We start from the raw sequence: 57,007 nt of genomic DNA, 5'->3' as shown, positions 1-57,007 counted from the left end.
GAAGCTCCATGGCTCCCTTGCATGGACCATTTAAGTCAGTTAAACCTATGGAATATGTTCCTTTGGGTACTACAACTATGTTGGAACCCTTTGCTGAACAAGCCTCTTTCCACGCGCCCAATAATGCCTGAAAAGGAAAAAAAAAGGGAGATGAAAGTTCAGTTAAAATGAGGTATAAGAAAATCACGGCGAAATTAAAAATTAGGAATCGTCAGCACACCTTGCTAATATCTGACTTGCCATCGGCTTTACCACCATAATTTTTCACATCAAATACGGCAGATTGAACTCTACCAGCAAAAACAAACAATAATAGCAAAGATGTCAGGGAAAAATACGTCTCCAGGGTCGTCATCTTCATGAAGCCTTTTCTTTTCTAAGTTCTTTCGTAAAATGCGCGGCAAATTAGAATGGATTTCTCCTTGTTTGCAAAAGCTTTTATATCTAAGCAATTATCTAAAGTTACCGGATTTTATAACGGAGGGAAGTTATTTACTTGTAACTTTTGTTCTATTATTGGAAATTGTTTTGTCGCTTTTTAATAAAAAGCATAACAGAGAAATACCGACTAACGTCTAACCTATAAGTAGATATTGTCTTGTTTTTCATTCGTTTGCAGCAAAACTTATCTTTACGTCTAAGCCTTTCATACTGATATAGCGATTTCTTACTTGTTCATGACAAGCACCCTCCAACGCCAATAGTAGATTTTCATTTGTCTCGCACCGTGCAATATTCCAAAATATTGCATAAAAAAAATAGAATTCACATAAGTAGAAATCGCATGCACTTTTTATGAGCCGCGTCACGTTTCCTTTTAAAGAAAAGGAAACGGAGCAACGATTAATCGTGACACATACTCACAGTGACTTCCTTTCTTGAAGAGATTTTAAGTGATGATGCTTGAGTAGATCCTAAATCATAGCACGGGTAGATTTATTCGCTTCACAGAATATTCTATTTTCATAAAATTAGTGCCATGTACCTTCTAAATTCATAATCGGTCCTTGAATCTTTTGAAAATTGCCCTTAGCATGCAATAAAAAAAAATTTAAAGACGTTAAAAAAACCTAATGAGAAAATGTATTTTTCACCGAAGAGATTTCAACGCCTCAATATGTCGTGCAGTGACACAAAGTGAGCTAAAATGAAAAGCAAAATAGGCGACGCACATATTCACGGGGTTCGACAATATGTCGATGTGATAGAGCTTGTGCATTTTTTATTCCAAAACTTTGAGCTTATTGACCAACGAGCACCCGGGCTAGCTTGGTGATGCAGTCGGAAAATAGAGCTGTGCTGTTATTGGTTAAACCTGCAAGAATGAGAACGTGAGGTGATGGGTGCCCACGGCAGCCACTCCGACGCTCAACTCAATAAGCCTGAAGAGAAAAGCGAGAGAAAGGAATTGCTCATAACTTGAACAGTATAAAAGAACATCGTACCTTTGCCTCTCTGGTCGTTCTCCTTTAATACTGTAAGAAGACAGAGATAAATATAGCATTTTCTGATAATCCAATGATGATGTGATCGTTTGCTTGATCAGGGATATCGCCGGCTAATAGGTCGGTGATCCCGCGACTATAGCCATAATGGGTATACGCGGGACTGTGCCTGATAATGATAACTTTGTGCCGAGACTCATCTTATCCAGGGGAGGGCCAGTTATGCTAATAAACAGGGTGTTGAGGTGTGCGGGCCTTCCTTTCCTAGAGTGGGGCCGCGCTACCCACTCATCAGATCTTGCCACGTGGACCTATTATGTGTTGACAACTCATGCCTTTCTTTGGGCGACCCTTGTGCAGCATCACGTGGACCTATTATGTGTTGAAATTCTCACAGCACCTCGACCCATCAAATGAATAAGTTTTTATTAAACGAGTTTCTTAGGTTCCCGATAATAAGTTTTAAATGAGCAGCCCTAATTTCATGAGTCTCTTATTTCGCAAACCTTTCTAAAAAAACCGCATTTTGTTTCCCGCGGCCCAGTTTCTTTTCTCATTTGAGCCGAAAATGTTGCGTTGCATCGCATCCATTACATTGGATTACGCTGAAGGAGTTCATGATATGCTGTAGTGTTAAATTTTCTTTTGTCGATTTCATCACCGCACTGTGCAACGAAACTCAACAAATTCTTTAGGGAGTGGATTGTGTAAATCTAGCATCAAATTGAGTTCAGCACCAAAGAATACGCATATCTTTTCTTCTCATGGACAATGTGTGCCTTTGAGTGGAAATTTTAATACGATTACTCTATCGTGATGAAAATAACGTTCAAAACTGTACGAAAAATCTATAAAAAGCCTGAAAATTCGGACAGAATAATTTTTTCTAGGGTCGAAACTTGGCCAAACTGCCTTCGACTGTAATCTCATGTTTTCTGTTGTCAGTTTAATCACCGCACGACGAGGCGAAACCCGACGAGTGAGCGAGCAGATTGAATAGAAAATGGAAAAACAAAAAAGACAAAGAGCAACATGCGAGTATCTTGGCCGTCTACCCACGCAGTAACCTATATAAAAGGAAACTTTGAAGTGTCTCGTTTTATTTGGTAAAACTTACAACTTGAAATATGCTCATCTCCTCGATAATCCATGTATCGCGGCTAGGAGCTGCGAGGTTTGAGCGTTGACAATACTAGCAAATGGTTGGAGTCAATTTTCCCTTAAGTGTGGGTTTAACATTTGCACACAAGGATTTTACAGGGCCTTCCTTTCCTCCGTACGTCAAGTTAATGTCAGCGAGCTCGACCTTCTGGCATGGAAAACTGCTGCTGCAATTAAGTCGAACAGCTACTGCGGTCGCTGAAGAGCCCCTAATATTCTTGAAGGTGACGTTGGAGATCTTAACTTTTGACGGAAGCTGAAACAAACATCAGAAACGGCAAAGGGTTACAGAAATTTCATGTTGCGGGCAGATTTGTCCACGGACAATGCATTAAGAGACTCTTTCATTTTCATTTCTTTTCGCGTTACCTTTGGATTGCACTGATTCCATGGGCAGTACATTTGATCTATAATGATAGGGTTGCGGACATTTTTCATCATAATATCCTCGAAATGCATATCAGAGGCCATGCCACCATGTAATGCCGGCCATGTCTTAATTCTCACTCCATTGTCGGTGTCATAGAAGGTGCAGTTCCTTACGAAAATTCCGGAGACAAATTCATCAGTGGTCTTCCCTAAACTTCCCACGCTAATGCCATGTCCATGTCCACATCGTACGTTTGTGATCCTTATTTGTTCGCTGGCACCACCAATGGAGATGCAGTCATCGCCGGTGGCAATATTTGAATTAATAATGTTGATCCCGTTTGAATGCCCGATGTGAATTCCATCTGTATTGACGCTATCTCCTGGTGCAGTGATCGTGAAGCGATCGAAAGTAAGGTTTTTGCCACCTAGAAGATTGACATGGAAATTCTTACTATCGAGCGATGTTACGTCCTGAACTACGCTGTTGGTGATGAAGTCAAACCGCAAGCTCTGGCGTGTTTTTAAAGGGACAAGAAGCACATAAAGGAAACGTTATTAATCATCTTACAAAGCAGTATGATACATGCACAATATACGATTCAATTAAACTTACAACTGGAAGTCTCTTGCATTTTGGATTTCGACCGCAGTTATTTTGCTTCCAAGCCACTTGCCCTTGTCCGTCGAAGGTTCCACCACCGGATAATTTGAATTGATCAATGTATGCAAAAGTAATCCAGCTGTCCTTGGCATAACTGCTAGGGTTTATCGGTGCCAATAAGGTTCCTTGGACTTGAAGCTCCATGGCTCCCTTGCATGGACCATTTAAGTCAGTTAAACCTATGGAATATGTTCCTTTGGGTACTACAACTATGTTGGAACCCTTTGCTGAACAAGCCTCTTTCCACGCGCCCAATAATGCCTGAAAAGGAAAAAAAAAAGGGAGATGAAAGTTCAGTTAAAATGAGGTATAAGAAAATCACGGCGAAATTAAAAATTAGGAATCGTCAGCACACCTTGCTAATATCTGACTTGCCATCGGCTTTACCACCATAATTTTTTCACATCAAATACGGCAGATTGAACTCTACCAGCAAAAACAAACAATAATAGCAAAGATGTCAGGGAAAAATACGTCTCCAGGGTCGTCATCTTCATGAAGCCTTTTCTTTTCTAAGTTCTTTCGTAAAATGCGCGGCAAATTAGAATGGATTTCTCCTTGTTTGCAAAAGCTTTTATATCTAAGCAATTATCTAAAGTTACCGGATTTTATAACGGAGGGAAGTTATTTACTTGTAACTTTTGTTCTATTATTGGAAATTGTTTTGTCGCTTTTTAATAAAAAGCATAACAGAGAAATACCGACTAACGTCTAACCTATAAGTAGATATTGTCTTGTTTTTCATTCGTTTGCAGCAAAACTTATCTTTACGTCTAAGCCTTTCATACTGATATAGTGATTTCTTACTTGTTCATGACAAGCACCCTCCAACGCCAATAGTAGATTTTCATTTGTCTCGCACCGTGCAATATTCCAAAATATTGCATAAAAAAAATAGAATTCACATAAGTAGAAATCGCATGCACTTTTTATGAGCCGCGTCACGTTTCCTTTTAAAGAAAAGGAAACGGAGCAACGATTAATCGTGACACATACTCACAGTGACTTCCTTTCTTGAAGAGATTTTAAGTGATGATGCTTGAGTAGATCCTAAATCATAGCACGGGTAGATTTATTCGCTTCACAGAATATTCTATTTTCATAAAATTAGTGCCATGTACCTTCTAAATTCATAATCGGTCCTTGAATCTTTTGAAAATTGCCCTTAGCATGCAATAAAAAAAAAATTTAAAGACGTTAAAAAAACCTAATGAGAAAATGTATTTTTCACCGAAGAGATTTCAACGCCTCAATATGTCGTGCAGTGACACAAAGTGAGCTAAAATGAAAAGCAAAATAGGCGACGCACATATTCACGGGGTTCGACAATATGTCGATGTGATAGAGCTTGTGCATTTTTTATTCCAAAACTTTGAGCTTATTGACCAACGAGCACCCGGGCTAGCTTGGTGATGCAGTCGGAAAATAGAGCTGTGCTGTTATTGGTTAAACCTGCAAGAATGAGAACGTGAGGTGATGGGTGCCCACGGCAGCCACTCCGACGCTCAACTCAATAAGCCTGAAGAGAAAAGCGAGAGAAAGGAATTGCTCATAACTTGAACAGTATAAAAGAACATCGTACCTTTGCCTCTCTGGTCGTTCTCCTTTAATACTGTAAGAAGACAGAGATAAATATAGCATTTTCTGATAATCCAATGATGATGTGATCGTTTGCTTGATCAAGGATATCGCCGGCTAATAGGTCGGTGATCCCGCGACTATAGCCATAATGGGTATACGCGGGACTGTGCCTGATAATGATAACTTTGTGCCGAGACTCATCTTATCCAGGGGAGGGCCAGTTATGCTAATAAACAGGGTGTTGAGGTGTGCGGGCCTTCCTTTCCTAGAGTGGGGCCGCGCTACCCACTCATCAGATCTTGCCACGTGGACCTATTATGTGTTGACAACTCATGCCTTTCTTTGGGCGACCCTTGTGCAGCATCACGTGGACCTATTATGTGTTGAAATTCTCACAGCACCTCGACCCATCAAATGAATAAGTTTTTATTAAACGAGTTTCTTAGGTTCCCGATAATAAGTTTTAAATGAGCAGCCCTAATTTCATGAGTCTCTTATTTCGCAAACCTTTCTAAAAAAACCGCATTTTGTTTCCCGCGGCCCAGTTTCTTTTCTCATTTGAGCCGAAAATGTTGCGTTGCATCGCATCCATTACATTGGATTACGCTGAAGGAGTTCATGATATGCTGTAGTGTTAAATTTTCTTTTGTCGATTTCATCACCGCACTGTGCAACGAAACTCAACAAATTCTTTAGGGAGTGGATTGTGTAAATCTAGCATCAAATTGAGTTCAGCACCAAAGAATACGCATATCTTTTCTTCTCATGGACAATGTGTGCCTTTGAGTGGAAATTTTAATACGATTACTCTATCGTGATGAAAATAACGTTCAAAACTGTACGAAAAATCTATAAAAAGCCTGAAAATTCGGACAGAATAATTTTTTCTAGGGTCGAAACTTGGCCAAACTGCCTTCGACTGTAATCTCATGTTTTCTGTTGTCAGTTTAATCACCGCACGACGAGGCGAAACCCGACGAGTGAGCGAGCAGATTGAATAGAAAATGGAAAAACAAAAAAGACAAAGAGCAACATGCGAGTATCTTGGCCGTCTACCCACGCAGTAACCTATATAAAAGGAAACTTTGAAGTGTCTCGTTTCATTTGGTAAAACTTACAACTTGAAATATGCTCATCTCCTCGATAATCCATGTATCGCGGCTAGGAGCTGCGAGATTTGAGCGTTGACAATACTAGCAAATGGTTGGAGTCAATTTTCCCTTAAGTGTGGGTTTAACATTTGCACACAAGGATTTTACAGGGCCTTCCTTTCCTCCGTACGTCAAGTTAATGTCAGCGAGCTCGACCTTCTGGCATGGAAAACTGCTGCTGCAATTAAGTCGAACAGCTACTGCGGTCGCTGAAGAGCCCCTAATATTCTTGAAGGTGACGTTGGAGATCTTAACTTTTGACGGAAGCTGAAACAAACATCAGAAACGGCAAAGGGTTACAGAAATTTCATGTTGCGGGCAGATTTGTCCACGGACAATGCATTAAGAGACTCTTTCATTTTCATTTCTTTTCGCGTTACCTTTGGATTGCACTGATTCCATGGGCAGTACATTTGATCTATAATGATAGGGTTGCGGACATTTTTCATCATAATATCCTCGAAATGCATATCAGAGGCCATGCCACCATGTAATGCCGGCCATGTCTTAATTCTCACTCCATTGTCGGTGTCATAGAAGGTGCAGTTCCTTACGAAAATTCCGGAGACAAATTCATCAGTGGTCTTCCCTAAACTTCCCACGCTAATGCCATGTCCATGTCCACATCGTACGTTTGTGATCCTTATTTGTTCGCTGGCACCACCAATGGAGATGCAGTCATCGCCGGTGGCAATATTTGAATTAATAATGTTGATCCCGTTTGAATGCCCGATGTGAATTCCATCTGTATTGACGCTATCTCCTGGTGCAGTGATCGTGAAGCGATCGAAAGTAAGGTTTTTGCCACCTAGAAGATTGACATGGAAATTCTTACTATCGAGCGATGTTACGTCCTGAACTACGCTGTTGGTGATGAAGTCAAACCGCAAGCTCTGGCGTGTTTTTAAAGGGACAAGAAGCACATAAAGGAAACGTTATTAATCATCTTACAAAGCAGTATGATACATGCACAATATACGATTCAATTAAACTTACAACTGGAAGTCTCTTGCATTTTGGATTTCGACCGCAGTTATTTTGCTTCCAAGCCACTTGCCCTTGTCCGTCGAAGGTTCCACCACCGGATAATTTGAATTGATCAATGTATGCAAAAGTAATCCAGCTGTCCTTGGCATAACTGCTAGGGTTTATCGGTGCCAATAAGGTTCCTTGGACTTGAAGCTCCATGGCTCCCTTGCATGGACCATTTAAGTCAGTTAAACCTATGGAATATGTTCCTTTGGGTACTACAACTATGTTGGAACCCTTTGCTGAACAAGCCTCTTTCCACGCGCCCAATAATGCCTGAAAAGGAAAAAAAAAAGGGAGATGAAAGTTCAGTTAAAATGAGGTATAAGAAAATCACGGCGAAATTAAAAATTAGGAATCGTCAGCACACCTTGCTAATATCTGACTTGCCATCGGCTTTACCACCATAATTTTTCACATCAAATACGGCAGATTGAACTCTACCAGCAAAAACAAACAATAATAGCAAAGATGTCAGGGAAAAATACGTCTCCAGGGTCGTCATCTTCATGAAGCCTTTTCTTTTCTAAGTTCTTTCGTAAAATGCGCGGCAAATTAGAATGGATTTCTCCTTGTTTGCAAAAGCTTTTATATCTAAGCAATTATCTAAAGTTACCGGATTTTATAACGGAGGGAAGTTATTTACTTGTAACTTTTGTTCTATTATTGGAAATTGTTTTGTCGCTTTTTAATAAAAAGTATAACAGAGAAATACCGACTAACGTCTAACCTATAAGTAGATATTGTCTTGTTTTTCATTCGTTTGCAGCAAAACTTATCTTTACGTCTAAGCCTTTCATACTGATATAGTGATTTCTTACTTGTTCATGACAAGCACCCTCCAACGCCAATAGTAGATTTTCATTTGTCTCGCACCGTGCAATATTCCAAAATATTGCATAAAAAAAATAGAATTCACATAAGTAGAAATCGCATGCACTTTTTATGAGCCGCGTCACGTTTCCTTTTAAAGAAAAGGAAACGGAGCAACGATTAATCGTGACACATACTCACAGTGACTTCCTTTCTTGAAGAGATTTTAAGTGATGATGCTTGAGTAGATCCTAAATCATAGCACGGGTAGATTTATTCGCTTCACAGAATATTCTATTTTCATAAAATTAGTGCCATGTACCTTCTAAATTCATAATCGGTCCTTGAATCTTTTGAAAATTGCCCTTAGCATGCAATAAAAAAAAAATTTAAAGACGTTAAAAAAACCTAATGAGAAAATGTATTTTTCACCGAAGAGATTTCAACGCCTCAATATGTCGTGCAGTGACACAAAGTGAGCTAAAATGAAAAGCAAAATAGGCGACGCACATATTCACGGGGTTCGACAATATGTCGATGTGATAGAGCTTGTGCATTTTTTATTCCAAAACTTTGAGCTTATTGACCAACGAGCACCCGGGCTAGCTTGGTGATGCAGTCGGAAAATAGAGCTGTGCTGTTATTGGTTAAACCTGCAAGAATGAGAACGTGAGGTGATGGGTGCCCACGGCAGCCACTCCGACGCTCAACTCAATAAGCCTGAAGAGAAAAGCGAGAGAAAGGAATTGCTCATAACTTGAACAGTATAAAAGAACATCGTACCTTTGCCTCTCTGGTCGTTCTCCTTTAATACTGTAAGAAGACAGAGATAAATATAGCATTTTCTGATAATCCAATGATGATGTGATCGTTTGCTTGATCAGGGATATCGCCGGCTAATAGGTCGGTGATCCCGCGACTATAGCCATAATGGGTATACGCGGGACTGTGCCTGATAATGATAACTTTGTGCCGAGACTCATCTTATCCAGGGGAGGGCCAGTTATGCTAATAAACAGGGTGTTGAGGTGTGCGGGCCTTCCTTTCCTAGAGTGGGGCCGCGCTACCCACTCATCAGATCTTGCCACGTGGACCTATTATGTGTTGACAACTCATGCCTTTCTTTGGGCGACCCTTGTGCAGCATCACGTGGACCTATTATGTGTTGAAATTCTCACAGCACCTCGACCCATCAAATGAATAAGTTTTTATTAAACGAGTTTCTTAGGTTCCCGATAATAAGTTTTAAATGAGCAGCCCTAATTTCATGAGTCTCTTATTTCGCAAACCTTTCTAAAAAAACCGCATTTTGTTTCCCGCGGCCCAGTTTCTTTTCTCATTTGAGCCGAAAATGTTGCGTTGCATCGCATCCATTACATTGGATTACGCTGAAGGAGTTCATGATATGCTGTAGTGTTAAATTTTCTTTTGTCGATTTCATCACCGCACTGTGCAACGAAACTCAACAAATTCTTTAGGGAGTGGATTGTGTAAATCTAGCATCAAATTGAGTTCAGCACCAAAGAATACGCATATCTTTTCTTCTCATGGACAATGTGTGCCTTTGAGTGGAAATTTTAATACGATTACTCTATCGTGATGAAAATAACGTTCAAAACTGTACGAAAAATCTATAAAAAGCCTGAAAATTCGGACATAATAATTTTTTCTAGGGTCGAAACTTGGCCAAACTGCCTTCGACTGTAATCTCATGTTTTCTGTTGTCAGTTTAATCACCGCACGACGAGGCGAAACCCGACGAGTGAGCGAGCAGATTGAATAGAAAATGGAAAAACAAAAAAGACAAAGAGCAACATGCGAGTATCTTGGCCGTCTACCCACGCAGTAACCTATATAAAAGGAAACTTTGAAGTGTCTCGTTTCATTTGGTAAAACTTACAACTTGAAATATGCTCATCTCCTCGATAATCCATGTATCGCGGCTAGGAGCTGCGAGGTTTGAGCGTTGACAATACTAGCAAATGGTTGGAGTCAATTTTCCCTTAAGTGTGGGTTTAACATTTGCACACAAGGATTTTACAGGGCCTTCCTTTCCTCCGTACGTCAAGTTAATGTCAGCGAGCTCGACCTTCTGGCATGGAAAACTGCTGCTGCAATTAAGTCGAACAGCTACTGCGGTCGCTGAAGAGCCCCTAATATTCTTGAAGGTGACGTTGGAGATCTTAACTTTTGACGGAAGCTGAAACAAACATCAGAAACGGCAAAGGGTTACAGAAATTTCATGTTGCGGGCAGATTTGTCCACGGACAATGCATTAAGAGACTCTTTCATTTTCATTTCTTTTCGCGTTACCTTTGGATTGCACTGATTCCATGGGCAGTACATTTGATCTATAATGATAGGGTTGCGGACATTTTTCATCATAATATCCTCGAAATGCATATCAGAGGCCATGCCACCATGTAATGCCGGCCATGTCTTAATTCTCACTCCATTGTCGGTGTCATAGAAGGTGCAGTTCCTTACGAAAATTCCGGAGACAAATTCATCAGTGGTCTTCCCTAAACTTCCCACGCTAATGCCATGTCCATGTCCACATCGTACGTTTGTGATCCTTATTTGTTCGCTGGCACCACCAATGGAGATGCAGTCATCGCCGGTGGCAATATTTGAATTAATAATGTTGATCCCGTTTGAATGCCCGATGTGAATTCCATCTGTATTGACGCTATCTCCTGGTGCAGTGATCGTGAAGCGATCGAAAGTAAGGTTTTTGCCACCTAGAAGATTGACATGGAAATTCTTACTATCGAGCGATGTTACGTCCTGAACTACGCTGTTGGTGATGAAGTCAAACCGCAAGCTCTGGCGTGTTTTTAAAGGGACAAGAAGCACATAAAGGAAACGTTATTAATCATCTTACAAAGCAGTATGATACATGCACAATATACGATTCAATTAAACTTACAACTGGAAGTCTCTTGCATTTTGGATTTCGACCGCAGTTATTTTGCTTCCAAGCCACTTGCCCTTGTCCGTCGAAGGTTCCACCACCGGATAATTTGAATTGATCAATGTATGCAAAAGTAATCCAGCTGTCCTTGGCATAACTGCTAGGGTTTATCGGTGCCAATAAGGTTCCTTGGACTTGAAGCTCCATGGCTCCCTTGCATGGACCATTTAAGTCAGTTAAACCTATGGAATATGTTCCTTTGGGTACTACAACTATGTTGGAACCCTTTGCTGAACAAGCCTCTTTCCACGCGCCCAATAATGCCTGAAAAGGAAAAAAAAAAGGGAGATGAAAGTTCAGTTAAAATGAGGTATAAGAAAATCACGGCGAAATTAAAAATTAGGAATCGTCAGCACACCTTGCTAATATCTGACTTGCCATCGGCTTTACCACCATAATTTTTCACATCAAATACGGCAGATTGAACTCTACCAGCAAAAACAAACAATAATAGCAAAGATGTCAGGGAAAAATACGTCTCCAGGGTCGTCATCTTCATGAAGCCTTTTCTTTTCTAAGTTCTTTCGTAAAATGCGCGGCAAATTAGAATGGATTTCTCCTTGTTTGCAAAAGCTTTTATATCTAAGCAATTATCTAAAGTTACCGGATTTTATAACGGAGGGAAGTTATTTACTTGTAACTTTTGTTCTATTATTGGAAATTGTTTTGTCGCTTTTTAATAAAAAGCATAACAGAGAAATACCGACTAACGTCTAACCTATAAGTAGATATTGTCTTGTTTTTCATTCGTTTGCAGCAAAACTTATCTTTACGTCTAAGCCTTTCATACTGATATAGCGATTTCTTACTTGTTCATGACAAGCACCCTCCAACGCCAATAGTAGATTTTCATTTGTCTCGCACCGTGCAATATTCCAAAATATTGCATAAAAAAAATAGAATTCACATAAGTAGAAATCGCATGCACTTTTTATGAGCCGCGTCACGTTTCCTTTTAAAGAAAAGGAAACGGAGCAACGATTAATCGTGACACATACTCACAGTGACTTCCTTTCTTGAAGAGATTTTAAGTGATGATGCTTGAGTAGATCCTAAATCATAGCACGGGTAGATTTATTCGCTTCACAGAATATTCTATTTTCATAAAATTAGTGCCATGTACCTTCTAAATTCATAATCGGTCCTTGAATCTTTTGAAAATTGCCCTTAGCATGCAATGAAAAAAAAAATTTAAAGACGTTAAAAAAACCTAATGAGAAAATGTATTTTTCACCGAAGAGATTTCAACGCCTCAATATGTCGTGCAGTGACACAAAGTGAGCTAAAATGAAAAGCAAAATAGGCGACGCACATATTCACGGGGTTCGACAATATGTCGATGTGATAGAGCTTGTGCATTTTTTATTCCAAAACTTTGAGCTTATTGACCAACGAGCACCCGGGCTAGCTTGGTGATGCAGTCGGAAAATAGAGCTGTGCTGTTATTGGTTAAACCTGCAAGAATGAGAACGTGAGGTGATGGGTGCCCACGGCAGCCACTCCGACGCTCAACTCAATAAGCCTGAAGAGAAAAGCGAGAGAAAGGAATTGCTCATAACTTGAACAGTATAAAAGAACATCGTACCTTTGCCTCTCTGGTCGTTCTCCTTTAATACTGTAAGAAGACAGAGATAAATATAGCATTTTCTGATAATCCAATGATGATGTGATCGTTTGCTTGATCAGGGATATCGCCGGCTAATAGGTCGGTGATCCCGCGACTATAGCCATAATGGGTATACGCGGGACTGTGCCTGATAATGATAACTTTGTGCCGAGACTCATCTTATCCAGGGGAGGGCCAGTTATGCTAATAAACAGGGTGTTGAGGTGTGCGGGCCTTCCTTTCCTAGAGTGGGGCCGCGCTACCCACTCATCAGATCTTGCCACGTGGACCTATTATGTGTTGACAACTCATGCCTTTCTTTGGGCGACCCTTGTGCAGCATCACGTGGACCTATTATGTGTTGAAATTCTCACAGCACCTCGACCCATCAAATGAATAAGTTTTTATTAAACGAGTTTCTTAGGTTCCCGATAATAAGTTTTAAATGAGCAGCCCTAATTTCATGAGTCTCTTATTTCGCAAACCTTTCTAAAAAAACCGCATTTTGTTTCCCGCGGCCCAGTTTCTTTTCTCATTTGAGCCGAAAATGTTGCGTTGCATCGCATCCATTACATTGGATTACGCTGAAGGAGTTCATGATATGCTGTAGTGTTAAATTTTCTTTTGTCGATTTCATCACCGCACTGTGCAACGAAACTCAACAAATTCTTTAGGGAGTGGATTGTGTAAATCTAGCATCAAATTGAGTTCAGCACCAAAGAATACGCATATCTTTTCTTCTCATGGACAATGTGTGCCTTTGAGTGGAAATTTTAATACGATTACTCTATCGTGATGAAAATAACGTTCAAAACTGTACGAAAAATCTATAAAAAGCCTGAAAATTCGGACATAATAATTTTTTCTAGGGTCGAAACTTGGCCAAACTGCCTTCGACTGTAATCTCATGTTTTCTGTTGTCAGTTTAATCACCGCACGACGAGGCGAAACTGTAATACCCGGCTAGTTCAGACATCGGAGTTCCTACCGTCCGGTGGAATTTTGAATGTCAGAGTTTCCCTGAAGGGTAGAGTGAAGGTTTTCTAAAATGTTTTGATATGTTTTAAGTTTTTGATTTGAAAAGGAAATGAGTTTTTAAGAGAAAAGGCTAAGGAAGATTTTCCCACTTTCGGCCCCCTAAAGTTAAAGTTCGGCTGCCGAAAGTACCCCACGTTCGGCCCCCTAAACTTAAGGTTCGGCCCCCTAAAGTGGTGAGGTGTTGCATGGAGCTTTGGCCACCCAACGTGAAGCGGTGGTGCACGTTTAAAAGTGCTTTTGGCCGACTAAGGAGGTGCTTAGGCTCTCCTTTGGTTCAGGAACTTGCTCATGCTTTCTCTCAATGATCTTCCATAGTTTTACATCAAATCTTTCAAAGAAAAGTAGGTTTTAAGTGAGTTAAAGGGAGTTTTGAGAAGTTGTGGAGTTTAGGAGCTTGTGAAGCTTGAATCTCCATCTCTTCAAGTTAGGAGTCACGCCAGCCTTTGTTCTTCAATAGGTAAGTGTGAATCCTTGGTTTTAATTATGTTTTAAATGAGTTTGATGAGGGGAAAGGGGAGTTGTGCATGTGTATGCATGAGTTGTGCATATTAGGGTGTATGGATCCTATGCTTTGTTTGTGGTTGTTGTGTGTTATTTGTTGGAGTTTTAATGTGTTTAAGACTCCTATATGCATGATTAAGTGTTTAGAGTATGTTTGGAGAGGTTGGATGCATGTTTGGAGGGTTGAAGTTCGGATGGCAGGCGTTTTTGTGCACGAAACTGAGTTCTGGATGAACCCAGGTTCGGCCCCCGAAAGTCCAAGTTAGGCCGCCGAACATGCCTGACTTTCGTCTCTGGAGGAAACATTCGGCCGCCGAAGGTGCTGCCGAAGGTGCCCTGTCCAGCTTTCCTTTGCTTGTTTTGCATGCATGTTTTGAGGTGTTTTAAGGGGTCTTAAGGGGAGATGTTTAGAGGTATGTTAGAGTATGTTGGTCCCTCACTTGAGTCCATCTGTGTAGGCACAGAACAGAGGAACCAGAGAGAGCAGCAGTGAGTGTTGCTTCAGAGTTTGCAGAGTTAGCCCAGGGTTAGCCAAGCATTGGCTAGAGGTGAGTAGAACTAAACTTAATCTTTTATTAAAGAAACATAATGCTTTAGCATAGTTCATGCATCATGAATGCTATGATATGTATTAGGGTGATTGCATTAGAATCACGAATGTGAAGCATTGCATATTATGTGATCAGAGATTAGGTGGACCCAGGCGACTCCAATAGCCTAAGCTTCGGCTCCTGTCATTGTGTCAGGTCAGTTGGGCAATTACTTGTTGGAATGCCCTGTGTAGCTCCTTTGGGGGGCCAGTGTTGACAGAGGGTATTTTTGGGGTCATGTCTACCTTAGTGGGGATTGGACCAAGGCGACTTCAATAGCCCGTCGAGGGAGTTTTGGGGTCATGTCTAATCCAAGATATATTGAGATGCTTGTGTTGTGATGCATTTTCATATATAGTGCGTATGAATGAACTGTTTTCGATGTTTCTACTCACTGGGCTTTAGAAGCTCATCCCTTTCCCTTAATCCCAGTTTTGCAGGTACAGGGTTAGCTGGGAAGTCAGAAGCATCAGAGTGTTGGCTTCAGTATGTTTGTGTATAGCATAGTGTGGACATGATGTATGTAAAAGGATATATGTAAAGTGATGTAATAGTTAGTCAGTTAAGGTATAAATGTATTAGAATGTGCTTTTGCCTATTGTCTAGTGTATGTTAATCCCTTGTCTATGCATGTATCCTGTTTTCAGTTTAATGATGAGCAATGAGTCAAACCAGGCTTAATAACATGTTATGTTTCGAAAACCCAGTGAATTATAACTGTGAGGGAAGACAGGGTTTAATTCCCTTGACCCAAGACCAGTGCGGAGGAAAGACCAGGTTTGATTCCTGTGATCCATAGAGAGGCCAATAGAGAAGATCAGGTTTGATTCCTGTGACTCTATGGTAGCCAAGTTAACTTATGATATGCTGACCCTTACAGAGTGGGTTCTATGCTGCAGAGCGCATAGGGTATGGAGGTTACTTGGTAAAGCATCACTGGTTTATTACAGATAGCCCTGAGGGCTAGTTCAGATTAGTATGTCTGAGCATTTGGTTCATATGATTGGACCTATAGTACAGTGTTTTAAGGGTTAAGTCTGGTAGTTTTAAAGACAAGTTTTAAAAAGTAATAGTCCTGTCGGATCATGTATGGGATTTTAACAGATACACAGAGTTCATAGCAGGCTTACTACGGGTCCCGGCGGCCTTAAGCCGATCTGGATCCTAGTGCCGAGCAGTTTGGGCCGTTACAAAGAGGGTACCGGTTTCCGGGCTGTTACAGAAACCCGACGAGTGAGCGAGCAGATTGAATAGAAAATGGAAAAACAAAAAAGACAAAGAGCAACATGCGAGTATCTTGGCCGTCTACCCACGCAGTAACCTATATAAAAGGAAACTTTGAAGTGTCTCGTTTCATTTGGTAAAACTTACAACTTGAAATATGCTCATCTCCTCGATAATCCATGTATCGCGGCTAGGAGCTGCGAGGTTTGAGCGTTGACAATACTAGCAAATGGTTGGAGTCAATTTTCCCTTAAGTGTGGGTTTAACATTTGCACACAAGGATTTTACAGGGCCTTCCTTTCCTCCGTACGTCAAGTTAATGTCAGCGAGCTCGACCTTCTGGCATGGAAAACTGCTGCTGCAATTAAGTCGAACAGCTACTGCGGTCGCTGAAGAGCCCCTAATATTCTTGAAGGTGACGTTGGAGATCTTAACTTTTGACGGAAGCTGAAACAAACATCAGAAACGGCAAAGGGTTACAGAAATTTCATGTTGCGGGCAGATTTGTCCACGGACAATGCATTAAGAGACTCTTTCATTTTCATTTCTTTTCGCGTTACCTTTGGATTGCACTGATTCCATGGGCAGTACATTTGATCTATAATGATAGGGTTGCGGACATTTTTCATCATAATATCCTCGAAATGCATATCAGAGGCCATGCCACCATGTAATGCCGGCCATGTCTTAATTCTCACTCCATTGTCGGTGTCATAGAAGGTGCAGTTCCTTACGAAAATTCCGGAGACAAATTCATCAGTGGTCTTCCCTAAACTTCCCACGCTAATGCCATGTCCATGTCCACATCGTACGTTTGTGATCCTTATTTGTTCGCTGGCACCACCAATGGAGATGCAGTCATCGCCGGTGGCAATATTTGAATTAATAATGTTGATCCCGTTTGAATGCCCGATGTGAATTCCATCTGTATTGACGCTATCTCCTGGTGCAGTGATCGTGAAGCGATCGAAAGTAAGGTTTTTGCCACCTAGAAGATTGACATGGAAATTCTTACTATCGAGCGATGTTACGTCCTGAACTACGCTGTTGGTGATGAAGTCAAACCGCAAGCTCTGGCGTGTTTTTAAAGGGACAAGAAGCACATAAAGGAAACGTTATTAATCATCTTACAAAGCAGTATGATACATGCACAATATACGATTCAATTAAACTTACAACTGGAAGTCTCTTGCATTTTGGATTTCGACCGCAGTTATTTTGCTTCCAAGCCACTTGCCCTTGTCCGTCGAAGGTTCCACCACCGGATAATTTGAATTGATCAATGTATGCAAAAGTAATCCAGCTGTCCTTGGCATAACTGCTAGGGTTTATCGGTGCCAATAAGGTTCCTTGGACTTGAAGCTCCATGGCTCCCTTGCATGGACCATTTAAGTCAGTTAAACCTATGGAATATGTTCCTTTGGGTACTACAACTATGTTGGAACCCTTTGCTGAACAAGCCTCTTTCCACGCGCCCAATAATGCCTGAAAAGGAAAAAAAAAAGGGAGATGAAAGTTCAGTTAAAATGAGGTATAAGAAAATCACGGCGAAATTAAAAATTAGGAATCGTCAGCACACCTTGCTAATATCTGACTTGCCATCGGCTTTACCACCATAATTTTTCACATCAAATACGGCAGATTGAACTCTACCAGCAAAAACAAACAATAATAGCAAAGATGTCAGGGAAAAATACGTCTCCAGGGTCGTCATCTTCATGAAGCCTTTTCTTTTCTAAGTTCTTTCGTAAAATGCGCGGCAAATTAGAATGGATTTCTCCTTGTTTGCAAAAGCTTTTATATCTAAGCAATTATCTAAAGTTACCGGATTTTATAACGGAGGGAAGTTATTTACTTGTAACTTTTGTTCTATTATTGGAAATTGTTTTGTCGCTTTTTAATAAAAAGCATAACAGAGAAATACCGACTAACGTCTAACCTATAAGTAGATATTGTCTTGTTTTTCATTCGTTTGCAGCAAAACTTATCTTTACGTCTAAGCCTTTCATACTGATATAGCGATTTCTTACTTGTTCATGACAAGCACCCTCCAACGCCAATAGTAGATTTTCATTTGTCTCGCACCGTGCAATATTCCAAAATATTGCATAAAAAAAATAGAATTCACATAAGTAGAAATCGCATGCACTTTTTATGAGCCGCGTCACGTTTCCTTTTAAAGAAAAGGAAACGGAGCAACGATTAATCGTGACACATACTCACAGTGACTTCCTTTCTTGAAGAGATTTTAAGTGATGATGCTTGAGTAGATCCTAAATCATAGCACGGGTAGATTTATTCGCTTCACAGAATATTCTATTTTCATAAAATTAGTGCCATGTACCTTCTAAATTCATAATCGGTCCTTGAATCTTTTGAAAATTGCCCTTAGCATGCAATAAAAAAAAAATTTAAAGACGTTAAAAAAACCTAATGAGAAAATGTATTTTTCACCGAAGAGATTTCAACGCCTCAATATGTCGTGCAGTGACACAAAGTGAGCTAAAATGAAAAGCAAAATAGGCGACGCACATATTCACGGGGTTCGACAATATGTCGATGTGATAGAGCTTGTGCATTTTTTATTCCAAAACTTTGAGCTTATTGACCAACGAGCACCCGGGCTAGCTTGGTGATGCAGTCGGAAAATAGAGCTGTGCTGTTATTGGTTAAACCTGCAAGAATGAGAACGTGAGGTGATGGGTGCCCACGGCAGCCACTCCGACGCTCAACTCAATAAGCCTGAAGAGAAAAGCGAGAGAAAGGAATTGCTCATAACTTGAACAGTATAAAAGAACATCGTACCTTTGCCTCTCTGGTCGTTCTCCTTTAATACTGTAAGAAGACAGAGATAAATATAGCATTTTCTGATAATCCAATGATGATGTGATCGTTTGCTTGATCAGGGATATCGCCGGCTAATAGGTCGGTGATCCCGCGACTATAGCCATAATGGGTATACGCGGGACTGTGCCTGATAATGATAACTTTGTGCCGAGACTCATCTTATCCAGGGGAGGGCCAGTTATGCTAATAAACAGGGTGTTGAGGTGTGCGGGCCTTCCTTTCCTAGAGTGGGGCCGCGCTACCCACTCATCAGATCTTGCCACGTGGACCTATTATGTGTTGACAACTCATGCCTTTCTTTGGGCGACCCTTGTGCAGCATCACGTGGACCTATTATGTGTTGAAATTCTCACAGCACCTCGACCCATCAAATGAATAAGTTTTTATTAAACGAGTTTCTTAGGTTCCCGATAATAAGTTTTAAATGAGCAGCCCTAATTTCATGAGTCTCTTATTTCGCAAACCTTTCTAAAAAAAACCGCATTTTGTTTCCCGCGGCCCAGTTTCTTTTCTCATTTGAGCCGAAAATGTTGCGTTGCATCGCATCCATTACATTGGATTACGCTGAAGGAGTTCATGATATGCTGTAGTGTTAAATTTTCTTTTGTCGATTTCATCACCGCACTGTGCAACGAAACTCAACAAATTCTTTAGGGAGTGGATTGTGTAAATCTAGCATCAAATTGAGTTCAGCACCAAAGAATACGCATATCTTTTCTTCTCATGGACAATGTGTGCCTTTGAGTGGAAATTTTAATACGATTACTCTATCGTGATGAAAATAACGTTCAAAACTGTACGAAAAATCTATAAAAAGCCTGAAAATTCGGACAGAATAATTTTTTCTAGGGTCGAAACTTGGCCAAACTGCCTTCGACTGTAATCTCATGTTTTCTGTTGTCAGTTTAATCACCGCACGACGAGGCGAAACCCGACGAGTGAGCGAGCAGATTGAATAGAAAATGGAAAAACAAAAAAGACAAAGAGCAACATGCGAGTATCTTGGCCGTCTACCCACGCAGTAACCTATATAAAAGGAAACTTTGAAGTGTCTCGTTTTATTTGGTAAAACTTACAACTTGAAATATGCTCATCTCCTCGATAATCCATGTATCGCGGCTAGGAGCTGCGAGGTTTGAGCGTTGACAATACTAGCAAATGGTTGGAGTCAATTTTCCCTTAAGTGTGGGTTTAACATTTGCACACAAGGATTTTACAGGGCCTTCCTTTCCTCCGTACGTCAAGTTAATGTCAGCGAGCTCGACCTTCTGGCATGGAAAACTGCTGCTGCAATTAAGTCGAACAGCTACTGCGGTCGCTGAAGAGCCCCTAATATTCTTGAAGGTGACGTTGGAGATCTTAACTTTTGACGGAAGCTGAAACAAACATCAGAAACGGCAAAGGGTTACAGAAATTTCATGTTGCGGGCAGATTTGTCCACGGACAATGCATTAAGAGACTCTTTCATTTTCATTTCTTTTCGCGTTACCTTTGGATTGCACTGATTCCATGGGCAGTACATTTGATCTATAATGATAGGGTTGCGGACATTTTTCATCATAATATCCTCGAAATGCATATCAGAGGCCATGCCACCATGTAATGCCGGCCATGTCTTAATTCTCACTCCATTGTCGGTGTCATAGAAGGTGCAGTTCCTTACGAAAATTCCGGAGACAAATTCATCAGTGGTCTTCCCTAAACTTCCCACGCTAATGCCATGTCCATGTCCACATCGTACGTTTGTGATCCTTATTTGTTCGCTGGCACCACCAATGGAGATGCAGTCATCGCCGGTGGCAATATTTGAATTAATAATGTTGATCCCGTTTGAATGCCCGATGTGAATTCCATCTGTATTGACGCTATCTCCTGGTGCAGTGATCGTGAAGCGATCGAAAGTAAGGTTTTTGCCACCTAGAAGATTGACATGGAAATTCTTACTATCGAGCGATGTTACGTCCTGAACTACGCTGTTGGTGATGAAGTCAAACCGCAAGCTCTGGCGTGTTTTTAAAGGGACAAGAAGCACATAAAGGAAACGTTATTAATCATCTTACAAAGCAGTATGATACATGCACAATATACGATTCAATTAAACTTACAACTGGAAGTCTCTTGCATTTTGGATTTCGACCGCAGTTATTTTGCTTCCAAGCCACTTGCCCTTGTCCGTCGAAGGTTCCACCACCGGATAATTTGAATTGATCAATGTATGCAAAAGTAATCCAGCTGTCCTTGGCATAACTGCTAGGGTTTATCGGTGCCAATAAGGTTCCTTGGACTTGAAGCTCCATGGCTCCCTTGCATGGACCATTTAAGTCAGTTAAACCTATGGAATATGTTCCTTTGGGTACTACAACTATGTTGGAACCCTTTGCTGAACAAGCCTCTTTCCACGCGCCCAATAATGCCTGAAAAGGAAAAAAAAAAGGGAGATGAAAGTTCAGTTAAAATGAGGTATAAGAAAATCACGGCGAAATTAAAAATTAGGAATCGTCAGCACACCTTGCTAATATCTGACTTGCCATCGGCTTTACCACCATAATTTTTCACATCAAATACGGCAGATTGAACTCTACCAGCAAAAACAAACAATAATAGCAAAGATGTCAGGGAAAAATACGTCTCCAGGGTCGTCATCTTCATGAAGCCTTTTCTTTTCTAAGTTCTTTCGTAAAATGCGCGGCAAATTAGAATGGATTTCTCCTTGTTTGCAAAAGCTTTTATATCTAAGCAATTATCTAAAGTTACCGGATTTTATAACGGAGGGAAGTTATTTACTTGTAACTTTTGTTCTATTATTGGAAATTGTTTTGTCGCTTTTTAATAAAAAGCATAACAGAGAAATACCGACTAACGTCTAACCTATAAGTAGATATTGTCTTGTTTTTCATTCGTTTGCAGCAAAACTTATCTTTACGTCTAAGCCTTTCATACTGATATAGCGATTTCTTACTTGTTCATGACAAGCACCCTCCAACGCCAATAGTAGATTTTCATTTGTCTCGCACCGTGCAATATTCCAAAATATTGCATAAAAAAAATAGAATTCACATAAGTAGAAATCGCATGCACTTTTTATGAGCCGCGTCACGTTTCCTTTTAAAGAAAAGGAAACGGAGCAACGATTAATCGTGACACATACTCACAGTGACTTCCTTTCTTGAAGAGATTTTAAGTGATGATGCTTGAGTAGATCCTAAATCATAGCACGGGTAGATTTATTCGCTTCACAGAATATTCTATTTTCATAAAATTAGTGCCATGTACCTTCTAAATTCATAATCGGTCCTTGAATCTTTTGAAAATTGCCCTTAGCATGCAATAAAAAAAAATTTAAAGACGTTAAAAAAACCTAATGAGAAAATGTATTTTTCACCGAAGAGATTTCAACGCCTCAATATGTCGTGCAGTGACACAAAGTGAGCTAAAATGAAAAGCAAAATAGGCGACGCACATATTCACGGGGTTCGACAATATGTCGATGTGATAGAGCTTGTGCATTTTTTATTCCAAAACTTTGAGCTTATTGACCAACGAGCACCCGGGCTAGCTTGGTGATGCAGTCGGAAAATAGAGCTGTGCTGTTATTGGTTAAACCTGCAAGAATGAGAACGTGAGGTGATGGGTGCCCACGGCAGCCACTCCGACGCTCAACTCAATAAGCCTGAAGAGAAAAGCGAGAGAAAGGAATTGCTCATAACTTGAACAGTATAAAAGAACATCGTACCTTTGCCTCTCTGGTCGTTCTCCTTTAATACTGTAAGAAGACAGAGATAAATATAGCATTTTCTGATAATCCAATGATGATGTGATCGTTTGCTTGATCAGGGATATCGCCGGCTAATAGGTCGGTGATCCCGCGACTATAGCCATAATGGGTATACGCGGGACTGTGCCTGATAATGATAACTTTGTGCCGAGACTCATCTTATCCAGGGGAGGGCCAGTTATGCTAATAAACAGGGTGTTGAGGTGTGCGGGCCTTCCTTTCCTAGAGTGGGGCCGCGCTACCCACTCATCAGATCTTGCCACGTGGACCTATTATGTGTTGACAACTCATGCCTTTCTTTGGGCGACCCTTGTGCAGCATCACGTGGACCTATTATGTGTTGAAATTCTCACAGCACCTCGACCCATCAAATGAATAAGTTTTTATTAAACGAGTTTCTTAGGTTCCCGATAATAAGTTTTAAATGAGCAGCCCTAATTTCATGAGTCTCTTATTTCGCAAACCTTTCTAAAAAAACCGCATTTTGTTTCCCGCGGCCCAGTTTCTTTTCTCATTTGAGCCGAAAATGTTGCGTTGCATCGCATCCATTACATTGGATTACGCTGAAGGAGTTCATGATATGCTGTAGTGTTAAATTTTCTTTTGTCGATTTCATCACCGCACTGTGCAACGAAACTCAACAAATTCTTTAGGGAGTGGATTGTGTAAATCTAGCATCAAATTGAGTTCAGCACCAAAGAATACGCATATCTTTTCTTCTCATGGACAATGTGTGCCTTTGAGTGGAAATTTTAATACGATTACTCTATCGTGATGAAAATAACGTTCAAAACTGTACGAAAAATCTATAAAAAGCCTGAAAATTCGGACAGAATAATTTTTTCTAGGGTCGAAACTTGGCCAAACTGCCTTCGACTGTAATCTCATGTTTTCTGTTGTCAGTTTAATCACCGCACGACGAGGCGAAACCCGACGAGTGAGCGAGCAGATTGAATAGAAAATGGAAAAACAAAAAAGACAAAGAGCAACATGCGAGTATCTTGGCCGTCTACCCACGCAGTAACCTATATAAAAGGAAACTTTGAAGTGTCTCGTTTTATTTGGTAAAACTTACAACTTGAAATATGCTCATCTCCTCGATAATCCATGTATCGCGGCTAGGAGCTGCGAGGTTTGAGCGTTGACAATACTAGCAAATGGTTGGAGTCAATTTTCCCTTAAGTGTGGGTTTAACATTTGCACACAAGGATTTTACAGGGCCTTCCTTTCCTCCGTACGTCAAGTTAATGTCAGCGAGCTCGACCTTCTGGCATGGAAAACTGCTGCTGCAATTAAGTCGAACAGCTACTGCGGTCGCTGAAGAGCCCCTAATATTCTTGAAGGTGACGTTGGAGATCTTAACTTTTGACGGAAGCTGAAACAAACATCAGAAACGGCAAAGGGTTACAGAAATTTCATGTTGCGGGCAGATTTGTCCACGGACAATGCATTAAGAGACTCTTTCATTTTCATTTCTTTTCGCGTTACCTTTGGATTGCACTGATTCCATGGGCAGTACATTTGATCTATAATGATAGGGTTGCGGACATTTTTCATCATAATATCCTCGAAATGCATATCAGAGGCCATGCCACCATGTAATGCCGGCCATGTCTTAATTCTCACTCCATTGTCGGTGTCATAGAAGGTGCAGTTCCTTACGAAAATTCCGGAGACAAATTCATCAGTGGTCTTCCCTAAACTTCCCACGCTAATGCCATGTCCATGTCCACATCGTACGTTTGTGATCCTTATTTGTTCGCTGGCACCACCAATGGAGATGCAGTCATCGCCGGTGGCAATATTTGAATTAATAATGTTGATCCCGTTTGAATGCCCGATGTGAATTCCATCTGTATTGACGCTATCTCCTGGTGCAGTGATCGTGAAGCGATCGAAAGTAAGGTTTTTGCCACCTAGAAGATTGACATGGAAATTCTTACTATCGAGCGATGTTACGTCCTGAACTACGCTGTTGGTGATGAAGTCAAACCGCAAGCTCTGGCGTGTTTTTAAAGGGACAAGAAGCACATAAAGGAAACGTTATTAATCATCTTACAAAGCAGTATGATACATGCACAATATACGATTCAATTAAACTTACAACTGGAAGTCTCTTGCATTTTGGATTTCGACCGCAGTTATTTTGCTTCCAAGCCACTTGCCCTTGTCCGTCGAAGGTTCCACCACCGGATAATTTGAATTGATCAATGTATGCAAAAGTAATCCAGCTGTCCTTGGCATAACTGCTAGGGTTTATCGGTGCCAATAAGGTTCCTTGGACTTGAAGCTCCATGGCTCCCTTGCATGGACCATTTAAGTCAGTTAAACCTATGGAATATGTTCCTTTGGGTACTACAACTATGTTGGAACCCTTTGCTGAACAAGCCTCTTTCCACGCGCCCAATAATGCCTGAAAAGGAAAAAAAAAAGGGAGATGAAAGTTCAGTTAAAATGAGGTATAAGAAAATCACGGCGAAATTAAAAATTAGGAATCGTCAGCACACCTTGCTAATATCTGACTTGCCATCGGCTTTACCACCATAATTTTTCACATCAAATACGGCAGATTGAACTCTACCAGCAAAAACAAACAATAATAGCAAAGATGTCAGGGAAAAATACGTCTCCAGGGTCGTCATCTTCATGAAGCCTTTTCTTTTCTAAGTTCTTTCGTAAAATGCGCGGCAAATTAGAATGGATTTCTCCTTGTTTGCAAAAGCTTTTATATCTAAGCAATTATCTAAAGTTACCGGATTTTATAACGGAGGGAAGTTATTTACTTGTAACTTTTGTTCTATTATTGGAAATTGTTTTGTCGCTTTTTAATAAAAAGCATAACAGAGAAATACCGACTAACGTCTAACCTATAAGTAGATATTGTCTTGTTTTTCATTCGTTTGCAGCAAAACTTATCTTTACGTCTAAGCCTTTCATACTGATATAGCGATTTCTTACTTGTTCATGACAAGCACCCTCCAACGCCAATAGTAGATTTTCATTTGTCTCGCACCGTGCAATATTCCAAAATATTGCATAAAAAAAATAGAATTCACATAAGTAGAAATCGCATGCACTTTTTATGAGCCGCGTCACGTTTCCTTTTAAAGAAAAGGAAACGGAGCAACGATTAATCGTGACACATACTCACAGTGACTTCCTTTCTTGAAGAGATTTTAAGTGATGATGCTTGAGTAGATCCTAAATCATAGCACGGGTAGATTTATTCGCTTCACAGAATATTCTATTTTCATAAAATTAGTGCCATGTACCTTCTAAATTCATAATCGGTCCTTGAATCTTTTGAAAATTGCCCTTAGCATGCAATAAAAAAAAAATTTAAAGACGTTAAAAAAACCTAATGAGAAAATGTATTTTTCACCGAAGAGATTTCAACGCCTCAATATGTCGTGCAGTGACACAAAGTGAGCTAAAATGAAAAGCAAAATAGGCGACGCACATATTCACGGGGTTCGACAATATGTCGATGTGATAGAGCTTGTGCATTTTTTATTCCAAAACTTTGAGCTTATTGACCAACGAGCACCCGGGCTAGCTTGGTGATGCAGTCGGAAAATAGAGCTGTGCTGTTATTGGTTAAACCTGCAAGAATGAGAACGTGAGGTGATGGGTGCCCACGGCAGCCACTCCGACGCTCAACTCAATAAGCCTGAAGAGAAAAGCGAGAGAAAGGAATTGCTCATAACTTGAACAGTATAAAAGAACATCGTACCTTTGCCTCTCTGGTCGTTCTCCTTTAATACTGTAAGAAGACAGAGATAAATATAGCATTTTCTGATAATCCAATGATGATGTGATCGTTTGCTTGATCAGGGATATCGCCGGCTAATAGGTCGGTGATCCCGCGACTATAGCCATAATGGGTATACGCGGGACTGTGCCTGATAATGATAACTTTGTGCCGAGACTCATCTTATCCAGGGGAGGGCCAGTTATGCTAATAAACAGGGTGTTGAGGTGTGCGGGCCTTCCTTTCCTAGAGTGGGGCCGCGCTACCCACTCATCAGATCTTGCCACGTGGACCTATTATGTGTTGACAACTCATGCCTTTCTTTGGGCGACCCTTGTGCAGCATCACGTGGACCTATTATGTGTTGAAATTCTCACAGCACCTCGACCCATCAAATGAATAAGTTTTTATTAAACGAGTTTCTTAGGTTCCCGATAATAAGTTTTAAATGAGCAGCCCTAATTTCATGAGTCTCTTATTTCGCAAACCTTTCTAAAAAAACCGCATTTTGTTTCCCGCGGCCCAGTTTCTTTTCTCATTTGAGCCGAAAATGTTGCGTTGCATCGCATCCATTACATTGGATTACGCTGAAGGAGTTCATGATATGCTGTAGTGTTAAATTTTCTTTTGTCGATTTCATCACCGCACTGTGCAACGAAACTCAACAAATTCTTTAGGGAGTGGATTGTGTAAATCTAGCATCAAATTGAGTTCAGCACCAAAGAATACGCATATCTTTTCTTCTCATGGACAATGTGTGCCTTTGAGTGGAAATTTTAATACGATTACTCTATCGTGATGAAAATAACGTTCAAAACTGTACGAAAAATCTATAAAAAGCCTGAAAATTCGGACAGAATAATTTTTTCTAGGGTCGAAACTTGGCCAAACTGCCTTCGACTGTAATCTCATGTTTTCTGTTGTCAGTTTAATCACCGCACGACGAGGCGAAACCCGACGAGTGAGCGAGCAGATTGAATAGAAAATGGAAAAACAAAAAAGACAAAGAGCAACATGCGAGTATCTTGGCCGTCTACCCACGCAGTAACCTATATAAAAGGAAACTTTGAAGTGTCTCGTTTTATTTGGTAAAACTTACAACTTGAAATATGCTCATCTCCTCGATAATCCATGTATCGCGGCTAGGAGCTGCGAGGTTTGAGCGTTGACAATACTAGCAAATGGTTGGAGTCAATTTTCCCTTAAGTGTGGGTTTAACATTTGCACACAAGGATTTTACAGGGCCTTCCTTTCCTCCGTACGTCAAGTTAATGTCAGCGAGCTCGACCTTCTGGCATGGAAAACTGCTGCTGCAATTAAGTCGAACAGCTACTGCGGTCGCTGAAGAGCCCCTAATATTCTTGAAGGTGACGTTGGAGATCTTAACTTTTGACGGAAGCTGAAACAAACATCAGAAACGGCAAAGGGTTACAGAAATTTCATGTTGCGGGCAGATTTGTCCACGGACAATGCATTAAGAGACTCTTTCATTTTCATTTCTTTTCGCGTTACCTTTGGATTGCACTGATTCCATGGGCAGTACATTTGATCTATAATGATAGGGTTGCGGACATTTTTCATCATAATATCCTCGAAATGCATATCAGAGGCCATGCCACCATGTAATGCCGGCCATGTCTTAATTCTCACTCCATTGTCGGTGTCATAGAAGGTGCAGTTCCTTACGAAAATTCCGGAGACAAATTCATCAGTGGTCTTCCCTAAACTTCCCACGCTAATGCCATGTCCATGTCCACATCGTACGTTTGTGATCCTTATTTGTTCGCTGGCACCACCAATGGAGATGCAGTCATCGCCGGTGGCAATATTTGAATTAATAATGTTGATCCCGTTTGAATGCCCGATGTGAATTCCATCTGTATTGACGCTATCTCCTGGTGCAGTGATCGTGAAGCGATCGAAAGTAAGGTTTTTGCCACCTAGAAGATTGACATGGAAATTCTTACTATCGAGCGATGTTACGTCCTGAACTACGCTGTTGGTGATGAAGTCAAACCGCAAGCTCTGGCGTGTTTTTAAAGGGACAAGAAGCACATAAAGGAAACGTTATTAATCATCTTACAAAGCAGTATGATACATGCACAATATACGATTCAATTAAACTTACAACTGGAAGTCTCTTGCATTTTGGATTTCGACCGCAGTTATTTTGCTTCCAAGCCACTTGCCCTTGTCCGTCGAAGGTTCCACCACCGGATAATTTGAATTGATCAATGTATGCAAAAGTAATCCAGCTGTCCTTGGCATAACTGCTAGGGTTTATCGGTGCCAATAAGGTTCCTTGGACTTGAAGCTCCATGGCTCCCTTGCATGGACCATTTAAGTCAGTTAAACCTATGGAATATGTTCCTTTGGGTACTACAACTATGTTGGAACCCTTTGCTGAACAAGCCTCTTTCCACGCGCCCAATAATGCCTGAAAAGGAAAAAAAAAGGGAGATGAAAGTTCAGTTAAAATGAGGTATAAGAAAATCACGGCGAAATTAAAAATTAGGAATCGTCAGCACACCTTGCTAATATCTGACTTGCCATCGGCTTTACCACCATAATTTTTCACATCAAATACGGCAGATTGAACTCTACCAGCAAAAACAAACAATAATAGCAAAGATGTCAGGGAAAAATACGTCTCCAGGGTCGTCATCTTCATGAAGCCTTTTCTTTTCTAAGTTCTTTCGTAAAATGCGCGGCAAATTAGAATGGATTTCTCCTTGTTTGCAAAAGCTTTTATATCTAAGCAATTATCTAAAGTTACCGGATTTATAACGGAGGGAAGTTATTTACTTGTAACTTTTGTTCTATTATTGGAAATTGTTTTGTCGCTTTTTAATAAAAAGCATAACAGAGAAATACCGACTAACGTCTAACCTATAAGTAGATATTGTCTTGTTTTTCATTCGTTTGCAGCAAAACTTATCTTTACGTCTAAGCCTTTCATACTGATATAGCGATTTCTTACTTGTTCATGACAAGCACCCTCCAACGCCAATAGTAGATTTTCATTTGTCTCGCACCGTGCAATATTCCAAAATATTGCATAAAAAAAATAGAATTCACATAAGTAGAAATCGCATGCACTTTTTATGAGCCGCGTCACGTTTCCTTTTAAAGAAAAGGAAACGGAGCAACGATTAATCGTGACACATACTCACAGTGACTTCCTTTCTTGAAGAGATTTTAAGTGATGATGCTTGAGTAGATCCTAAATCATAGCACGGGTAGATTTATTCGCTTCACAGAATATTCTATTTTCATAAAATTAGTGCCATGTACCTTCTAAATTCATAATCGGTCCTTGAATCTTTTGAAAATTGCCCTTAGCATGCAATAAAAAAAAAATTTAAAGACGTTAAAAAAACCTAATGAGAAAATGTATTTTTCACCGAAGAGATTTCAACGCCTCAATATGTCGTGCAGTGACACAAAGTGAGCTAAAATGAAAAGCAAAATAGGCGACGCACATATTCACGGGGTTCGACAATATGTCGATGTGATAGAGCTTGTGCATTTTTTATTCCAAAACTTTGAGCTTATTGACCAACGAGCACCCGGGCTAGCTTGGTGATGCAGTCGGAAAATAGAGCTGTGCTGTTATTGGTTAAACCTGCAAGAATGAGAACGTGAGGTGATGGGTGCCCACGGCAGCCACTCCGACGCTCAACTCAATAAGCCTGAAGAGAAAAGCGAGAGAAAGGAATTGCTCATAACTTGAACAGTATAAAAGAACATCGTACCTTTGCCTCTCTGGTCGTTCTCCTTTAATACTGTAAGAAGACAGAGATAAATATAGCATTTTCTGATAATCCAATGATGATGTGATCGTTTGCTTGATCAGGGATATCGCCGGCTAATAGGTCGGTGATCCCGCGACTATAGCCATAATGGGTATACGCGGGACTGTGCCTGATAATGATAACTTTGTGCCGAGACTCATCTTATCCAGGGGAGGGCCAGTTATGCTAATAAACAGGGTGTTGAGGTGTGCGGGCCTTCCTTTCCTAGAGTGGGGCCGCGCTACCCACTCATCAGATCTTGCCACGTGGACCTATTATGTGTTGACAACTCATGCCTTTCTTTGGGCGACCCTTGTGCAGCATCACGTGGACCTATTATGTGTTGAAATTCTCACAGCACCTCGACCCATCAAATGAATAAGTTTTTATTAAACGAGTTTCTTAGGTTCCCGATAATAAGTTTTAAATGAGCAGCCCTAATTTCATGAGTCTCTTATTTCGCAAACCTTTCTAAAAAAACCGCATTTTGTTTCCCGCGGCCCAGTTTCTTTTCTCATTTGAGCCGAAAATGTTGCGTTGCATCGCATCCATTACATTGGATTACGCTGAAGGAGTTCATGATATGCTGTAGTGTTAAATTTTCTTTTGTCGATTTCATCACCGCACTGTGCAACGAAACTCAACAAATTCTTTAGGGAGTGGATTGTGTAAATCTAGCATCAAATTGAGTTCAGCACCAAAGAATACGCATATCTTTTCTTCTCATGGACAATGTGTGCCTTTGAGTGGAAATTTTAATACGATTACTCTATCGTGATGAAAATAACGTTCAAAACTGTACGAAAAATCTATAAAAAGCCTGAAAATTCGGACAGAATAATTTTTTCTAGGGTCGAAACTTGGCCAAACTGCCTTCGACTGTAATCTCATGTTTTCTGTTGTCAGTTTAATCACCGCACGACGAGGCGAAACCCGACGAGTGAGCGAGCAGATTGAATAGAAAATGGAAAAAACAAAAAAGACAAAGAGCAACATGCGAGTATCTTGGCCGTCTACCCACGCAGTAACCTATATAAAAGGAAACTTTGAAGTGTCTCGTTTTATTTGGTAAAACTTACAACTTGAAATATGCTCATCTCCTCGATAATCCATGTATCGCGGCTAGGAGCTGCGAGGTTTGAGCGTTGACAATACTAGCAAATGGTTGGAGTCAATTTTCCCTTAAGTGTGGGTTTAACATTTGCACACAAGGATTTTACAGGGCCTTCCTTTCCTCCGTACGTCAAGTTAATGTCAGCGAGCTCGACCTTCTGGCATGGAAAACTGCTGCTGCAATTAAGTCGAACAGCTACTGCGGTCGCTGAAGAGCCCCTAATATTCTTGAAGGTGACGTTGGAGATCTTAACTTTTGACGGAAGCTGAAACAAACATCAGAAACGGCAAAGGGTTACAGAAATTTCATGTTGCGGGCAGATTTGTCCACGGACAATGCATTAAGAGACTCTTTCATTTTCATTTCTTTTCGCGTTACCTTTGGATTGCACTGATTCCATGGGCAGTACATTTGATCTATAATGATAGGGTTGCGGACATTTTTCATCATAATATCCTCGAAATGCATATCAGAGGCCATGCCACCATGTAATGCCGGCCATGTCTTAATTCTCACTCCATTGTCGGTGTCATAGAAGGTGCAGTTCCTTACGAAAATTCCGGAGACAAATTCATCAGTGGTCTTCCCTAAACTTCCCACGCTAATGCCATGTCCATGTCCACATCGTACGTTTGTGATCCTTATTTGTTCGCTGGCACCACCAATGGAGATGCAGTCATCGCCGGTGGCAATATTTGAATTAATAATGTTGATCCCGTTTGAATGCCCGATGTGAATTCCATCTGTATTGACGCTATCTCCTGGTGCAGTGATCGTGAAGCGATCGAAAGTAAGGTTTTTGCCACCTAGAAGATTGACATGGAAATTCTTACTATCGAGCGATGTTACGTCCTGAACTACGCTGTTGGTGATGAAGTCAAACCGCAAGCTCTGGCGTGTTTTTAAAGGGACAAGAAGCACATAAAGGAAACGTTATTAATCATCTTACAAAGCAGTATGATACATGCACAATATACGATTCAATTAAACTTACAACTGGAAGTCTCTTGCATTTTGGATTTCGACCGCAGTTATTTTGCTTCCAAGCCACTTGCCCTTGTCCGTCGAAGGTTCCACCACCGGATAATTTGAATTGATCAATGTATGCAAAAGTAATCCAGCTGTCCTTGGCATAACTGCTAGGGTTTATCGGTGCCAATAAGGTTCCTTGGACTTGAAGCTCCATGGCTCCCTTGCATGGACCATTTAAGTCAGTTAAACCTATGGAATATGTTCCTTTGGGTACTACAACTATGTTGGAACCCTTTGCTGAACAAGCCTCTTTCCACGCGCCCAATAATGCCTGAAAAGGAAAAAAAAAAGGGAGATGAAAGTTCAGTTAAAATGAGGTATAAGAAAATCACGGCGAAATTAAAAATTAGGAATCGTCAGCACACCTTGCTAATATCTGACTTGCCATCGGCTTTACCACCATAATTTTTCACATCAAATACGGCAGATTGAACTCTACCAGCAAAAACAAACAATAATAGCAAAGATGTCAGGGAAAAATACGTCTCCAGGGTCGTCATCTTCATGAAGCCTTTTCTTTTCTAAGTTCTTTCGTAAAATGCGCGGCAAATTAGAATGGATTTCTCCTTGTTTGCAAAAGCTTTTATATCTAAGCAATTATCTAAAGTTACCGGATTTTATAACGGAGGGAAGTTATTTACTTGTAACTTTTGTTCTATTATTGGAAATTGTTTTGTCGCTTTTTAATAAAAAGCATAACAGAGAAATACCGACTAACGTCTAACCTATAAGTAGATATTGTCTTGTTTTTCATTCGTTTGCAGCAAAACTTATCTTTACGTCTAAGCCTTTCATACTGATATAGCGATTTCTTACTTGTTCATGACAAGCACCCTCCAACGCCAATAGTAGATTTTCATTTGTCTCGCACCGTGCAATATTCCAAAATATTGCATAAAAAAAATAGAATTCACATAAGTAGAAATCGCATGCACTTTTTATGAGCCGCGTCACGTTTCCTTTTAAAGAAAAGGAAACGGAGCAACGATTAATCGTGACACATACTCACAGTGACTTCCTTTCTTGAAGAGATTTTAAGTGATGATGCTTGAGTAGATCCTAAATCATAGCACGGGTAGATTTATTCGCTTCACAGAATATTCTATTTTCATAAAATTAGTGCCATGTACCTTCTAAATTCATAATCGGTCCTTGAATCTTTTGAAAATTGCCCTTAGCATGCAATAAAAAAAAAATTTAAAGACGTTAAAAAAACCTAATGAGAAAATGTATTTTTCACCGAAGAGATTTCAACGCCTCAATATGTCGTGCAGTGACACAAAGTGAGCTAAAATGAAAAGCAAAATAGGCGACGCACATATTCACGGGGTTCGACAATATGTCGATGTGATAGAGCTTGTGCATTTTTTATTCCAAAACTTTGAGCTTATTGACCAACGAGCACCCGGGCTAGCTTGGTGATGCAGTCGGAAAATAGAGCTGTGCTGTTATTGGTTAAACCTGCAAGAATGAGAACGTGAGGTGATGGGTGCCCACGGCAGCCACTCCGACGCTCAACTCAATAAGCCTGAAGAGAAAAGCGAGAGAAAGGAATTGCTCATAACTTGAACAGTATAAAAGAACATCGTACCTTTGCCTCTCTGGTCGTTCTCCTTTAATACTGTAAGAAGACAGAGATAAATATAGCATTTTCTGATAATCCAATGATGATGTGATCGTTTGCTTGATCAGGGATATCGCCGGCTAATAGGTCGGTGATCCCGCGACTATAGCCATAATGGGTATACGCGGGACTGTGCCTGATAATGATAACTTTGTGCCGAGACTCATCTTATCCAGGGGAGGGCCAGTTATGCTAATAAACAGGGTGTTGAGGTGTGCGGGCCTTCCTTTCCTAGAGTGGGGCCGCGCTACCCACTCATCAGATCTTGCCACGTGGACCTATTATGTGTTGACAACTCATGCCTTTCTTTGGGCGACCCTTGTGCAGCATCACGTGGACCTATTATGTGTTGAAATTCTCACAGCACCTCGACCCATCAAATGAATAAGTTTTTATTAAACGAGTTTCTTAGGTTCCCGATAATAAGTTTTAAATGAGCAGCCCTAATTTCATGAGTCTCTTATTTCGCAAACCTTTCTAAAAAAACCGCATTTTGTTTCCCGCGGCCCAGTTTCTTTTCTCATTTGAGCCGAAAATGTTGCGTTGCATCGCATCCATTACATTGGATTACGCTGAAGGAGTTCATGATATGCTGTAGTGTTAAATTTTCTTTTGTCGATTTCATCACCGCACTGTGCAACGAAACTCAACAAATTCTTTAGGGAGTGGATTGTGTAAATCTAGCATCAAATTGAGTTCAGCACCAAAGAATACGCATATCTTTTCTTCTCATGGACAATGTGTGCCTTTGAGTGGAAATTTTAATACGATTACTCTATCGTGATGAAAATAACGTTCAAAACTGTACGAAAAATCTATAAAAAGCCTGAAAATTCGGACAGAATAATTTTTTCTAGGGTCGAAACTTGGCCAAACTGCCTTCGACTGTAATCTCATGTTTTCTGTTGTCAGTTTAATCACCGCACGACGAGGCGAAACCCGACGAGTGAGCGAGCAGATTGAATAGAAAATGGAAAAACAAAAAAGACAAAGAGCAACATGCGAGTATCTTGGCCGTCTACCCACGCAGTAACCTATATAAAAGGAAACTTTGAAGTGTCTCGTTTTATTTGGTAAAACTTACAACTTGAAATATGCTCATCTCCTCGATAATCCATGTATCGCGGCTAGGAGCTGCGAGGTTTGAGCGTTGACAATACTAGCAAATGGTTGGAGTCAATTTTCCCTTAAGTGTGGGTTTAACATTTGCACACAAGGATTTTACAGGGCCTTCCTTTCCTCCGTACGTCAAGTTAATGTCAGCGAGCTCGACCTTCTGGCATGGAAAACTGCTGCTGCAATTAAGTCGAACAGCTACTGCGGTCGCTGAAGAGCCCCTAATATTCTTGAAGGTGACGTTGGAGATCTTAACTTTTGACGGAAGCTGAAACAAACATCAGAAACGGCAAAGGGTTACAGAAATTTCATGTTGCGGGCAGATTTGTCCACGGACAATGCATTAAGAGACTCTTTCATTTTCATTTCTTTTCGCGTTACCTTTGGATTGCACTGATTCCATGGGCAGTACATTTGATCTATAATGATAGGGTTGCGGACATTTTTCATCATAATATCCTCGAAATGCATATCAGAGGCCATGCCACCATGTAATGCCGGCCATGTCTTAATTCTCACTCCATTGTCGGTGTCATAGAAGGTGCAGTTCCTTACGAAAATTCCAGAGACAAATTCATCAGTGGTCTTCCCTAAACTTCCCACGCTAATGCCATGTCCATGTCCACATCGTACGTTTGTGATCCTTATTTGTTCGCTGGCACCACCAATGGAGATGCAGTCATCGCCGGTGGCAATATTTGAATTAATAATGTTGATCCCGTTTGAATGCCCGATGTGAATTCCATCTGTATTGACGCTATCTCCTGGTGCAGTGATCGTGAAGCGATCGAAAGTAAGGTTTTTGCCACCTAGAAGATTGACATGGAAATTCTTACTATCGAGCGATGTTACGTCCTGAACTACGCTGTTGGTGATGAAGTCAAACCGCAAGCTCTGGCGTGTTTTTAAAGGGACAAGAAGCACATAAAGGAAACGTTATTAATCATCTTACAAAGCAGTATGATACATGCACAATATACGATTCAATTAAACTTACAACTGGAAGTCTCTTGCATTTTGGATTTCGACCGCAGTTATTTTGCTTCCAAGCCACTTGCCCTTGTCCGTCGAAGGTTCCACCACCGGATAATTTGAATTGATCAATGTATGCAAAAGTAATCCAGCTGTCCTTGGCATAACTGCTAGGGTTTATCGGTGCCAATAAGGTTCCTTGGACTTGAAGCTCCATGGCTCCCTTGCATGGACCATTTAAGTCAGTTAAACCTATGGAATATGTTCCTTTGGGTACTACAACTATGTTGGAACCCTTTGCTGAACAAGCCTCTTTCCACGCGCCCAATAATGCCTGAAAAGGAAAAAAAAAAGGGAGATGAAAGTTCAGTTAAAATGAGGTATAAGAAAATCACGGCGAAATTAAAAATTAGGAATCGTCAGCACACCTTGCTAATATCTGACTTGCCATCGGCTTTACCACCATAATTTTTCACATCAAATACGGCAGATTGAACTCTACCAGCAAAAACAAACAATAATAGCAAAGATGTCAGGGAAAAATACGTCTCCAGGGTCGTCATCTTCATGAAGCCTTTTCTTTTCTAAGTTCTTTCGTAAAATGCGCGGCAAATTAGAATGGATTTCTCCTTGTTTGCAAAAGCTTTTATATCTAAGCAATTATCTAAAGTTACCGGATTTTATAACGGAGGGAAGTTATTTACTTGTAACTTTTGTTCTATTATTGGAAATTGTTTTGTCGCTTTTTAATAAAAAGCATAACAGAGAAATACCGACTAACGTCTAACCTATAAGTAGATATTGTCTTGTTTTTCATTCGTTTGCAGCAAAACTTATCTTTACGTCTAAGCCTTTCATACTGATATAGCGATTTCTTACTTGTTCATGACAAGCACCCTCCAACGCCAATAGTAGATTTTCATTTGTCTCGCACCGTGCAATATTCCAAAATATTGCATAAAAAAAATAGAATTCACATAAGTAGAAATCGCATGCACTTTTTATGAGCCGCGTCACGTTTCCTTTTAAAGAAAAGGAAACGGAGCAACGATTAATCGTGACACATACTCACAGTGACTTCCTTTCTTGAAGAGATTTTAAGTGATGATGCTTGAGTAGATCCTAAATCATAGCACGGGTAGATTTATTCGCTTCACAGAATATTCTATTTTCATAAAATTAGTGCCATGTACCTTCTAAATTCATAATCGGTCCTTGAATCTTTTGAAAATTGCCCTTAGCATGCAATAAAAAAAAAATTTAAAGACGTTAAAAAAACCTAATGAGAAAATGTATTTTTCACCGAAGAGATTTCAACGCCTCAATATGTCGTGCAGTGACACAAAGTGAGCTAAAATGAAAAGCAAAATAGGCGACGCACATATTCACGGGGTTCGACAATATGTCGATGTGATAGAGCTTGTGCATTTTTTATTCCAAAACTTTGAGCTTATTGACCAACGAGCACCCGGGCTAGCTTGGTGATGCAGTCGGAAAATAGAGCTGTGCTGTTATTGGTTAAACCTGCAAGAATGAGAACGTGAGGTGATGGGTGCCCACGGCAGCCACTCCGACGCTCAACTCAATAAGCCTGAAGAGAAAAGCGAGAGAAAGGAATTGCTCATAACTTGAACAGTATAAAAGAACATCGTACCTTTGCCTCTCTGGTCGTTCTCCTTTAATACTGTAAGAAGACAGAGATAAATATAGCATTTTCTGATAATCCAATGATGATGTGATCGTTTGCTTGATCAGGGATATCGCCGGCTAATAGGTCGGTGATCCCGCGACTATAGCCATAATGGGTATACGCGGGACTGTGCCTGATAATGATAACTTTGTGCCGAGACTCATCTTATCCAGGGGAGGGCCAGTTATGCTAATAAACAGGGTGTTGAGGTGTGCGGGCCTTCCTTTCCTAGAGTGGGGCCGCGCTACCCACTCATCAGATCTTGCCACGTGGACCTATTATGTGTTGACAACTCATGCCTTTCTTTGGGCGACCCTTGTGCAGCATCACGTGGACCTATTATGTGTTGAAATTCTCACAGCACCTCGACCCATCAAATGAATAAGTTTTTATTAAACGAGTTTCTTAGGTTCCCGATAATAAGTTTTAAATGAGCAGCCCTAATTTCATGAGTCTCTTATTTCGCAAACCTTTCTAAAAAAACCGCATTTTGTTTCCCGCGGCCCAGTTTCTTTTCTCATTTGAGCCGAAAATGTTGCGTTGCATCGCATCCATTACATTGGATTACGCTGAAGGAGTTCATGATATGCTGTAGTGTTAAATTTTCTTTTGTCGATTTCATCACCGCACTGTGCAACGAAACTCAACAAATTCTTTAGGGAGTGGATTGTGTAAATCTAGCATCAAATTGAGTTCAGCACCAAAGAATACGCATATCTTTTCTTCTCATGGACAATGTGTGCCTTTGAGTGGAAATTTTAATACGATTACTCTATCGTGATGAAAATAACGTTCAAAACTGTACGAAAAATCTATAAAAAGCCTGAAAATTCGGACAGAATAATTTTTTCTAGGGTCGAAACTTGGCCAAACTGCCTTCGACTGTAATCTCATGTTTTCTGTTGTCAGTTTAATCACCGCACGACGAGGCGAAACCCGACGAGTGAGCGAGCAGATTGAATAGAAAATGGAAAAAACAAAAAAGACAAAGAGCAACATGCGAGTATCTTGGCCGTCTACCCACGCAGTAACCTATATAAAAGGAAACTTTGAAGTGTCTCGTTTTATTTGGTAAAACTTACAACTTGAAATATGCTCATCTCCTCGATAATCCATGTATCGCGGCTAGGAGCTGCGAGGTTTGAGCGTTGACAATACTAGCAAATGGTTGGAGTCAATTTTCCCTTAAGTGTGGGTTTAACATTTGCACACAAGGATTTTACAGGGCCTTCCTTTCCTCCGTACGTCAAGTTAATGTCAGCGAGCTCGACCTTCTGGCATGGAAAACTGCTGCTGCAATTAAGTCGAACAGCTACTGCGGTCGCTGAAGAGCCCCTAATATTCTTGAAGGTGACGTTGGAGATCTTAACTTTTGACGGAAGCTGAAACAAACATCAGAAACGGCAAAGGGTTACAGAAATTTCATGTTGCGGGCAGATTTGTCCACGGACAATGCATTAAGAGACTCTTTCATTTTCATTTCTTTTCGCGTTACCTTTGGATTGCACTGATTCCATGGGCAGTACATTTGATCTATAATGATAGGGTTGCGGACATTTTTCATCATAATATCCTCGAAATGCATATCAGAGGCCATGCCACCATGTAATGCCGGCCATGTCTTAATTCTCACTCCATTGTCGGTGTCATAGAAGGTGCAGTTCCTTACGAAAATTCCAGAGACAAATTCATCAGTGGTCTTCCCTAAACTTCCCACGCTAATGCCATGTCCATGTCCACATCGTACGTTTGTGATCCTTATTTGTTCGCTGGCACCACCAATGGAGATGCAGTCATCGCCGGTGGCAATATTTGAATTAATAATGTTGATCCCGTTTGAATGCCCGATGTGAATTCCATCTGTATTGACGCTATCTCCTGGTGCAGTGATCGTGAAGCGATCGAAAGTAAGGTTTTTGCCACCTAGAAGATTGACATGGAAATTCTTACTATCGAGCGATGTTACGTCCTGAACTACGCTGTTGGTGATGAAGTCAAACCGCAAGCTCTGGCGTGTTTTTAAAGGGACAAGAAGCACATAAAGGAAACGTTATTAATCATCTTACAAAGCAGTATGATACATGCACAATATACGATTCAATTAAACTTACAACTGGAAGTCTCTTGCATTTTGGATTTCGACCGCAGTTATTTTGCTTCCAAGCCACTTGCCCTTGTCCGTCGAAGGTTCCACCACCGGATAATTTGAATTGATCAATGTATGCAAAAGTAATCCAGCTGTCCTTGGCATAACTGCTAGGGTTTATCGGTGCCAATAAGGTTCCTTGGACTTGAAGCTCCATGGCTCCCTTGCATGGACCATTTAAGTCAGTTAAACCTATGGAATATGTTCCTTTGGGTACTACAACTATGTTGGAACCCTTTGCTGAACAAGCCTCTTTCCACGCGCCCAATAATGCCTGAAAAGGAAAAAAAAAAGGGAGATGAAAGTTCAGTTAAAATGAGGTATAAGAAAATCACGGCGAAATTAAAAATTAGGAATCGTCAGCACACCTTGCTAATATCTGACTTGCCATCGGCTTTACCACCATAATTTTTCACATCAAATACGGCAGATTGAACTCTACCAGCAAAAACAAACAATAATAGCAAAGATGTCAGGGAAAAATACGTCTCCAGGGTCGTCATCTTCATGAAGCCTTTTCTTTTCTAAGTTCTTTCGTAAAATGCGCGGCAAATTAGAATGGATTTCTCCTTGTTTGCAAAAGCTTTTATATCTAAGCAATTATCTAAAGTTACCGGATTTTATAACGGAGGGAAGTTATTTACTTGTAACTTTTGTTCTATTATTGGAAATTGTTTTGTCGCTTTTTAATAAAAAGCATAACAGAGAAATACCGACTAACGTCTAACCTATAAGTAGATATTGTCTTGTTTTTCATTCGTTTGCAGCAAAACTTATCTTTACGTCTAAGCCTTTCATACTGATATAGCGATTTCTTACTTGTTCATGACAAGCACCCTCCAACGCCAATAGTAGATTTTCATTTGTCTCGCACCGTGCAATATTCCAAAATATTGCATAAAAAAATAGAATTCACATAAGTAGAAATCGCATGCACTTTTTATGAGCCGCGTCACGTTTCCTTTTAAAGAAAAGGAAACGGAGCAACGATTAATCGTGACACATACTCACAGTGACTTCCTTTCTTGAAGAGATTTTAAGTGATGATGCTTGAGTAGATCCTAAATCATAGCACGGGTAGATTTATTCGCTTCACAGAATATTCTATTTTCATAAAATTAGTGCCATGTACCTTCTAAATTCATAATCGGTCCTTGAATCTTTTGAAAATTGCCCTTAGCATGCAATAAAAAAAAAATTTAAAGACGTTAAAAAAACCTAATGAGAAAATGTATTTTTCACCGAAGAGATTTCAACGCCTCAATATGTCGTGCAGTGACACAAAGTGAGCTAAAATGAAAAGCAAAATAGGCGACGCACATATTCACGGGGTTCGACAATATGTCGATGTGATAGAGCTTGTGCATTTTTTATTCCAAAACTTTGAGCTTATTGACCAACGAGCACCCGGGCTAGCTTGGTGATGCAGTCGGAAAATAGAGCTGTGCTGTTATTGGTTAAACCTGCAAGAATGAGAACGTGAGGTGATGGGTGCCCACGGCAGCCACTCCGACGCTCAACTCAATAAGCCTGAAGAGAAAAGCGAGAGAAAGGAATTGCTCATAACTTGAACAGTATAAAAGAACATCGTACCTTTGCCTCTCTGGTCGTTCTCCTTTAATACTGTAAGAAGACAGAGATAAATATAGCATTTTCTGATAATCCAATGATGATGTGATCGTTTGCTTGATCAGGGATATCGCCGGCTAATAGGTCGGTGATCCCGCGACTATAGCCATAATGGGTATACGCGGGACTGTGCCTGATAATGATAACTTTGTGCCGAGACTCATCTTATCCAGGGGAGGGCCAGTTATGCTAATAAACAGGGTGTTGAGGTGTGCGGGCCTTCCTTTCCTAGAGTGGGGCCGCGCTACCCACTCATCAGATCTTGCCACGTGGACCTATTATGTGTTGACAACTCATGCCTTTCTTTGGGCGACCCTTGTGCAGCATCACGTGGACCTATTATGTGTTGAAATTCTCACAGCACCTCGACCCATCAAATGAATAAGTTTTTATTAAACGAGTTTCTTAGGTTCCCGATAATAAGTTTTAAATGAGCAGCCCTAATTTCATGAGTCTCTTATTTCGCAAACCTTTCTAAAAAAAACCGCATTTTGTTTCCCGCGGCCCAGTTTCTTTTCTCATTTGAGCCGAAAATGTTGCGTTGCATCGCATCCATTACATTGGATTACGCTGAAGGAGTTCATGATATGCTGTAGTGTTAAATTTTCTTTTGTCGATTTCATCACCGCACTGTGCAACGAAACTCAACAAATTCTTTAGGGAGTGGATTGTGTAAATCTAGCATCAAATTGAGTTCAGCACCAAAGAATACGCATATCTTTTCTTCTCATGGACAATGTGTGCCTTTGAGTGGAAATTTTAATACGATTACTCTATCGTGATGAAAATAACGTTCAAAACTGTACGAAAAATCTATAAAAAGCCTGAAAATTCGGACAGAATAATTTTTTCTAGGGTCGAAACTTGGCCAAACTGCCTTCGACTGTAATCTCATGTTTTCTGTTGTCAGTTTAATCACCGCACGACGAGGCGAAACCCGACGAGTGAGCGAGCAGATTGAATAGAAAATGGAAAAACAAAAAAGACAAAGAGCAACATGCGAGTATCTTGGCCGTCTACCCACGCAGTAACCTATATAAAAGGAAACTTTGAAGTGTCTCGTTTTATTTGGTAAAACTTACAACTTGAAATATGCTCATCTCCTCGATAATCCATGTATCGCGGCTAGGAGCTGCGAGGTTTGAGCGTTGACAATACTAGCAAATGGTTGGAGTCAATTTTCCCTTAAGTGTGGGTTTAACATTTGCACACAAGGATTTTACAGGGCCTTCCTTTCCTCCGTACGTCAAGTTAATGTCAGCGAGCTCGACCTTCTGGCATGGAAAACTGCTGCTGCAATTAAGTCGAACAGCTACTGCGGTCGCTGAAGAGCCCCTAATATTCTTGAAGGTGACGTTGGAGATCTTAACTTTTGACGGAAGCTGAAACAAACATCAGAAACGGCAAAGGGTTACAGAAATTTCATGTTGCGGGCAGATTTGTCCACGGACAATGCATTAAGAGACTCTTTCATTTTCATTTCTTTTCGCGTTACCTTTGGATTGCACTGATTCCATGGGCAGTACATTTGATCTATAATGATAGGGTTGCGGACATTTTTCATCATAATATCCTCGAAATGCATATCAGAGGCCATGCCACCATGTAATGCCGGCCATGTCTTAATTCTCACTCCATTGTCGGTGTCATAGAAGGTGCAGTTCCTTACGAAAATTCCGGAGACAAATTCATCAGTGGTCTTCCCTAAACTTCCCACGCTAATGCCATGTCCATGTCCACATCGTACGTTTGTGATCCTTATTTGTTCGCTGGCACCACCAATGGAGATGCAGTCATCGCCGGTGGCAATATTTGAATTAATAATGTTGATCCCGTTTGAATGCCCGATGTGAATTCCATCTGTATTGACGCTATCTCCTGGTGCAGTGATCGTGAAGCGATCGAAAGTAAGGTTTTTGCCACCTAGAAGATTGACATGGAAATTCTTACTATCGAGCGATGTTACGTCCTGAACTACGCTGTTGGTGATGAAGTCAAACCGCAAGCTCTGGCGTGTTTTTAAAGGGACAAGAAGCACATAAAGGAAACGTTATTAATCATCTTACAAAGCAGTATGATACATGCACAATATACGATTCAATTAAACTTACAACTGGAAGTCTCTTGCATTTTGGATTTCGACCGCAGTTATTTTGCTTCCAAGCCACTTGCCCTTGTCCGTCGAAGGTTCCACCACCGGATAATTTGAATTGATCAATGTATGCAAAAGTAATCCAGCTGTCCTTGGCATAACTGCTAGGGTTTATCGGTGCCAATAAGGTTCCTTGGACTTGAAGCTCCATGGCTCCCTTGCATGGACCATTTAAGTCAGTTAAACCTATGGAATATGTTCCTTTGGGTACTACAACTATGTTGGAACCCTTTGCTGAACAAGCCTCTTTCCACGCGCCCAATAATGCCTGAAAAGGAAAAAAAAAAGGGAGATGAAAGTTCAGTTAAAATGAGGTATAAGAAAATCACGGCGAAATTAAAAATTAGGAATCGTCAGCACACCTTGCTAATATCTGACTTGCCATCGGCTTTACCACCATAATTTTTCACATCAAATACGGCAGATTGAACTCTACCAGCAAAAACAAACAATAATAGCAAAGATGTCAGGGAAAAATACGTCTCCAGGGTCGTCATCTTCATGAAGCCTTTTCTTTTCTAAGTTCTTTCGTAAAATGCGCGGCAAATTAGAATGGATTTCTCCTTGTTTGCAAAAGCTTTTATATCTAAGCAATTATCTAAAGTTACCGGATTTTATAACGGAGGGAAGTTATTTACTTGTAACTTTTGTTCTATTATTGGAAATTGTTTTGTCGCTTTTTAATAAAAAGCATAACAGAGAAATACCGACTAACGTCTAACCTATAAGTAGATATTGTCTTGTTTTTCATTCGTTTGCAGCAAAACTTATCTTTACGTCTAAGCCTTTCATACTGATATAGCGATTTCTTACTTGTTCATGACAAGCACCCTCCAACGCCAATAGTAGATTTTCATTTGTCTCGCACCGTGCAATATTCCAAAATATTGCATAAAAAAAATAGAATTCACATAAGTAGAAATCGCATGCACTTTTTATGAGCCGCGTCACGTTTCCTTTTAAAGAAAAGGAAACGGAGCAACGATTAATCGTGACACATACTCACAGTGACTTCCTTTCTTGAAGAGATTTTAAGTGATGATGCTTGAGTAGATCCTAAATCATAGCACGGGTAGATTTATTCGCTTCACAGAATATTCTATTTTCATAAAATTAGTGCCATGTACCTTCTAAATTCATAATCGGTCCTTGAATCTTTTGAAAATTGCCCTTAGCATGCAATAAAAAAAAAATTTAAAGACGTTAAAAAAACCTAATGAGAAAATGTATTTTTCACCGAAGAGATTTCAACGCCTCAATATGTCGTGCAGTGACACAAAGTGAGCTAAAATGAAAAGCAAAATAGGCGACGCACATATTCACGGGGTTCGACAATATGTCGATGTGATAGAGCTTGTGCATTTTTTATTCCAAAACTTTGAGCTTATTGACCAACGAGCACCCGGGCTAGCTTGGTGATGCAGTCGGAAAATAGAGCTGTGCTGTTATTGGTTAAACCTGCAAGAATGAGAACGTGAGGTGATGGGTGCCCACGGCAGCCACTCCGACGCTCAACTCAATAAGCCTGAAGAGAAAAGCGAGAGAAAGGAATTGCTCATAACTTGAACAGTATAAAAGAACATCGTACCTTTGCCTCTCTGGTCGTTCTCCTTTAATACTGTAAGAAGACAGAGATAAATATAGCATTTTCTGATAATCCAATGATGATGTGATCGTTTGCTTGATCAGGGATATCGCCGGCTAATAGGTCGGTGATCCCGCGACTATAGCCATAATGGGTATACGCGGGACTGTGCCTGATAATGATAACTTTGTGCCGAGACTCATCTTATCCAGGGGAGGGCCAGTTATGCTAATAAACAGGGTGTTGAGGTGTGCGGGCCTTCCTTTCCTAGAGTGGGGCCGCGCTACCCACTCATCAGATCTTGCCACGTGGACCTATTATGTGTTGACAACTCATGCCTTTCTTTGGGCGACCCTTGTGCAGCATCACGTGGACCTATTATGTGTTGAAATTCTCACAGCACCTCGACCCATCAAATGAATAAGTTTTTATTAAACGAGTTTCTTAGGTTCCCGATAATAAGTTTTAAATGAGCAGCCCTAATTTCATGAGTCTCTTATTTCGCAAACCTTTCTAAAAAAACCGCATTTTGTTTCCCGCGGCCCAGTTTCTTTTCTCATTTGAGCCGAAAATGTTGCGTTGCATCGCATCCATTACATTGGATTACGCTGAAGGAGTTCATGATATGCTGTAGTGTTAAATTTTCTTTTGTTGATTTCATCACCGCACTGTGCAACGAAACTCAACAAATTCTTTAGGGAGTGGATTGTGTAAATCTAGCATCAAATTGAGTTCAGCACCAAAGAATACGCATATCTTTTCTTCTCATGGACAATGTGTGCCTTTGAGTGGAAATTTTAATACGATTACTCTATCGTGATGAAAATAACGTTCAAAACTGTACGAAAAATCTATAAAAAGCCTGAAAATTCGGACAGAATAATTTTTTCTAGGGTCGAAACTTGGCCAAACTGCCTTCGACTGTAATCTCATGTTTTCTGTTGTCAGTTTAATCACCGCACGACGAGGCGAAACCCGACGAGTGAGCGAGCAGATTGAATAGAAAATGGAAAAACAAAAAAGACAAAGAGCAACATGCGAGTATCTTGGCCGTCTACCCACGCAGTAACCTATATAAAAGGAAACTTTGAAGTGTCTCGTTTCATTTGGTAAAACTTACAACTTGAAATATGCTCATCTCCTCGATAATCCATGTATCGCGGCTAGGAGCTGCGAGGTTTGAGCGTTGACAATACTAGCAAATGGTTGGAGTCAATTTTCCCTTAAGTGTGGGTTTAACATTTGCACACAAGGATTTTACAGGGCCTTCCTTTCCTCCGTACGTCAAGTTAATGTCAGCGAGCTCGACCTTCTGGCATGGAAAACTGCTGCTGCAATTAAGTCGAACAGCTACTGCGGTCGCTGAAGAGCCCCTAATATTCTTGAAGGTGACGTTGGAGATCTTAACTTTTGACGGAAGCTGAAACAAACATCAGAAACGGCAAAGGGTTACAGAAATTTCATGTTGCGGGCAGATTTGTCCACGGACAATGCATTAAGAGACTCTTTCATTTTCATTTCTTTTCGCGTTACCTTTGGATTGCACTGATTCCATGGGCAGTACATTTGATCTATAATGATAGGGTTGCGGACATTTTTCATCATAATATCCTCGAAATGCATATCAGAGGCCATGCCACCATGTAATGCCGGCCATGTCTTAATTCTCACTCCATTGTCGGTGTCATAGAAGGTGCAGTTCCTTACGAAAATTCCGGAGACAAATTCATCAGTGGTCTTCCCTAAACTTCCCACGCTAATGCCATGTCCATGTCCACATCGTACGTTTGTGATCCTTATTTGTTCGCTGGCACCACCAATGGAGATGCAGTCATCGCCGGTGGCAATATTTGAATTAATAATGTTGATCCCGTTTGAATGCCCGATGTGAATTCCATCTGTATTGACGCTATCTCCTGGTGCAGTGATCGTGAAGCGATCGAAAGTAAGGTTTTTGCCACCTAGAAGATTGACATGGAAATTCTTACTATCGAGCGATGTTACGTCCTGAACTACGCTGTTGGTGATGAAGTCAAACCGCAAGCTCTGGCGTGTTTTTAAAGGGACAAGAAGCACATAAAGGAAACGTTATTAATCATCTTACAAAGCAGTATGATACATGCACAATATACGATTCAATTAAACTTACAACTGGAAGTCTCTTGCATTTTGGATTTCGACCGCAGTTATTTTGCTTCCAAGCCACTTGCCCTTGTCCGTCGAAGGTTCCACCACCGGATAATTTGAATTGATCAATGTATGCAAAAGTAATCCAGCTGTCCTTGGCATAACTGCTAGGGTTTATCGGTGCCAATAAGGTTCCTTGGACTTGAAGCTCCATGGCTCCCTTGCATGGACCATTTAAGTCAGTTAAACCTATGGAATATGTTCCTTTGGGTACTACAACTATGTTGGAACCCTTTGCTGAACAAGCCTCTTTCCACGCGCCCAATAATGCCTGAAAAGGAAAAAAAAAAGGGAGATGAAAGTTCAGTTAAAATGAGGTATAAGAAAATCACGGCGAAATTAAAAATTAGGAATCGTCAGCACACCTTGCTAATATCTGACTTGCCATCGGCTTTACCACCATAATTTTTCACATCAAATACGGCAGATTGAACTCTACCAGCAAAAACAAACAATAATAGCAAAGATGTCAGGGAAAAATACGTCTCCAGGGTCGTCATCTTCATGAAGCCTTTTCTTTTCTAAGTTCTTTCGTAAAATGCGCGGCAAATTAGAATGGATTTCTCCTTGTTTGCAAAAGCTTTTATATCTAAGCAATTATCTAAAGTTACCGGATTTTATAACGGAGGGAAGTTATTTACTTGTAACTTTTGTTCTATTATTGGAAATTGTTTTGTCGCTTTTTAATAAAAAGCATAACAGATAAATACCGACTAACGTCTAACCTATAAGTAGATATTGTCTTGTTTTTCATTCGTTTGCAGCAAAACTTATCTTTACGTCTAAGCCTTTCATACTGATATAGCGATTTCTTACTTGTTCATGACAAGCACCCTCCAACGCCAATAGTAGATTTTCATTTGTCTCGCACCGTGCAATATTCCAAAATATTGCATAAAAAAAATAGAATTCACATAAGTAGAAATCGCATGCACTTTTTATGAGCCGCGTCACGTTTCCTTTTAAAGAAAAGGAAACGGAGCAACGATTAATCGTGACACATACTCACAGTGACTTCCTTTCTTGAAGAGATTTTAAGTGATGATGCTTGAGTAGATCCTAAATCATAGCACGGGTAGATTTATTCGCTTCACAGAATATTCTATTTTCATAAAATTAGTGCCATGTACCTTCTAAATTCATAATCGGTCCTTGAATCTTTTGAAAATTGCCCTTAGCATGCAATAAAAAAAAAATTTAAAGACGTTAAAAAACCTAATGAGAAAATGTATTTTTCACCGAAGAGATTTCAACGCCTCAATATGTCGTGCAGTGACACAAAGTGAGCTAAAATGAAAAGCAAAATAGGCGACGCACATATTCACGGGGTTCGACAATATGTCGATGTGATAGAGCTTGTGCATTTTTTATTCCAAAACTTTGAGCTTATTGACCAACGAGCACCCGGGCTAGCTTGGTGATGCAGTCGGAAAATAGAGCTGTGCTGTTATTGGTTAAACCTGCAAGAATGAGAACGTGAGGTGATGGGTGCCCACGGCAGCCACTCCGACGCTCAACTCAATAAGCCTGAAGAGAAAAGCGAGAGAAAGGAATTGCTCATAACTTGAACAGTATAAAAGAACATCGTACCTTTGCCTCTCTGGTCGTTCTCCTTTAATACTGTAAGAAGACAGAGATAAATATAGCATTTTCTGATAATCCAATGATGATGTGATCGTTTGCTTGATCAGGGATATCGCCGGCTAATAGGTCGGTGATCCCGCGACTATAGCCATAATGGGTATACGCGGGACTGTGCCTGATAATGATAACTTTGTGCCGAGACTCATCTTATCCAGGGGAGGGCCAGTTATGCTAATAAACAGGGTGTTGAGGTGTGCGGGCCTTCCTTTCCTAGAGTGGGGCCGCGCTACCCACTCATCAGATCTTGCCACGTGGACCTATTATGTGTTGACAACTCATGCCTTTCTTTGGGCGACCCTTGTGCAGCATCACGTGGACCTATTATGTGTTGAAATTCTCACAGCACCTCGACCCATCAAATGAATAAGTTTTTATTAAACGAGTTTCTTAGGTTCCCGATAATAAGTTTTAAATGAGCAGCCCTAATTTCATGAGTCTCTTATTTCGCAAACCTTTCTAAAAAAACCGCATTTTGTTTCCCGCGGCCCAGTTTCTTTTCTCATTTGAGCCGAAAATGTTGCGTTGCATCGCATCCATTACATTGGATTACGCTGAAGGAGTTCATGATATGCTGTAGTGTTAAATTTTCTTTTGTCGATTTCATCACCGCACTGTGCAACGAAACTCAACAAATTCTTTAGGGAGTGGATTGTGTAAATCTAGTGAGTAGACATTAAATTAGGAAAAAAACAATCTGTGCTGAATCTTTTCTTCAGACCTCTTGGAGGGTCAATTGAAAAATATACGATAACTCGTGATTGCCTTCAACACCCATCTTGCAGCGAGTGGACTATAATAACCTCAAAGAAGTCATTGGCTGAAGCCATGCAAACGGAAAAATTATAACAAAAAAATAAAATAAAATTATAATAAAAAAAATAGAATAAAATAAAATTATAATAAAAAAATAGTGATTTCAATGGGTATTGAACCCATGACAAAAACTATAGAATAGTTAAGCATTAACAATTCAACTACATTTTTTTTCACGTAAAATGATGTTTGTAATTACATACATACTATTATAACAGCAATGCCAAATTTAGCACCAATAAATACTAATATTTATAGCTTTTTATATGTATAATATGCTATCAAAATGAAAATTTCAAAATAAATAATCCACCATAATAAAAAATGATGTTTGAAGATATGAAAATTCAAAAAATTAAAAAATTGAGTAAAATAAAATGTTTTTGGAATGAAAACTTGGCCAAACCGCCTTCGGCAGTTTGTCAGCGCGTAGAGCTCAAAAAGTTATATGAAATCAAAAAAAAATTCGCTCGAATCGGACAATCGAGGAGGGAGATATGACCTTTCAAAGTTTTTAAACTATGCCACTTCTACTAGACCTGGCTTGGACGCTAATGGGCTGGACTCAACCCTTCCCACCAGATGCAAAACGACATCATTTCGAGACACTATATAAATTGTATAAAATTGACCATTTTGGCGCTGTAAAAATTGGACTCGGGCGCGCTCCCTCTAGGACTCGGGCGCGCTGTAAAAAATTTGAAACACACAATGAGCTTAAGATCGGCTCTTACCTCTTGAAGATCGAGAGAGAGACGACCTAAACTCGGAGATCCAAGCAAATGGGCTCCTGAGTTTCCAAAGCTCCAAAACTTGGTTTAAATGCTCAAAACTTGCAATGTGAGTTTAAAACTCAAGAAAAATGGAAGAGATTTGGAGGAAGAACACAAGATTTGCAAAGGGAAGGTCGGAAGCTCACTGTGGCCGAAAATGGGAGAAAGCTCGCCCATTTCGGCTAAGTGCCCCTTTTATAGGTGGCTGGCCAGGCCACGTTTGGGGGCCGAATGTGCCTCCGCATCCATGCAATGTTCGGCGGCCGAACTTGACTTTCGGCGGCCGAACCTGGACTTCTCTAACTCATGCTTTCGGGGGCCTAACGTGCCTCCAAAACGTATGCATGTTCGGCGGCCGAACTTGACTTTCGGCGGCCGAACCTGGGTTTTCCTCCTAAGACTTTTCATGCAAAAACTCATTTAATTTCATACTTAAAACCATTAAAAACATGAAAACATTTTATAAAAACCTGGTTTCCCTTCTAGAGGTTTCCGACATCCGAGATTCCACCGGACGGTTGGAATTCCGATACCGGAGTCTAGCCGGGTATTACATTCTCCCCCCCTTAAGAACATTCGTCCCCGAATGTTCCTCAACTAGTACATGCATAGTAAAATAACATAACATACATGTAAAACACATAGGGACTAACCTTAAAAGAGGTGGGGATATTGCTGGAGCATGGACTCCCGTGTCTCCCAGGTACATTCTTCTATATTGTGGTGGTTCCAAAGGACTTTCACCATTGGGATTTCCTTGTTCCTCAACTTTCTGACCTGAGTGTCAAGAATCCACACTGGCTGCTCTACATAGGTGAGATCCTCTTGGATCTCTACATCAGGCTCACTAAGAACCTTGCTCGGATCTGACACGTACTTTCTTAACATGGAAACATGGAAAACCGGATGGATTCTTTCCATAGATGCAGGCAAGTCCAGCTTGTACGATACACTCCCAATCTTTTGCAAGACTTCAAAGGGTCCAATGTACCGTGGAGCTAGCTTACCCTTTTTAGCAAACCGAACCACCCCTTTCATTGGAGACACCTTGAGCAATACTAGATCCCCCTCCTGAAAGTCTACCTGTTTCCTGTGGAGGTCTGCATAACTCTTCTGCCTGCTTGTAGCAGTTTTGATTCCTCTCTCGATAATGGGTACCACCCTGCTGGTGATCTCTACTAACTCAGGCCCTGCCAAGGCCTTCTCTCCTACTTCCTCCCAACAGACGGGTGATCTGCACTTCCTCCCATACAAAGCTTCATATGGAGACATCCCGATGCTAGCATGATGGCTGTTATTGTAGGCAAACTCCACCAAAGGTAGATGCTGCCTCCAAGAACCGCCAAAATCCAGCACACACATTCTGAGCATATCTTCTATTGTCTGGATGGTCCTTTCTGACTGTCCATCGGTCTGGGGATGGAAGGCAGTACTGAAATCCAACCTGGTACCCATAGCACTCTGCAGACTCCGCCAAAACCTGGAGGTGAACTGGGGCCCTCTATCTGACACTATAGATACCAGGACCCCATGCAGTCTGACAACTTCATCCACATAGATCTGCACTAACTTATCCACAGAGTAGTTGTCCTAACTGGAATGAAGTGAGCAGATTTAGTAAGTCTGTCCAATCACCCATATGGAGTCTAATCTGTTGGACACCGCCGGTAGCCCCACTACGAAATCCATCGCTATATTTTCCCATTTCCATTCTGGAATAGGTAGCGGGTTAAGCATTCCAGCCGGCTTCTGATGTTCCAGCTTCACCCTCTGACATACCTCACAGGCTGACACAAACTGTGCCACTTTCCCTCTTCATAGCTAGCCACCAATATACTCTTTTCAGATCCTGATACATTTTGGTGGCTCCAGGGTGAACACTGTACCTTGCATTATGAGCTTCTCTCATAATGTCTCCTTAAGCCCTATGTCATCTGGCACACATAATCTGTTCCCATAGCGGAGGATCCCTTACTGTCAAATCTGAATTCACTATCTTTGCCTGACTGAACAGTCCTGGTAATCTTCACTAACTCTGGGTCCTCATGCTGTTTCTGAGCCACCTGCTCCAGAAACACGGGTGTCACTTTCATCTAGGCTATCAGAGCACCTGTACCAGACAACTCTAGCTGTAGACCTTCATTCATGAGCTTGTAAAACTCCTTCACCACCGGTCTTCTCTCTGCCGTGATGTGGGATAAACTGCCTAGTGACTTCCGGCTTAGGGCGTCTGCCACAACATTCGCCTTACCCGGATGGTACTGAATCTTGCAATCATAGTCACTCAACAGTTCTACCCATCTCTCTGTCTCTCAAATTCAGTTCTCTCTGGCTCAAGATGTGCTGCAGGCTCTTATGATCTGTAAAGATCTCACATTTCACCCCATAGAGGTAGTGCCTCCACATCTTGAGTGCAAAGATGACTGCTGCCATCTCAAGATCGTGTGTGGGGTAATTCAACTCATGCCTCTTCAGTTGTCTAGAGGCGTAAGCAATCACCCTCTCATTCTGCATCAACACACAACCCAAGCCTACTCTGGATGCATCACAGAACACTGTGAAGTCATCATTACTAGTCGGTAGAGCTAACACTGGTGCTGAAGTTAACCTCTTCTTGAGCTCCTCAAAACTTTCTTCACACTGATCGGTCCCATACGAACCTCTGGTTCTTTATGGTTAATCTGGTTAGAGGAGCTGCAATCTTTGAGAAGTCCTGAACGAACCTCCTGTAATAACCAGCCAAACCCAAGAAACTTCTAATCTCTGTCACTGAGGTGGGTCTAGGCCAGTTAGTCACAGCCTCTATCTTCTTGGGGTCTACTTCAATTCCGTTCTCTGACACTATATGCCCCAAGAACGAGATGCTCCTCAACCAGAACTCACACTTGGAGAACTTGGCATACAAGCCATGCTCCCTCAAGGTCTGCAGAACTGTCCTCAGATGATGGGCATGCTCCCCTGCATTCCTGGAATACACTAAGATATCATCTATGAAGACAATAACAAAGTGATCCAGGTACTGTCTAAACACTCTGTTCATGAGATCCATGAATGCTGCAGGGGCGTTTGTCAACCCGAACGACATCACAAGGAACTCATATGCCCATATCTGGTCCTGAAAGCTGTCTTTGGCACATCCTCTTCTCTGATCCTCAGCTGATGGTACCCTGATCTCAGATCTATCTTGGAGAAACAACCCGCTCCTGCTAGCTGGTCGAATAGATCGTCGATCCTTGGCAATGGGTATTTATTCTTGGTAGTGACTTTGTTCAACTGCCTGTAGTCGATACAAAGTCTAAGGGATCCATCCTTCTTTCTCACAAACAGTACTGGAGCACCCCAAGGTGAGGTACTCGGTCGGATGAAGCCCTTGTCTACCAATTCTTGCAACTGCTCTTTCAACTCTTTCAACTCGGCTGGAGCCATCCTGTAGGGAGGGATAGAGATCGGTCTAGTTCCAGGCATCAATTCAATCTCGAACTCTATCTCCTAACAGGTGGTAAACCTGGCAACTCGTCTGGGAACACATCTAAAAACTCATTGACCACTGGCACTGCGCGGGCTCTCTAATCTGACTGTCTAGCTCTCTCACATGAGCCAAATACCCCTGACATCCCTCCTAAGCAACCTACGAGCCTGAAGAGATGAGATCAGACCTCTAGGCGTACCCCTCCTGTCTCCTCTGAAGACGACCTCTGATCCATCCTGACCTCTGAACCTGACTACCTTGTCCCTGCAGTCCAAGGTAGCGCCATGGGTAGATAACCAGTCCATCCCTAGAATGACGTCAAAATCTGTCAACTCTAGAACCACAAGGTCGGCGGACATGCATCTCCCCAACAAAAACTGGACTACACTGACAGACTGACTCTGCCACTGATGGATCACACTTGGGTCCACTGACCCAGAGAGGACACTCTAACCCAGAGACCATTAATCCCAACCTCTCTACGGCCCTCGGAGCAATAAAAGAATGAGATGCACCAGGGTCCATTAATGCATACACATCAGAACACCAATGACTAAATTACCTGCCACCACGGTGTTAGATGCATCTGCCTCCTGCTGTGTCATGGTGAAGATCCTTGCTGGAGCTGACGGACCCTCACCTCTGAACCCTGCTGATGAAGAGGCTGACCCTCTCCCTCTGCCTCTACCACTGGCCTGTGTCATGGCTGGAGCTACTGGCTGTGCCACACTACCAGAAGCTGTCTGCTGAGACTGTGTCACAAAAGCTGCTCTAGGACACTCTCGTGCCATGTGTCCCTCCTGCCCACATCTGAAGCAGGCTGACGTCCAACCAGATATACTCCTCTGTGCGGTCTCCCACATTTTCTTACATATTGCATTATCTGCACCTGAGCTCGAGCCACTTCCTAATCCCAGACCTGACTTGATCTTGTTCTAGAACTTGTTCTTCTTAAACTTCTTGGTGGTACTGCCCACCTCTTACTACCTGAACTTAAGGAAGAAGGATCCACTTTTCCCTTACCTGGGGTTCTGGAACCAGAAGGTTGTGCTGCTGACTGTTTGACTTTCCCTCGATGATAGCACTAGCCTCCATCCTCTTAGCCATGTCTACTATGGCATGAAAACTCTCTCTATCTGCTGACTGTATCAAGGAGGAATACCTGGAATGGAGCTTCATGATATACCTCCTTGACTTCTTCTGGTCTGTATTAAGGTCCTACCCAGCAAATGGCAGCAACTCCATAAACCTGTCAGTATATTTGTCTACACTCATGTCATCAGTTTGCCTCAACTGCTCGAATTCTATCATCTTCAATTCCCTTGAACTATCAGGGAAAGCCCATCCTGCAAATTCATTAGCAAACTCCTCCCATGATAGACTATCCACCCTCGATTTCACATAGTTGTTGAACCACTCACGGGCCTTCTTGCATTTTAGTGTGAACCCAGCCATCTGAATGGCTCTACTGTCATCCGCCCCTATCTCATGTTATCGCCTTGACCCTCTCAAGGTACACAAACGGGTCATCATCGGTTTCAAACTGGGGAGCACCCAACTTCATATAATCAGTCATTCTGACCTTGCTCCCTCCATATGAGCTAGGTTGAGGTATTTGGGCTTCTGGGACAGTAGGTGCTGCTGGTGGTGGAGGAGGTGCAGCATCCCCTGAGATAGGGTTTGCTGGATTTGGATAGTAGGGTGGAGGTGGATACATAGGGTACTGTGGGTATGGTGGGTAATATGGTGGGTATGGCATCTGTGTGGGGTAAGGGCTAAAACTAGGGTAATCCGATGTACCTCCCATTGAATACCCGGGATTCTGTGAGAAGGTGGGTAATGAGGTGGCTGAACAAAAACCGAGGCCTGAGTGCCTCTTTGGGACTCTCCCATGCCTTCCTTTGACTCATCCCCAAACTGCCATCCCTCCTCTGGTCCACATCCATGTCATCTCCCACACTTCTGACATACCACCTTAAACTGTTCCTCGTACTGACCTGCTTCTACCCAGATCCAGAGACCTTCTAGGATCTCACTGCTCTGTCCCTGTTGGACCTGCTAGACATTGCCCTAGGCAATGCTGGAGGACGGCGCTCATGCCCTCATCCTCAGGTGGCACTCCAGTCAATCTTGCAGATCGACGAGTTCCTCTCATCCTGTCTTCTGAAAAACAGCACACAGCACAACATCAGCATCATATGGTTCATGTGGGCACACATGAACCCTCATCACATACATAGCATACATAACATATCATTTATGCACATGCATATAATCATGGCATATCACATCATCATGCAAGACAGGACTCCATATCCTATCCTAGTGGACATGACTTTTCCTATTGTGCTTGACCTGCTATAACATCTATGAGCCCGACACTCTAGGTCCGACCATATGAACCTAGGGCTCTGATACCACTCTGTAACAGCCCGGAAATCCGGACCGCTACCGGCGCTAGGATTCAGATCGGCATAAGGCCGCCGGGAACCGTAGCAAGCCTGACATAACCTGTAATCCTGTTTAATCCCATACATGATCAACAATACTCATAAACCTGTAAACATTCTCATATAACAACCAAGCTCAACCTGTACATAAATAAACATAACATAAACCTCCACTGGAGCCCTCATCAAAATACTCCAATGGGTATCTCATCATACATAAGCTTGGCTGAAACATAACCTCATATCTCATATCATAAAGACCATGTACATACAAGTGGGATTAACAATCTGTATTGGT

General features: G+C 41.2%; 11 protein-coding genes across 11 annotated transcripts; all 11 read right to left on the bottom strand.

Moving 5' to 3' along the window:
* Positions 1–6,667: 6,667 nt before the first annotated feature.
* On the bottom strand, positions 6,668–7,905 carry LOC122722450 (polygalacturonase-like). The gene is made up of 3 exons (XM_043953148.1): positions 7,771–7,905; positions 7,368–7,676; positions 6,668–7,297 (listed from the first exon to the last, which is right to left on the bottom strand). The coding sequence occupies exons 1-3, from the start codon at positions 7,903–7,905 to the stop codon at positions 6,668–6,670; spliced, it is 1,074 nt and encodes a 357-aa protein (XP_043809083.1).
* Positions 7,906–10,442: 2,537 nt separating this feature from the next.
* On the bottom strand, positions 10,443–11,680 carry LOC122722449 (polygalacturonase-like). The gene is made up of 3 exons (XM_043953147.1): positions 11,546–11,680; positions 11,143–11,451; positions 10,443–11,072 (listed from the first exon to the last, which is right to left on the bottom strand). Exons 1-3 carry the CDS (start codon positions 11,678–11,680, stop codon positions 10,443–10,445), a joined length of 1,074 nt encoding a protein of 357 aa, XP_043809082.1.
* Positions 11,681–16,622: 4,942 nt separating this feature from the next.
* Positions 16,623–17,860, bottom strand: LOC122722448 (polygalacturonase-like). Its single transcript, XM_043953146.1, has 3 exons — positions 17,726–17,860; positions 17,323–17,631; positions 16,623–17,252 (listed from the first exon to the last, which is right to left on the bottom strand). The coding sequence occupies exons 1-3, from the start codon at positions 17,858–17,860 to the stop codon at positions 16,623–16,625; spliced, it is 1,074 nt and encodes a 357-aa protein (XP_043809081.1).
* A 2,538-nt stretch (positions 17,861–20,398) lies between these two features.
* Positions 20,399–21,636, bottom strand: LOC122722447 (polygalacturonase-like). The gene is made up of 3 exons (XM_043953145.1): positions 21,502–21,636; positions 21,099–21,407; positions 20,399–21,028 (listed from the first exon to the last, which is right to left on the bottom strand). Exons 1-3 carry the CDS (start codon positions 21,634–21,636, stop codon positions 20,399–20,401), a joined length of 1,074 nt encoding a protein of 357 aa, XP_043809080.1.
* A 2,536-nt stretch (positions 21,637–24,172) lies between these two features.
* On the bottom strand, positions 24,173–25,410 carry LOC122722446 (polygalacturonase-like). Its single transcript, XM_043953144.1, has 3 exons — positions 25,276–25,410; positions 24,873–25,181; positions 24,173–24,802 (listed from the first exon to the last, which is right to left on the bottom strand). The coding sequence occupies exons 1-3, from the start codon at positions 25,408–25,410 to the stop codon at positions 24,173–24,175; spliced, it is 1,074 nt and encodes a 357-aa protein (XP_043809079.1).
* A 2,537-nt stretch (positions 25,411–27,947) lies between these two features.
* On the bottom strand, positions 27,948–29,184 carry LOC122722445 (polygalacturonase-like). The gene is made up of 3 exons (XM_043953143.1): positions 29,050–29,184; positions 28,648–28,956; positions 27,948–28,577 (listed from the first exon to the last, which is right to left on the bottom strand). The coding sequence occupies exons 1-3, from the start codon at positions 29,182–29,184 to the stop codon at positions 27,948–27,950; spliced, it is 1,074 nt and encodes a 357-aa protein (XP_043809078.1).
* Positions 29,185–31,721: 2,537 nt separating this feature from the next.
* Positions 31,722–32,959, bottom strand: LOC122722444 (polygalacturonase-like). The gene is made up of 3 exons (XM_043953142.1): positions 32,825–32,959; positions 32,422–32,730; positions 31,722–32,351 (listed from the first exon to the last, which is right to left on the bottom strand). Exons 1-3 carry the CDS (start codon positions 32,957–32,959, stop codon positions 31,722–31,724), a joined length of 1,074 nt encoding a protein of 357 aa, XP_043809077.1.
* A 2,191-nt stretch (positions 32,960–35,150) lies between these two features.
* Positions 35,151–36,734, bottom strand: LOC122722443 (polygalacturonase-like). The gene is made up of 3 exons (XM_043953141.1): positions 36,600–36,734; positions 36,197–36,505; positions 35,151–36,126 (listed from the first exon to the last, which is right to left on the bottom strand). The coding sequence occupies exons 1-3, from the start codon at positions 36,732–36,734 to the stop codon at positions 35,497–35,499; spliced, it is 1,074 nt and encodes a 357-aa protein (XP_043809076.1). The 3' UTR covers positions 35,151–35,496.
* Positions 36,735–38,927: 2,193 nt separating this feature from the next.
* On the bottom strand, positions 38,928–40,510 carry LOC122722442 (polygalacturonase-like). The gene is made up of 3 exons (XM_043953140.1): positions 40,376–40,510; positions 39,973–40,281; positions 38,928–39,902 (listed from the first exon to the last, which is right to left on the bottom strand). The coding sequence occupies exons 1-3, from the start codon at positions 40,508–40,510 to the stop codon at positions 39,273–39,275; spliced, it is 1,074 nt and encodes a 357-aa protein (XP_043809075.1). The 3' UTR covers positions 38,928–39,272.
* A 2,537-nt stretch (positions 40,511–43,047) lies between these two features.
* Positions 43,048–44,285, bottom strand: LOC122722441 (polygalacturonase-like). The gene is made up of 3 exons (XM_043953139.1): positions 44,151–44,285; positions 43,748–44,056; positions 43,048–43,677 (listed from the first exon to the last, which is right to left on the bottom strand). Exons 1-3 carry the CDS (start codon positions 44,283–44,285, stop codon positions 43,048–43,050), a joined length of 1,074 nt encoding a protein of 357 aa, XP_043809074.1.
* A 2,537-nt stretch (positions 44,286–46,822) lies between these two features.
* On the bottom strand, positions 46,823–48,060 carry LOC122722440 (polygalacturonase-like). The gene is made up of 3 exons (XM_043953138.1): positions 47,926–48,060; positions 47,523–47,831; positions 46,823–47,452 (listed from the first exon to the last, which is right to left on the bottom strand). Exons 1-3 carry the CDS (start codon positions 48,058–48,060, stop codon positions 46,823–46,825), a joined length of 1,074 nt encoding a protein of 357 aa, XP_043809073.1.
* Positions 48,061–57,007: the final 8,947 nt, after the last annotated feature.

The sequence above is a fragment of the Manihot esculenta genome, chromosome 18, assembly GCF_001659605.2.
Source record: "Manihot esculenta cultivar AM560-2 chromosome 18, M.esculenta_v8, whole genome shotgun sequence".
Taxonomy (NCBI): Eukaryota; Viridiplantae; Streptophyta; class Magnoliopsida; order Malpighiales; family Euphorbiaceae; genus Manihot; species Manihot esculenta.
This window is presented reverse-complemented; position numbering and strand designations above follow the sequence as displayed.

Excerpts from the sequence above, each read along its gene's own strand:
- LOC122722450 (XM_043953148.1), bottom strand. The coding sequence starts at position 7,905 with ATGACGACCCTGGAGACGTATTTTTCCCTGACATCTTTGCTATTATTG. Across the intron at positions 7,677-7,770 it reads GCAAGTCAGATATTAGCAAG|GCATTATTGGGCGCGTGGAA; the intron begins GTGTGCTGACGA and ends TTTCCTTTTCAG. Across the intron at positions 7,298-7,367 it reads AATGCAAGAGACTTCCAGTT|TATGTGCTTCTTGTCCCTTT; the intron begins GTAAGTTTAATT and ends TAACGTTTCCTT.
- LOC122722449 (XM_043953147.1), bottom strand. The coding sequence starts at position 11,680 with ATGACGACCCTGGAGACGTATTTTTCCCTGACATCTTTGCTATTATTG. Across the intron at positions 11,452-11,545 it reads GCAAGTCAGATATTAGCAAG|GCATTATTGGGCGCGTGGAA; the intron begins GTGTGCTGACGA and ends TTTCCTTTTCAG. Across the intron at positions 11,073-11,142 it reads AATGCAAGAGACTTCCAGTT|TATGTGCTTCTTGTCCCTTT; the intron begins GTAAGTTTAATT and ends TAACGTTTCCTT.
- LOC122722448 (XM_043953146.1), bottom strand. The coding sequence starts at position 17,860 with ATGACGACCCTGGAGACGTATTTTTCCCTGACATCTTTGCTATTATTG. Across the intron at positions 17,632-17,725 it reads GCAAGTCAGATATTAGCAAG|GCATTATTGGGCGCGTGGAA; the intron begins GTGTGCTGACGA and ends TTTCCTTTTCAG. Across the intron at positions 17,253-17,322 it reads AATGCAAGAGACTTCCAGTT|TATGTGCTTCTTGTCCCTTT; the intron begins GTAAGTTTAATT and ends TAACGTTTCCTT.
- LOC122722447 (XM_043953145.1), bottom strand. The coding sequence starts at position 21,636 with ATGACGACCCTGGAGACGTATTTTTCCCTGACATCTTTGCTATTATTG. Across the intron at positions 21,408-21,501 it reads GCAAGTCAGATATTAGCAAG|GCATTATTGGGCGCGTGGAA; the intron begins GTGTGCTGACGA and ends TTTCCTTTTCAG. Across the intron at positions 21,029-21,098 it reads AATGCAAGAGACTTCCAGTT|TATGTGCTTCTTGTCCCTTT; the intron begins GTAAGTTTAATT and ends TAACGTTTCCTT.
- LOC122722446 (XM_043953144.1), bottom strand. The coding sequence starts at position 25,410 with ATGACGACCCTGGAGACGTATTTTTCCCTGACATCTTTGCTATTATTG. Across the intron at positions 25,182-25,275 it reads GCAAGTCAGATATTAGCAAG|GCATTATTGGGCGCGTGGAA; the intron begins GTGTGCTGACGA and ends TTTCCTTTTCAG. Across the intron at positions 24,803-24,872 it reads AATGCAAGAGACTTCCAGTT|TATGTGCTTCTTGTCCCTTT; the intron begins GTAAGTTTAATT and ends TAACGTTTCCTT.
- LOC122722445 (XM_043953143.1), bottom strand. The coding sequence starts at position 29,184 with ATGACGACCCTGGAGACGTATTTTTCCCTGACATCTTTGCTATTATTG. Across the intron at positions 28,957-29,049 it reads GCAAGTCAGATATTAGCAAG|GCATTATTGGGCGCGTGGAA; the intron begins GTGTGCTGACGA and ends TTTCCTTTTCAG. Across the intron at positions 28,578-28,647 it reads AATGCAAGAGACTTCCAGTT|TATGTGCTTCTTGTCCCTTT; the intron begins GTAAGTTTAATT and ends TAACGTTTCCTT.
- LOC122722444 (XM_043953142.1), bottom strand. The coding sequence starts at position 32,959 with ATGACGACCCTGGAGACGTATTTTTCCCTGACATCTTTGCTATTATTG. Across the intron at positions 32,731-32,824 it reads GCAAGTCAGATATTAGCAAG|GCATTATTGGGCGCGTGGAA; the intron begins GTGTGCTGACGA and ends TTTCCTTTTCAG. Across the intron at positions 32,352-32,421 it reads AATGCAAGAGACTTCCAGTT|TATGTGCTTCTTGTCCCTTT; the intron begins GTAAGTTTAATT and ends TAACGTTTCCTT.
- LOC122722443 (XM_043953141.1), bottom strand. The coding sequence starts at position 36,734 with ATGACGACCCTGGAGACGTATTTTTCCCTGACATCTTTGCTATTATTG. Across the intron at positions 36,506-36,599 it reads GCAAGTCAGATATTAGCAAG|GCATTATTGGGCGCGTGGAA; the intron begins GTGTGCTGACGA and ends TTTCCTTTTCAG. Across the intron at positions 36,127-36,196 it reads AATGCAAGAGACTTCCAGTT|TATGTGCTTCTTGTCCCTTT; the intron begins GTAAGTTTAATT and ends TAACGTTTCCTT.
- LOC122722442 (XM_043953140.1), bottom strand. The coding sequence starts at position 40,510 with ATGACGACCCTGGAGACGTATTTTTCCCTGACATCTTTGCTATTATTG. Across the intron at positions 40,282-40,375 it reads GCAAGTCAGATATTAGCAAG|GCATTATTGGGCGCGTGGAA; the intron begins GTGTGCTGACGA and ends TTTCCTTTTCAG. Across the intron at positions 39,903-39,972 it reads AATGCAAGAGACTTCCAGTT|TATGTGCTTCTTGTCCCTTT; the intron begins GTAAGTTTAATT and ends TAACGTTTCCTT.
- LOC122722441 (XM_043953139.1), bottom strand. The coding sequence starts at position 44,285 with ATGACGACCCTGGAGACGTATTTTTCCCTGACATCTTTGCTATTATTG. Across the intron at positions 44,057-44,150 it reads GCAAGTCAGATATTAGCAAG|GCATTATTGGGCGCGTGGAA; the intron begins GTGTGCTGACGA and ends TTTCCTTTTCAG. Across the intron at positions 43,678-43,747 it reads AATGCAAGAGACTTCCAGTT|TATGTGCTTCTTGTCCCTTT; the intron begins GTAAGTTTAATT and ends TAACGTTTCCTT.
- LOC122722440 (XM_043953138.1), bottom strand. The coding sequence starts at position 48,060 with ATGACGACCCTGGAGACGTATTTTTCCCTGACATCTTTGCTATTATTG. Across the intron at positions 47,832-47,925 it reads GCAAGTCAGATATTAGCAAG|GCATTATTGGGCGCGTGGAA; the intron begins GTGTGCTGACGA and ends TTTCCTTTTCAG. Across the intron at positions 47,453-47,522 it reads AATGCAAGAGACTTCCAGTT|TATGTGCTTCTTGTCCCTTT; the intron begins GTAAGTTTAATT and ends TAACGTTTCCTT.